General features: G+C 47.3%; 1 long non-coding RNA gene across 3 annotated transcripts; it reads right to left on the reverse strand.

Annotated features, from left to right (window-relative positions):
- Positions 1–8667: 8667 nt before the first annotated feature.
- LOC144338151 (uncharacterized) lies at positions 8668–38869 on the reverse strand. Of its 3 annotated transcripts, none has more exons than XR_013412000.1 (4): positions 38734–38869; positions 15873–15935; positions 9878–10004; positions 8668–9148 (listed from the first exon to the last, which is right to left on the reverse strand). It is a non-coding gene; the product is annotated as an uncharacterized LOC144338151 (long non-coding RNA). The 3 variants fall into 3 exon arrangements; XR_013411999.1 differs by having other exon boundaries at positions 8668–9225; XR_013411997.1 differs by lacking the exons at positions 15873–15935; positions 38734–38869 and adding an exon at positions 11121–14500 and having other exon boundaries at positions 8668–9225.
- Positions 38870–60948: the final 22079 nt, after the last annotated feature.

A 60948-nucleotide genomic window follows, 5' to 3' on the forward strand; every position in this document is an offset into this window, starting at 1 on the left:
TCACCAATTTATGGTGATGGTTTTTAAACATGAGTTCCCTCCCTCCAGGCCCTTCCAACCTACCTTCTTTCCTCTACCTCTCCCACCACTCCTCACCCCTTCATTGCCCTGCCCTAACTAAGGGCCCAATAGATGGTGACCTCTTAGCTAGGAGACCGAGGTTGTCATGGTTCAAGAATGGCCCAGGTTGGAGCTGAGCACAGTGGCTAACACCTTTAAACCCAGCACTTTGGGAGGCCAAGGCGGGGGGATCACCTAAGGTCAGGAGTTCGAGACCAGCCTGGTCAACATCGTGAAATCCTGTCTCTACTAAAAATGCAAAAATTAGCTGGGCGTGGTGGAGGGTGCCTGTTAATCCCAGCTACTCAGGTGGCTGAGGTGGGAGAATTGCTTGAACCTGGGAGGCGGAGCTTGCAGTGAGCTGAGATTGCACCACCCACTCCAGCCTGGGCGTCAGAGCGAGACTTCATCTTAAAAAAAGAAAAAAAAAAAGTCCTTAGAGGCAGGGAGTCCTGTGTTCTGTCCCCAGGCTGGCTGGGCCCCTGTACCTGGGATTTATGTACTCTACACTTATGCCTGGTGTATTAATTCATTTTCATACTGCTATAAAGAACTGCCTGAGACTGAGTAATTTATAAAGGAAAGAGGCTTAATTGACTCACAGTTCAGCATGGCTGGGGAGGCCTCAGGAAATTCACAATCATGGTGGAAGGGGAAGCAAAGCACCTTCCTCACAAGGCGGCAGTGGGGAGAGTGCTGGGTGAAGGGGTAAGAGCCCCTTATAAAACCGTCAGATCTCGTGAGAACTCACTCACTATCACAAGAACAGCATAAGGGAAACCGCCACCAGGATTCAATTACCTCCACCTGGCCTCTCCCTTGACACATGGGGATTATGAGGATTACAATTCAAGACGAGATTTGGGTGGGGACACAAAGCCTAGCCATATCACCTGGGTAATCAGGTTAAGATGCAGGATTCATTCAACACCAGGAAAGGAAGTCTTGAGCAACCTGAGTTTCTCAGCCGTGTTTACAGCTGCACTATGGCAGCCAGAGACAGAGTTCTCAGCCCTGGCTATAGAGAATCACCTGGGAGCTTTCAGTTATCCTGATTCTGTTGGTCTATGAGGACATCCAGGCATGAAGATGTTTTAAAAGCTCCCCAAATGACTCTTAGGTGCAGCCGAAGTTGAGCAGCGCTGATCCAGGTGCTGTGCTGGAGGCAGAACGAGCATCCTGGTGCCCTACTCTCCACCAGCACAACTGGACCCACTTAGCCACACAGTGAAAGCGGGCCCCGGCCACCCTGCAGCAGAGGTGAAGCCCACCCAAGGTCAGTAGCCGAGGGCACAGCCAGGGCCCTGGATGTTCTCCAGCCAGCTCCTCTGTTCTTCTCTCTGGCTCTGCTGGGATCCTGAGTCTTAACCTGCCCTGCCCTCAGCTATGGTCTCTGGATCCCCTACTCCATCCACTTCCTTCCGGAGTAGCTACAGTGAGCTGAAGGAAGCTGTTCATTATTTTGACACAAGTCAAAACAATGTAATCCCATGATTACATTATTACATGATTATCCCACGATTACATGATTTTAATCCCATGTAAAAATCAACTCAAACAGGAATGCACAAAGGCCTGATCCCACCACCCCAACCTCATCCCAACTGTTATCTCCACCTGGAAGTTAGTTCACTGGGTCTTTGAAGATTTCAGATCTCTACATAATCATGGATTGTGGATGGAAGAGCCTAGAGGGTGGAGCAGAAGCTCTGAATTCAAGTCCTGCCTCTGTCACTTCCCAGCTGGCTCTGTCAGTCACTTCCCAGCTGTGCGCGTGGACACCGATGATGGGTAAGAAGATGCTGTGAAGCAGCTGCTGCTTTTGCCTGTGTCATTCATTCCTCACCCCCTGCATGTAGCTTCGAGGGGGCTACAGGTCAAAGACTCCCCTCTCCCAGGCGGGAGGTGGACACTTGGCCCAAATGAGGCTGATCAGACTCACCATCCCAGGAATTTCTGTCTTGAACGGTGCAACCCAATAATTAAAACAAACAAACCATTTAGCCCCTTCATCTCAACAGGGGGCAGCCTGAGGTCTGCTGGCTAAGTTCCCGGAGGTGCTGTGGCTTTGCCCTTTCAGGGAAATTGCTTCACTTTTTTGTTGTTTTTGTGAGTTCTCCCACCTATCTCCTCCCAACAAATTCCTTTTTAGCTTAAGTTAACTACAGTCAGAATCTGCCGCTTACAGCTAAAGAATCCTAACTAGCATAACATGTCTTAACATCCTCACTTCACAGATGAAAGAACTGAGGCCCAGAAGAGGCCAGGCTTCATGTAAGGCTCTATATCCACTTACTGAGAGAGTCAGAGCTTTAATGTGATCGCCTAACCCACACCTGTGCATCAGACTTGTCTCAACAACAGACATTGGCAAGAAAGTGCTGGAGAAATCATTTCTCGCTGGGCGCGGTGGCTCAAGCCTGTAATCCCAGCACTTTGGGAGGCCGAGACGGGTGGATCACGAGGTCAGGAAATCGAGACCATCCTGGCTAACACGGTGAAACCCCGTCTCTACTGAAAAATACAAAAAAAAACTAGCCGGGCGAGGTGGCGGGCGCCTGTAGTCCCAGCTACTCCAGAGGCTGAGGCAGGAGAATGGCGTAAACCCGGGAGGCGGAGCTTGCAGTGAGCTGAGATCCGGCCACTGCACTCCAGCCTGGGCGACAGAGCGAGACTCCGTCTCAAAAAAAAAAAAAAAAAAAAAAAAGAAATCATTTCTCTACAAAGAAATAAACGCAAGAAGGGACCCAGACGAAAAGCACCAATACCATTTGTTTGGGTTCAACACAGAGTCCCAACCACCCCAACTGGGCAGTACAAAGACACCAACAGAACTAAAAAAAAAAAAAAAAAAACTTAAACCTCCATGCTCAGGACTGAACTTTCAGACAACCCGGCCCATGACTCATAAAAAGGGAACCCCAAAACTGGAGATGTTCCCTTTATTTTTTAAGGAATATTTGTGACAATTATATATAGTTTTCAAGGTTAATGGCATCTTGACTCACAATAATGAAAGTTTCATTTATCTACATATTAGTGTCCTGAAGCTAGCTTTAATTTACATAATCATAAATTACATTTCAACTGTCCTCAGCAGCTAGTTCCCCATTTGATGAAAACATAAAAGGTAATTTTATTTAGGCTCAGTTGCATAAATACTGCATTTATGCAGCATCAGGAAATAGCATTTTAATCCAACCATCAAGTTGGGCTCATTACAACAAAATTAGAATATTGGTTAAAACATCAAGTCGGTTCCCTGAGCGTCTTTGAAGGCCCTGGTCATTGTTGTGTTATTACCCAGTTGGTTTTAATTGTATTTGCTCAAAACTGGGAAAAGCTAAGTCCTCAGGATAAAAACATTCATTAGATTCCAGGTAGCCTAGAAGGTGCAGGTAGCCAGTGGGACCTAAGATTCCAAGATAGCACCACGGAGGGGGACCAAGAGCTGAGAAGGAAACTATTCATTATTTTGGTTTGGGTGGGTGTTTCTTTTTTTTTTTTTTGAGACAGGGTCTGGCTCTGTTGCCCAGGCTGGAGTGCAGTGGCCTGATTTCAGTTCACTGCAACCTCCACCTCCTGGGCTCAAGCCATCCTCTCACCTCAGCCTCCCCAGTAACTGGGACTACAGGTGCACACCACCACACCCGGATAATTTTTGTATTAGCATTTTTGATAGAGATGGGGTTTTGCTACGTTACCCAGACTGATCTCGAACTTCTAGGCTCGAGTGATCCTCCTACCTCGGCCTCCCAAAGTGCTGGGATTACAGGCAAGAGGACCAAACCCAGCCAATTTTGACACAAGACCGGATGGTCCAGCATAAAAGTCAGTTCAGACAGGTGTGAACATAGGCCTGACCTCACCACCCTATCCCCACCCCGACTCCTATCCCCACCTGCAAGTTAATTCCTTGGGTCTTTGTGGGTTTGAGCTCTCCTGTGGATCACTGGTTTCTTCTACAATGCCAGGACCTGAGCGAGGTGCAGTAAAGAACCCCAGATATACATAAAATCTTGCCTTGTCCTCACTGGCAGGAAATAAGATGCACAAACTGCTTTGAGACAAGGAAGAGGGAGCAGAAAGACCCTTCCTCCACAGAGGCTCTGGGAGGTGGGCCAGCCTGGCCTGGCGGAGGGGGACACTGAGGCTCGGAAGGGTGAAGCCACGTGCTCAAGTTCACTAGCTAATACGGGGGTCAAGATGCAAGTCAGGAGAGGCTAGAAGAGATTCTTAAATGTTCACTGGGAATGTTGCACTCAGGTTCCCAGGGAAGCAAAGGGGAAGGCTGGGTGCAAAGCTGCAGTGGGATTCCCTGCGGCATCACCCTTGGCCACAGCTGCTGCAGGAAGCACCAGCCCACAGGTCAGCACCTGCAGCTCCCACCACAGCTGAGGGCTTCTGTACTGCTCTCCGAAAGACAGGTGAAAGGTAAAGTGAGAAAGGCACATCTCACCGGCAATATCTTCAGAGCCAGCTTCATTCATAGCATCTCTGGGCTCCGTGGAAGCACGACACATTTCTTGCTAATCAAAGCTCTGTCTGATGCCCACGTTCTGCACAATGGAGGTCACAGCTGTCTGACCCATAGCCAGAAGCAGACAGAGGCTGCACTACATAGAAAATGGGTGGATTGGGTTGTTAGGCGCAAGGAATGAATGAATGTTCTCAGCTGCTCCTAGCATTTGTTCACAGAGTGTAGAAGCAGTGGGCAAGACAAGAGATTTGTCCCAGCGGAGAGCAGGCCAGGGTGGGAAGAGGTGATGCATTTATTTCCAGTGACTACTGGCAGGGAGTTAAGCCCTTTAGAAGAGGATTCTCAGACGCTACCATTCTCTGTGAACCAGAGAAGGGACAGAGGACCAGCGGATGCAACGCAACCAACTTACAGGATGGAGTGATCCCACAATGGCCAGCACAGCTCCCGGCTCCTCCACACACGTGTCACATGGGTGCAGTTCTTTTCCTCTTTGTGACATGCAGCACACCCAGGACAAACGTGCCTTGTGAAGACAGTGCTCTGAAGGGCAGCCTTTGTCAAACCTGGGTCTCCCAGGGAACCTGTTAAAACTGCAGAAGCCAAACCCCATCCCAGCCCCTCTGAATCTCCACTTGGTTAATAAGCATCCCAGGCAGCTCTGGGGGACCCTGAGGAGAACACAGCTCTTTATCTCTTATGGTCTTCCCAGGAGCCAGGACTCTGGACCCCAACCAAATTCCTAGTCCCGTTCATCCAGGAATGCATCTCTAATACCTCCCGAGAGCAGTTTAAACTCCCGACTTTAAGATAACAGCAAAAACGTTTGACCGAGGCCACGTTCTGTGAGAACACTTTGCTGTAATTTACTCTCGAGAACTTACAGGCAAATATTTGTTGAAGGAGTGATCCAGGGAACTCGGTGATTTCCAATCTCCGGCTTTCCCATTCTGAGGACTGGCAATGACCTTAACCAGCATAGCTGGGGAGATGCCCCCCAAGATGCTCTATCTGCCCATCCCTGCGTGCACTGCATATTTCTTGGGACAAACCCCACACTGGGATGTCTGTTTCTTGTTCCTGGACCCCTGGATCCTGAGCATTTGCACATCTATTGCTTAAGGCAGGCTTCAGGGACCTCCTAGTCACTGTCAGGTGGCTTCGGGCCAGGCCACCTTCCTCTGCATGTGAATATGTGTTCTCTCTGGTACAACCAACAGCCTCCTGGGTACCATGGCCAAGGGCTGTGCCATCTTAACTCTGGAGCTCAAACTGAAGCACATGGAGGCTTTGATACCTACTGTGTGACACCGTTTAACACGCCTCACTAGGAATAATTCAGGGCTGATGTTAAGGTAGTGAGTTTCCTGTCACTGGAGAGATCCAAGCAGAAGTTGATCTACCATATATCAGCAATGGCAGCAGTCTGTCACTAACAGCCGTTAACCAAGGCATTGGACCTCTGGACCACTGATGTCCTTCCACCTCCAGGTGTGTTTGATTCTGTGAATTTCTTCTTTTTTTTTTTTTTTTTTTCTTAGACAGAGTCTCCCTCTGTTGCCCAGGCTGGAGTGCAGTGGCGTGATCTCAGTTCACTGTAACCTCCGCCTCCCGGGTTCAAGTGATCCTCCCCCCTCAGCCTCCCGAGTAGCTGGGATTACAGGCGTTTGCCACCACACCCAGCTAATTTTTGTATTTTTTGTAGAGATGGGGTTTCATCATGTTGGCCAGGCTGGTCCTGAACTCCTGACCTCAGGTGATCCACCCACCTAAGCCTCCCAAAGTGCTAGGATTACAGGCATCGGCCACCTCGCCCAGCCCGATTCTGTGAATTTCAAATGTGACTTCCGCAACTGCATCATTAAAAACATCTAAATTCTGCCCACACAGCTCTCTAACACTCAGACTGGTTTCGCACAAAGTTGTAAAATACAATTTAAATATCTCCTAAGTGTCAGAACCATGAGAAAGAAAAACAAATTAATCAACAAAGAATCCCGTTTCAACAGTTTTCAAGCCAGCTTGTGTCTGTCACCAAACCACAGGTGAAATGCTAATAAAATCCAGCTTACATCAACAGCATAATAATTTAAAGATGGCCTATTTTTCCGAAGAAACACATATATAATATATTTCCAGAGATGGCCTTTTTAATGAATGTGAACTTTTTTAGAAGAAAATTATTAGAAGATAGCAAAAGTCTGCTGGAGAATAAAATGTGGCAGAGTCACTGTTGAATGGCAGAAAAAATGATCCGGGAGGCCCATCAGCAGGGGCAAAAGCTGTCTTTTTCGGGTAATCTAGCAAGACGAATGCAGCAGGAGGGATCCTCAGAGAAGAGGCAACCAGCAAGACAACAGTAATGAAGTCATTTCACCTTTCTAGCCTAATTTGAAGAGACAAGGCAATGGGGCCTTGCACCAGCTTTGCATGCTGAGTGTGAATTGCAGCCGGAGAACCAACATGTGGGCTGAGCCCATCGTAGTGAGAACAGAGTCCCAGCAGACTAGGAGCTGACTCCCACCAGCCCTTGAACCTCAGCATTGCCCTGTACCACGTGACTTGCCTTTCTCAAGCCCAAAGCCTCTTTCTACACTTCATGCTTTTGCACATCTTCTTCTCTCTGTTCCTTCTCTCCTTATCCACCTGAACCTTATTCCAAACCCAGATTCAAAAACTACCTCCTCCAAGCTGCCTTCCCTGATCTGCTGTATAATGTTGAATACTCCTTGCTGTGGGCCTGTGAGCCTTCAAATCCTGCACTCTGCCCACCATTACCCACTTTATTAGAACATTTCTCACTCTACAGTGTATTTCCTGCCTCCTAGACAGACTCTCCTACTAGACTGGAAGCTCTTTGAGGACAGGGGCCGTATTGCAGACATCATTGTCACCCTGGTGTAGACCACAGAATTCAGCAGCCAATAAATGCTTGTGGAAGAAAGGTAAGAGCCAAGGTGGAAGGCATCACCTTAAAAAGCCATTGACCCAAATGTTTAGGCCACAAAATCTCCTTGAAATGTCTTTACTAGGGTGGAGATGTAAAAGGATATGACCAAACCGGTGATTGTCTGAAAATTCTAGAGATTTGGATATTATGCTCATGACCTGAAAGGCATGATCCCCTCCGATGGGATCTGGGGTTAAGCTTTGAAGTCAGGCAGGATCAGATTCACAGCCCAGCTAGCCACCGTGCTGGGTGGTCTTAGGCAAGTTACACAACCTCTCTGAGCCTATTTCCTCAACCAACATGCAGAGATAACTGCCCTGTAGGGTTGTTGAAAGGTTGTAATGAAATAAAGTTAAGTGGAAATGCCAGACACCACAATTCTCAATAAATGTCATGCTCTTCCCCCACTATGGTCTGAATGTTTTTGTGCCCCCCAAAATTCATATGTTGAAAACTAGTCTTCAGTGTGATGGTAGTGGGAGGTGGGGTTGTTTGGAGTTGATCAGGTCAAAGGCCAAGTCCTCATGAATGAGATTAGTGCCCATATAAAAGAAGCCCCAGGCAAGGCACGGTCACCTGTAATCCCAACACTTTGGGAGGTCGAGGCAGGCGGATCACCTGAAGTCAGGAGTTCAAGACCAGACTGGCCAACCTGGTGAAACCCTGTCTCTACTAAAAATACAAAAATTAGCCAGGAGTGGTGGCAGGTGCCTGTAATCCCAGCTACTCAGGGGGCTGAGGCAGGAGAATCACTGGAACCTGGGAGGTGGAGCTGATATCTCGCCACTGCACTCCAGCCTGGGTGAGAGAGTGAGACTCTGTCTCATAAAAAAAGCCCCAAAGAGCTGCCTTCCCCCTTCACCATGTGAGAACACAGCAAGCAGACACCGTCTATGAACGAGGAAGGGGGCCCTCACCAGACACTAAATCCGCCCGCACCTTGATCTTAGACTTCCCAGCCTCCAGAACTGTGAGAAATAAATTTCTAGCTACCTAGTTTATGGTACGTTGTTATAACAGTCAGAACAGACTAAGACACCCTTTTTGTAGAAGTACCTGCTGGGAGATTTTAGACCACATGGCACCTCGATCTTTCCACCTGTGGAATAGGCAGGCATGCTCTCAATTTCTTACGTCACTTCTCAAGGAACAAGCTTATGTAAAAAGATGATTAATATTTATAACGAACTCCATTTATTCCAACTGTTGTATAAGTGTGACATAGTCATCCTGTTCTTCCTAAACAATGTAGGACTTACCATCTGTCATTTCTAAGAGGACTAAGAGATTGTCATCCATTAAAGACATGCTATTAGCAGAGTGAATGGTTGCCCGTGGAAGAGGTATGTCTCCCCAGCGAGGAGGGACAAGTATGTACTCTGCTGTCTGTGGATCATTGGTCCTCCTAGCTTTGTGTGTTCCTCCCGAGATGTGCTGGAAGAGGGTCTCATATAATCCCTACTGCAATGTTTTGAGGCTGGTAGTATAACCCACATTTTACTGATGAGGAAACTGAGGCTCAGAAAGGCTTTCTGAGTCCAAATCTAGTGCGCTCTGCTCATCCTTGCCCAAGATGCTGCATGAGGGATGGTTGCATTGCAGGGAAGATGGAGCCAGGTGACTGCTAAGGTGTCTTTCAGGTGTGAGTTTCTCCAGGGCTACAAAAATAGCAAAGGCTGAGAATTACCGGAGCGGGCATCCCTCTTCACTTCTCAAGAGGGAAAAGAGGAGGTACCTGAAGTGGGAAGTGTGGCTGTTAGAAATATAATAGCACTCAAGATCAAATTCATGACACACCCCCTATAGTTATCTGCAACGATGTAAAAGTGTCAATGTTTTCATCCACAAAGGGAAAAAAACTCAGCTATGATCACGTCCTTGGGAGACAATTCTCAGGGATCTCTCAGGGTTAGAGCTGGGTAGCCATGCATCCCAGGCTGCCTAGGACAGTACCAGTTATACACACTGTCCCAAAATAATGGTTAATAGTGCCCGAACACACTCTCAAAAGTATCCCGGTGTATGTGGTCATCCCATAATCAAGATATGGGTACACATTAAAATCACACAGGAGCTTTGTAAGCACCTTGATTAAATCAGAATTCATGGGGGGTGAGATCCAGGCATTGGTGACAGTGATTTTTTTTTTTTAAGTATGGTTTTAATGAGCAGCCAAGGTGGAAGGCCACTGTCCTCGGTAGAAGACATGAGCCTCCTTAGTGAGCCATCAGGTCCCTGGACAGCAGTTGCCGGGGCAGATGGGGGGACTCCAGCTAGTCCTGCAGGGGACTTGGAGCAGCAAAGGAAGAAACAGGAGGCTGGTCCAGCAGACACCATCCGTGGCCCTGCCATGCTCACTGGTTCCTCTCCTGCTTGTGTTCACTTACCTGCATGCTTCAGGAAGGGACTGGAGGCTCCTGACAGCTCATGCCGGGTGCCAGCTTGGCAGTGAGCGGGTAATTAGTGCTCATCGTGCTCCCAGAGAAAGACAGTGAAGGAAGTCGCCTGTTTCACCTTGAAGCAAAGAAGGAGAACCCAGAGAAACAGATTTTTCCACACATTTTGGAGAGGTTCTGCCAGAGAATTCCATCGAGGCACGTGGAGTCAAGCCACTGGCACATATCAGCCCCAGAGTCCAGGATGAAAACATGTCCTGTGCAGGATTTCTTGAACAGATTGTCTCCAAATGTTGCATCTCTCCTAATTAATGCTGCAAGGTAAGTTTCTGGCCTCTGGTTGCACACCAGGGAGGTTCTTGGGAAGAGAAGGGCCTGCCATCTCCTTGTCCCAGCTACAGAGAGAACAGCCTATCCCCAGGGAGTTCTCTTGGGTTTGGAATCACTTTTGCAGCCCTGGCGTTTATGCTCCTGAACAAAAAGCATTTGCAAGAGGAGAAAATGAAGGTGGAGGTTTGTGAAAGGTTTCTCTTCCTAAGAGGGGCAGCAAACATCACTGTAGCTAGACCTGAATAGTGTTGGTAGCTCCCAGATATATTCTAACTACTTCCTACATTATACCTGTCAGTATTTTTCAAACTATGCTCCTGGAAAACCTCTTCAATGATGTCTTAGGAAAACTTATTCTATAAAATACTATTTAAGAAACTTCAACATACGTGGAAAAGCATTATCATTTGTGGATTTAACAATCACAGTTTTGACTTACAAGTAAGAAAGATATTGGCAGGATATTGGTTAGATATTGCCAAATTCCCCCCAAGAGAGTTATAACAATTTACGCTACCACCAATATCACACTCATACACACCTCTCACTATCTTGGCATTTTCTAACTTTTTAATCTTTACCACCCAGAAAAAATGAAAAAGATTATGTCCATGTTTTGCAGGGGTTTTCTGGCTTTTTTTTTTTTTTTTTTTTTTTTTTTTTTTTTTTTTGAGAGGGAGTCTTGCTCTGTTGCCCAGGCTGGAGTGCAGTGGCACAATCTTGGTTCACTTCAACCTCTGCCTCCCAGAGTTAAGCAATTCTCCTGCCTCCATGTCCCTAGTAGCTGGGATTACAGGCACCCACCACCATGCCTGGTTAATTTTTGTATTTTTAGTACATGTGCATGCCCCACTTGTACTGCAGCCAAGGGACCCCAGAAAGAACCCCACCCTGGGTTTTATACCTGGGAGATCTATGAGACACTGGGCTAAAGCACCGAAGGACATCTGAGGAACAGGTACAGAGCCCAGGCTGTTCCAGCCAACTCCTCCTTATTAGAAGATACTGCATTCCCAGCACAGTCCAAAGTTATTCTTGACAACTACAACTGAGAATGGCAGAAGAGCTGTGTCAGTCCACGGCCACCCAGCAACCGTCCTGCAAGCAGGTGGTAACCTGACATCATTCCTGCTCCTGTCCACACCTCCCTGGCAGCTCTGCTTTGTCCCCTGAGGTGGTCCAGACTCTAGATCAGAGAAAAGTGATCCTGTAGATGCATTAAAAGAAAGCCATATTCAGGAACAGGTCTCAGCCCAATTGACTTGGTCTACAAGGCAGAGGATTCAGAATTTGTCGAAAGCAAATGGGTATGGATTAGGGTGAGATGAGGTTAAGTACAAGTTTACCCTTGACCAGTTGTGTGGTCTTGGGAAAGCCATTTGGCTTCTCTGGCCTCAGTTTCTGTAACTGCAAAATAGGGTTGAGAGTAGCACTGACTTCCTAGTATTGTGATAAAGATGGAAAGGCATGTAAGTGCAAGCACTGTGTACTGTGCTTGACACACAGTAAACTCCAGACTCCACATACGCAGGATCAGAGCATGGAGCTGTATGGTCTTATTGCACACCCTGTGTGGGCACATGTGCAGATGCAGAAAGAACAGGACAGGCATGAGTCTGGTGGTGACAACTGAACCCAGCACCTCCCTTGAGCATCAGACCAGAGATTCACAGGAACTGAAGACTGACTTTGCCCACATCACCAACACCTGTCTTCTCCTCTGGGTCCCCAAAGTCTTGGGATCCACCCTGGAATCCTGGCACAGTGACTGGGTATCCTGAACCTTTCGTATGTTCTACAAACAGAGCTAGTCCCATTTTTCAGTCTTCTTCACCTGGTCTCCAGGGCACTTCCTTGCTTTTCTGTCCCCACTCCTCAAAACACTCTAGCCCTTCCTAAAGTTTGCACGGAGCATAGAAACACCTCCCCAAGTCGATCTTGTGTTTAAGATCACATCATTCCTAAATCAGGGTACGTGTAGCCTGAGAGATCATTTATTTGTGGAGGAGGAAGTCAAAGCTCAGAGAGAGAATGACTTGCCCAAGGTCAACTGCTAGTTGGCTGTCAAGCCAAAACCAGAGCATCCACATGCTGACCCCTGCCCAGTACTCCCCGCCAACCTGCTGTGGCTCCCAGACACAACTGTCTCCCACTTTTCTGGGAGAGTCTCCTGGTGAGAACTCTGCTTTTTCACTCTATCTGGGACGAAAATAGAACAGACTGACTTTGTAATGTCATCAAATATTAAGCTTGATTTTCCCAGCTACTGACATCCAAATTGCCAGCAAGCTTGAAAGCCCCAGTGGAGCCCATTGGCTGTGCTAAAAGAATCAGGGACTTGCCGCTCGGGAAGGAGAACAGCCCCTCTCAATGGCAGGAGGAGACGGGCTGGGGGAAGGGGGGCCTGCAGAGCTCAGTGACCACCAGGAAGCCAGGGACAGGGCAACAGCGAATAAAGACAGATGGGGGGTAAGGGTCTTCCATTAAAATTTTAAACCACAGGCACTCCATAACCAGGCATACTTGAAATGCCATCCCTGGGAGATGGAAGCCAAGAGGCTGTTAAGGTTATTGTGTGAAGTTGCCAAAAATGGAAGACATAATGCATCACTTGTCCTTTGGAAATTTTTTGAAAGGAAAGTTCTCCATGACATGGAACCCCTTGTGCAAATGGGGGCAGGGAAATCAAGCAACATTTTCTCAGCAGTTTTCCTGAGAGTAACACCAAAGTCTCATCATATTTGAAAGGGTAGAGTTAGAACAATCTCTAGAGTTAGAGACATGGGTGCTGCAGTTAGAAAATTCTGGATTTGGTCTCTGGCTTCATAAATTTTTTCACTGGGCAGGTCCATTAACCTTTCTGAACCTTGGTTGCCCCACTTGTAAAATGAGGCTAATAACATGCCCTCAAAGGGCTGTTCTGAGGATTAAATGGAGGGCATGACTAGGACTGTTGGGTCATGCCTATAATCCCAGCACTTTGGGAGGCCAAGGCAGGAGGATCCATTGAGGCCAGAAGTTTGAGACCAGCCGGGGCAACATAAGGAGACCCCCATCTTTATAGACAAAGAAATAGCTGGGCATGTTGCATGCCCATAGTCCCAGCTATTCTGGAGGCTAAGGTGGGAGGGTCGCTTGAGCCCAGGAGTTCAAGGTTGTGGTGAGCTAAGGTGGTGCCACTACACTCCAGTTTGGGCAACAAGGGCAAGATTCTATCTCAAATAAATAAAAGGGGTACGTTATAAAGAACCTTGATGGAACCTCACCCTAAGTAAGGTCTTAGAAAAGGAGAGAGAGGGTCTTTCTATTTTGGAGTTTAAAATGGACTTTATGGTTTACTTATTTTCATGACTTAATTTTTCATATGGGGAAACTGAGTCCCAGATGATAAAGTGACTTCCCCACAGCCCCTGACAGCAGAATTGAATTCAAGTCTTCTGATTCTCTGGAAATGGGCTTTCTCATATCAAGGAACACCTCCTCCCCAACATCTCCTGGCTTCTTTTCCCCAAAGCTCAATATCTCTTAAATATTCAGTATGAGGTGTGGGAGTGTGGGAGAGAAAACAGACTGTGTGTTACTGTTTATGATGCTCAGCCTTTCAAGGCAAGGCTGATATCTAACCCTGCAAAGTAGATGATTCCTGTGCAACTTTCCCAAGAAATTTGAGTCCTGTGAGTGTTAGCACAGCAGGAAAAGAGAAAGAAGGGCAGAAAGACTCTTAGAACCAATCACAGCAATGGCCAGGCACTGTGGCTCATGCCTGTAATCCAGCACTTTGGGAGGCCAAAGTGGTCCGATCACTTGAGGTCGGGAGTTCGAGACTAGCCTGGCCAACCTGGTAAACCCTGTCTACCAAAAATTTAAAAAATGAGCCAGGCGTGGTGGTGCATGCCTGTAATCCCAGTCACTTGGGAGGCTGAGACAGAAGAATCACTTGAACCCAGGAGGCAGAGGTCGCAGTGAGCCGAGATTGTGCCACTGCACTCTAGCCTGGGCAACACAGCAAGACTCCATCAAAAAAAAAAAAAATGAACCAACACAGCAAGATAAAGGAGCCATGCTCTGACACTTTTTTCAAACAATTGCAGGAGGAGAGAAGTCACAAACAGCTATAGTTGAATGTGTGGAACCAATGAGTGAATCCAGAGATGCAAAGTTGTAGAAGACTCCATGTGAACACACACCACGCATGTGCAAAAGGGAGCAGGGACCCTAGCGGGACTACAGACCAAGGGATGATGGAGGTGTCATCTTGAGTTAAATTAAAGCAAAGTGCTCATGCTTTTTTTCTTCTTATAATCTATCTTGATGGGAGTTTTCTGATCTTTGCAGTGCCAAGTGCATGTAGAATTTAAGTAGTTGTTTTCGTGCCCTTTTGTGTACATCTGGGTTGTTCAAACCACTAAAATATTTCCTCCTCTAAGAAGCTGGAGGATGGGGTGACACCCCTCATCCCCACCCGCAGGTAATGCTAATTTTACTGCTCTGCAACCACAGGCTCTGATCCCACATGTGTGGGGCACTTACTAGCGAGCATTCAGGGAAGATGCTTGGCCTCAGGAACACGCGTTCTAGCTGGAAGGCAGAGGTGAGATTGTGTGTGAGTAAAAAATAAAGAGACGGTACTTAGAAAACCATGTAATGAGGTGAAAGGGAAAGATCCTAGAGATAGATAAATTCAATTCTCCAGTATGTCAAATGGAGACACTGAGTGGACCAAAGAAGAGAAATGACTTGCCCAAGATCATACAGCCACTTCATGGTGTGGTGAGGACTAGAAACTGTCCTTTTTGAGCAGTGCTCCGCATCCAAAGTTTCCTGTTGACTGCACTCTTGCAAATTAAAGATAATGGAGTTAACAGAGAACAATTGTAAGTCAGATACCAACAGGTGAAATGAGCCCAAGGAAACTTCATCTAAACTTATGCTACACTCTGCTTCTTCTTGTTGGTGTCAGGAAGGAACTGAAAGTTTCATCCATCTTCTTGTGCAGACCAGACCCTCCTCCTGAGCCCAGACAGACCCCTCAATCAGAAAGAACCAGATCACACCTGCAATCCCAACATGCTGGCAGGCCGAGGCAGGCGCATTGCTTGAGGCCAGGAGTTTGAGATCAGCCTGGGCAACATGGTGAAACCCCATCTCCACTAAAAATACAAAAAAATTAGCCGGGCGTGGTGGCGGGCGCCTGTAGTCCCAGCTACTCGGGAGGCTGAGGCAGGAGAGTGGCGTGAACCCAGGAGGCGGAGCTTGCAGTGAGCAGGACATGGGGCCACTGCACTCCAGTCTGGGCAAAAGAGCGAGACTCCGTCTCAAAAAAAAAAAAAAAAAAAAAAAAAAGAAAATTAGCTGGGCGTGGTGGCCCCAGCCAGTAGTCACATCTACTCAGGAGGCTGAGGTGGGAGAATCACCTGAGCCTGGGGAGGAGGTTGAGGCTGCAGTGAGCCACGATCATGCCACTCCCCTCCCAGGAATAGTGTGACCTGGTCTCACTGTGTCTAGTCAATTGCCGCATTAAGGATACTGCCCCAGGGCGTTGCCTTTCAGCCCTATAAGGCCAATGCTGCCCAAGTCACCATATATATTCATGAGCTGAGGCTCCAATGTCCCAGTAAACACAGATGTTCTTATAAGTCGGCTTCACGGCTCTTACCTTTCACCTTCAAACAACTGATCACCCCATATCTGGTCGGCTAGACATTGGCCACGATAATGTCTGTTGGTAGATAACAGAAAAAATAAACCTTGCACATTGAATCAAAATGATACAGTGAATCTAGAAGGCATCTCTGGCACACTGTGTCCAAGGACCCAGAAAGACCACCCCTCATCCACAGGGCCACGAGGGAGGGTGTTTTCAACAGCTGGCATTAACACATGGGCTGACGGGAGACTAGTGGCCACCTCCCCTGGTAGGGGATTTCAGCAGCCCCCACTGGACTCCCACAAATGGCAGAAATCATGCTGGTGTGACCACAGCAGGCTAAAATCCTCCAAAAACGGCTGTCTGCCAGGGGACTCTGATGATTTGTAATCAAATTGTGTTTCATTAAAGAGAAAGCATCCAGAGTTTCCTGTTGGCTGCATTCTTGCAAATGAAAGATAATGGAGTTAACAGAGAACAATTGTAAGTCAGATACCAACAGGTGAAGTGAACCCAAGGAAACTTCATCTCTTTGGATGCATATATGTGGCTTGTGGGTCCTGCTTGAGCTGGTGGGAGGTGAGCCGGATTCTATCTTTGCCCAGAAAGCATGGTTCACATCAAAAACAGGTCGGGGGTCCCTAACCATATAACTCTGGGCCAGATAGTCTCTGCCCTGACTCTGGTCTTTAAAACAAGAAAGATTTGTAGGGTGACCAGCAAAGTGACCACTTTGCCAAGAAATGGGAAGTTTCCCAGGCCACAGTACTTACGGTGCTATTAATTATTATTAATTATTAATATTAATACAATCAGGAAAATTCTGGACAAACTGGGATGAGTTGGTCACCTGACTGGATTTCCCAAAATCCCCTGAGTTGCAAGAACCCATGATACTGTAACGAATGTGTTGTGAGCCTAATGGGGTTTCAGGCACACAGAAGGGACTCTGCAAGAGCCTCCCATTTCCTGCGATCTTGGCCAAGCACTGTCCCCTTAGCCTGTTCTGAGATCTCAGAGTTCCATGCTGGTGAAGCCTCCAGAAAGGTAATCACCTGCCACCTTCACCACATATTTGTGCCCTTCATTATGCAGAGAATGCAGTGTCTAAAACAACAACCTGCAAAGATTGGCGAATATCTCTCCTCCAGCTGAAAATATGGAGGCCCAAAGCAGTTTTGTGATTTTTCTTGAGGCCACATGGAGCTAGGATTCCAACACAAGTCTGTGGACTCCAAGCCCAGTGACTCATTGACCATGCCAGGCTGCTGTGTCTCTCCCCACATACACCCAGGCACCCCTATGCGTTCAGACACCTGAGCACAGGGCTCTAAAGCGCTGTGTTCCCCGACCATGAAACATCTGCTCACTGCCTGCTCCTTTTGTCCAGAGCTCCTCACTTCCTGGGTACCCACTCAGAACTGGGCACCTCACTTACGGTCACACCAGCATGATTTCTGCCCTTTGTGGGAGTCTGGTGGAGGCTGCTAAAGTCCCCCACCAGCCCCTGGTCAGCCCATGTGTTAATGCCCAGTGGAGGGAGAGGTGATCAGCGTCCCAGCAACCCCTTATCCAGGGGTCAACCACACTTCACGTCATGCAACAGGGGACCTCCTGAATCATCGGGGTCTCAGTCCTTGCTCCCTTCTCACCCCCAACAACTGCCCAGGAGTAAGGGAAGGACCTGAAAGGGAAGACAGGTGGAAGACGGGCAGGCTGCCCCACCCCGCCATGGCCAGAGGTTCCCGGGAGCAGAAACCCTTGAAGCCTGGTGTCCTCTGAGGCCCAAACTGGGCCAGAGAAACCCAAAACCCTAGCCAAGAGGGACAGAAACCCAGGAGGAAACGGGGCCTGCGAGGAAGCGGCAGCGTGTGATTTTTAATTTACTTTTTCTTGCCCTGAGACAAAAATTAATTTGACTTGGGAAAAAAAAAAAGTAACTTTTTACTCGACTTTTAAAAGTAAAATTTCTGCAACTCTTTTTCCACTTAACAGAACATTTCCTCGACTTCTAAGGCATAATGTTAATATGCGCCAAAGATGGGGAATTCCCTGGGCTCAGCGCACATATCATTAAACTGATTTTTTTCCTAATTTCCTAGTAATACTGGCTGGGTTATGCTAACAGGAGAGTTAACAGCTAATTTTGCTATAGGGAAGATAATAACAGGAAATGATCTTTAATAATGAATTAAACAGACTCCTTGGATCCTGATTCTTTTTATTAGATAAGGTCAATGGCATCTTAAATGAGCAAATCTGTCCTAGGCCAGCAACAAGATACAGGGAAAATTGGCAAGCTGACTCGCAGGATAAGGCATGAGTGCTGAAGATCAGACTGCAGATGGCAAGGGGTCTGACACAGTGGAAAGTTCACGAGCGTTGGACTCACACCTGGACACCAACCCACCCTCACTGTGGGACCTTGAGCAAGACCTCACCTCTTCAAAGCTGCCTCCTGAACTGTTCACAGGATAATAATTCCTACTTCGTGGAGCTTTGGAATCCATTATATTTGCCCCCTTCAGTTTGTAGAGAATGCAGTTTATAAATCATCTTACTTCATCTATATTGTCCTTGTGGCCGGGCACAGTGGCTCACGCCTGTAATCCCAGCACTTTGGGAGGCCGAGGCAGGTGGATCACCTGAAGTCAGGAGTTCCAGACCAGCCTGATCGATATGGTGAAACCCCGTCTCTACTAAAAATAAAATATTAGCCAGGCGTGATGGTGGGTGCCTGTAATCCCAGTTACTCAGGAGTCTGAGGCAGGAGAATTGCTTGAACCTGGGAGACAGAGGTTGCAGTGAGTCGAGACTGCGCCACTGCACTCCAGCCCGGGCAAGAAGAGCGAAACTCCATCTCAAAAAATAATAATTATATATATACATATATAGCCCTTGTTCTGTAAACTACTTATCTCCTTTTTTTTTTTTTTTTAGCCACACAGATTTTTTTTTTTTTTTCTCCCTGAGACAGGGTCTTGCTCTGTCACCCAGGTTGGAGTTGGCAGTGGCGAGATCTCGGCTCACTGCCACCTCCACCTTCCAGGTTCAAGCGGTTCTGCTGCCTCAGCCTCCTGAAGAACTGGGATTACAGGTGTGTGCCACCACATTCAGCTAATTTTTGTATTTTTAGTAGACACCAGGCTGGTTTCAAACTCCTGACCTCAAATGATCTACCCACCTCTGCCTCCCAAAGTGCTGGGATTACAGGCATGAACCACCACACCTGGCCTTAATAACACAGATTTTTTTCAGGAGACATCACCAACCTATGTATTCATTAGTCATATACCTGTTCTACTCCATTCCTAGCATAGATTTATATACATCAAATATACACAAAAATAGAAGAAGTCAATATAAACTAAATATCAACTGAAGTTCTAATGTTTTCTTGCAGGAAGAGGGAGATATGGAAAAGTTGGAGGGATGGGGAGAGCCAGTTGTTGGCCATGGAAATCATGATTGCCTTGTGGCTGGGAGCAGCTAGATCTGCCTTGTTTCATCAAAGAGGAAACAGAGGCATGGAGAGGTTAGAGGCTGTGTCAAGATCATGCAGACCTCACCTCCCTGTGCCCAGTTCCCTTTGCATTGTATAAAGTGGAAGTGGTGTTGATGTCACAGCCTTAGGGAGCCACAGTGGGAGTTTGAGTGAGGGCAGGGTGAGGCACAGCCTGCGTCTGAATGCTTAGCCCAGTAACTTACACAGGCATGGAGTTTCATCCCAACCAAAGTGCTGGCTCACGTCGTTCTAGCTAAAGCCCATGTGTGGAGGTTCCGGTTCCCAGAAGTTTCCAAAGCGGGGGATGTAATTACAATGTTTTAAAGCAAACAAACACACATCCGAGTGGGAGGACTGCATATTTATTTGACTAATTAGAGGGAATTCACTGAGAGGATGTACAATAACATCAGCCTCTCTTTTTTTTTTTTTTTTTTTTTGGTAATACTAATTGACATTTTCTTTTGACATTTTATTAGTAGCTCATCTTTATTTTTATTGTGCTCTCAATAAAGTACCAAGGCAAAGCATCGTACTCTCTGGCAATAAATGAGCGTGAATCATGCATCACGTAAATAGCAGTGTCTCGGGAAGCCGGAGGGGCAGAGCGCCAGTTATCAGCCTGATGCCGGGAGAGGAGGGGAAAACCACGGGCATTTATCAGGCACAGACTAAGGCTTTGCAATTTGTTGCCTGGCTGCTGAGAGCACTGGTTGTGCTCGACCCAGTTCCCAAAGAGGCTGCTGTCAGCACTCCTGGGCCCAAGCTGATATTGCATCCTGATGACCAAGAAAGACACACAAGTCGGTAGACATCCCAGCCCCTTCTGCCGCCTCCACGTGTCTGCTGTTTATACCAAGAAAGAGGCAAGAAACTGTTGTCTCAGTCAGCACAGTTAATACATGTTTTCTGAGAACCCAAACCTGTCTGGGCTCAGCACAACGTCGCTAAAAGAGCAACTTAGAGTCCTGCAGATCTAGATTCAACTTCAGCTCTCTGAGCCTCCATTTTCCTTCTGTAAAATGAAATACCTACTCATGGAGTTATACTGATAATTTAGTTAGAAAATGATATAAAGCTGCCAGGTGTGGTGGCTAACACCTGTAATCCCAGCACTTTGGGAGGCCAAGGTGGGCAGATCACTTGAGGTCAGGTGTTCAAGACCAGCCTGACCAACATGGTGAAAACCTATCTCTGCTTAAAAAAAAAAAAAAAAAAGAGAGAGAAAAGAAAAGAAAAAAGAAAAATTTGCTCGCTATGGTGGCACACACTTATAATCCCAGCTTGAACCCAGGATTGCAGTGAGCCAAGATCATGCCACTCCACTCCAACCTGGGCAAAAAAATACAAAAACTACATAAAGCACCTAACACAATGCCTTATGCAGGCATGTGTACCAGTAAGATTTATTGTGGAAAATACAATTAATTCAGTTCAAGGAACTTAAAACTAGGACGTAGTAGTAAAGGAGTGTGAAGAATTTCACCCCAAAACATTGCTCCCTGGGATAAAGAGTGTTTTGTAGTGAAGGCCCTTAGAAGGCCTTCAGATGCTAGACGAGACTTTTGCTAGAAGAGGCAGATGCTAGAAGAGACTTTTCCTGATCTGCATAAAGACAGGACAGAACCACGAAGAACAGCAATTGTTTTTCCTCGCCAGCCTTCCTGTCTCTAAATTCTCTACCTCTCCCAAAGCACGGGCTGAAGCTCCCTTCTTTGCCCAAAGAAGAAAACAATGACCTCTGACCCCTTCGCTGAAATTTCACTAACTGAACCCATGTCGCAGGAAGGAAGACCAAAGTCTGTCAACACGCCTGGACAGACCTTGGTCACACACCCTTGTTTGCTCTGCTGACCCGACCGATTTTGCCCCAGACTATTGTATGTTCTTCAAGCCCATTGAATTCTCCTAAAAATCATTTACTATCCCCCTAAAATCACCCACACTTCCCCATCTCCCTTTCCCCTAAGAAAGCAGGGCATATAAGCATCTGTATCCCACTGAGCAATCACTGGGATTCTCGCTGTGTGCACCGTAGTCATACATTTGTATGCCTTTTCTCTTAGTAATCTGCCTTTTTGTGAGTTGATTTTTCAGCAAAACTGAGGGCAAAGCCGGGAAGCCTTCCCTTTGCACCCACAGTAGATGCACAATAAACGCCCCTAACAGACACCATAATAAAAACTCTTTATTTTTTTCTTCCTTAAAGGTACCCACCTTTCTTGGCAGTGGAGAGACAGGAAGTCAGAAACACAAATCACTGCAGTATATGACTGACTCCAACAGGTTGGGCAAGTCAGGAGCCACAGAAGGTCTTTGAGCAGCAGAGAGGGATGGCAAAGCTGCACCGCAGGCAGAGAAGCAATACCGCCTGGAGCACTGAGCACTTGAAAAGCGGCTAGTCCACACGGAAACATGCTGTAGGTATAAAATGCACACTGGATGTCCCAGACTGAGTGCCATAAAAAGAATATAAAATACTCATTAATAGCTTTACAGGTCAGGCACAGTGGTTCATGCCTGTAATCCCAGCACTTTGGAAGACCAAGGCAGGAGGATTACTTGAGGCCAGGAGTTTGAGACCAGCCTGAGTAACATAGTGAGACTCTGTCTCTACAAAAAATTTAAAAACTTAAAAAATAGAGGGTGTGGTGGCTTGAGCCTGTAGTCCCAGCTATTCAGGAGGCTGAGGTGGGAGGATCACTTGAGCCCAGGAGGTGAAGGCTGCAGTGAGCCGAGATCACGCCACTGCCCTCCAGCCTGGTGACAGAGCAAGATCCCATCTCAAAAAAAAAAAAAAAAAAAAAAGTTTTTATACTGATTAGATGTTGAAATGATAGTATTTTGAATATATCACGTGAAATGAAATATATTTTTAAATGAATTCTACCAGTTTCCTTCTCTTTTTTAAGGTGGCTGCTAAAAAATTCAGAATTACATACATGGCTCACATTATGTTTCCATTGGACAGCACTGGCCCTGGAATGTTTGCCGGACATATCAGAGCACGGCAGGGGGCGGCAACAACATCTGGGCCACTTCATTCCAGCTAAACTGCTGATGTCCCCTCAGCCCCGCCCTGCCTCTCCCACTGCCAGTTCACCGAGTAATTAACATGCCTTGAAGCAAAAAGCCCCGGCTCCTGAATGTGCTTGATGAGGATGCTCAGAGAGTTTTGCAAAGTTGTATCAACAGGAAACATCCAGACAGTGTTCTGAAACACCCCGTGTTATCCAGAGGAGGGATCCAGTGCCAAAGTGCCTGGCTCTTAGCCGCGTGATCTGGTGGCCATAGCTCGCTCCCAGCAGCAGCTATTTCACAAGGTAAATTAAAAAGCAACCAGCGTTTTCCTCTCTAGCTGGCACCAAATGGATTGTTTTTCTCTATTTCCCTAGTGGAGAGCTCTCTAAAGCCTGCAGGATCTATCCCAGTGGACCCCATGCCTGATGCTTCCAGGGATGGAGACTGCACAAAGCAGATATTGTTCCCCTGCACTTGGCTTTCGTCTGCATGCCCCAGGCTCAGACTTGAAATTCAAACCAACAATGCCACTGACCTTCTGGGTGGGAACCTTGAAATTATGCCTCTCCTTTTCTCTATCAGCAAAATGGCAACACTGGGTTGCACGATCTGGAACATTCTGGGAGAAGGCATGCTACTAGGGTGGTTAAGTGGATGTGTTCTGCAGTCAGAAGGGCCAGGGTTCAAGTCTCGGTTCTGCCACCAACAGGCCAGACAGCCTGGGGCAAATTACTTTGCCTGTGTGAGCCTGTTTTCTCATTTGTAAAATGGGAATGCAGAGAGGGATGATCTCGTGGATTGCTGGGTGGTTAGATTAGATAATGGGGGAAAGATGTATAGTGAGATATTTGGCACTTAGGAAGCACCAAATAAAGTCATCCAATAAATAAAGACTTCACAGTTTGTTTTGGAAGCATTTGTCCAAGCCTCAGAAGGCCTTGGTCCGTGCTGGGGTCTAATATCTCTTCCAGCTGCTGCTAAGCAACTCGGGATGCTCAGATTCTGATGCTGCTTCCAGATCCAGAGGATCCTCACCCAGCAAAGGCAGGGACAGGGAGGGGCGAGGGAGAGAGCTTTCTCTGGGGATGCTTTCAAACTAAAAGGAAGCACAGATGGGACTGGAGGGAATCACAAATCTAGACAGGAACAATGCTGTCATTTCATTTTAGAAATTCCTTAATCTTAACATTTTTTATTTACATTTCAGTAGTCACATTTTGAATATTCAATGTCTTCGGGCAGAAACAAAAATTTCTCAGAACTGTCAGTGGCTGGGTGGCCCCATAGCCTCTTAGCTAAATTTGTGTTTGTTTTTTGGTGGTGGTGGTTTTTTCTTTTCTTTTCTTTTCTTTTTTTTTTTGAGGTGGAGTTTCACTCTGTTGCCCAGCCTGGAGTGCAGTGGCGCAATCTTGGCTTACTGCAGTCTCCACCTCCTGGGTTCAAGTGGTTCTCCTGCCTCAGCCTCCAGAGTAGCTGGACTACTGGCACCCATCACCACATCTGGCTAATTTTTGTATTTTTAGCAGAGATAGGGTTTCACCATGCTGGCCAGGTTGGTCTCGAACTCCTGATCTCAAGTGATCCGCCCCTCTTGGCCTCCCAAAGTGCTGGGATTACAGGCTTGAGCCACTGCACCTGGCCAAATTTGTGATGTTAAATAAATGCTCTCTCTCTCTACTGAAGTCAGGAGAAAAGCAAGATATTTGAGGCTTGCTTCATCTTTCTCTAGGATTTTCTTTTTTTCCTTATACCTATATTCTTATGTTACATCTGGATCAGTTTTATCATGAACATCATATATAACTTCAGAATTTTTCCTCCTATTTTGAGGTAGCAAAGGTGACATTCCATTTCTAATTCATTCAGTATATAAAAAAATCCATAATATTTTCTTGAAATCCTCATGACCTAGATAGAATTCCTAGATAGAATTATATAACTAAAAATTAAAAGCAGTTATTAAAGTTTATTTTGTTGAATATTATGAATGCAGGTTCTACAAATATTGTAATTGTGATATAATCTAATTTCTATTATTCTGTTCTGTATTATTATTTAAATTTTATAAGCATTGCTTGGCTCAGAAAGGAAATAATATTCTTCCTAAAGCTATCTAGCTAATACTCTCAATATTTATATTAATTGTAACTCTGTCTCCCTATTTATTTGTCAATTGAAAAAATTTAAGATGATTTAGTAAATCGAATTAGCTCTCATAATCAAAATTAATTATGGCAACACTTGACTCTCACAACAATTTATACTTCCAACAATTGATAAAATTTTAAAAAAATCGGCTGGGCACGGTGGCTCACACCTGAAATCCCAGCAGTTTTGGAGGCTGAAGTGGGAATATCACTGAGGCCAGGAGTTGAGGACCAGCTTGGGCAACACGGCAAGACGCTGTTTCTACCCCATCCCCCCCAAAAAAATCACTCTACAATACTTTCAGAAAGCTTACCTACATTTGAAAGTGGATATTTAGATAGTAACAATAAATCCAAAAATATACCATCTCGTATCATTACTTATTGTTATATAAATGTTCACTCAATCATTGATGACTCACAACCTTACAAATCCCAGAAACGACACTGAACTAGGCATTTGGCTGTTCAGCCATTCAAAGCTGAATACCAAGATCAAAACCAAACCTGTTATCATCTCTGTATCAGTCAAGGCCCAACCAGGGAAACAGAAATCACTTTAATTGAATTAATGCAGAGAACTGGTTATACAAATAAAATGGCTAATTTTGTGCCAACTTGACTGAGCCACAGGGTGCCCAGATATTTGGTTACATGTTATTCTGGGTGTGTCTGTGAGGGTGTTTCTGGATGAGTTTAGCACTTGAATCCATAGGCTGGGTAAAGCAAATTGCCCTCCCCCATGTGGGTAGTTCCCATCCAATCCATTGAAGGCCTGACTAGAACAAAAAGGTGGCATGAGGGAGAATTTGCTGTCTCTGCCTAATTTTTTCTAGCTGGAACACCAGCCTCCTGCCTCCAGACTTGGACTCAGGCTGTAACTGACACCATTAGTAATCCTGGTTCTCAAGCCTTGGGACTCAACCAGGGAATATACCACAAGCTCTCTTGTTTGATAGTTTGACAACCACAGATCCTGGGTCTTCTCAGCATCCATAATTGTGTGAGCCAACTCTACGTATGCATGTGTGTACGCACATATGTGTGTGTGTATCTCCTATTGGTTCTGTTTCTTTGGAGAACCCAGACTAATTGAACAAGTAATGGATGAGTACCAGGGGACAGCAATGCCATCCAAACGTTGGAAAGAGCAGGAGACTCCCACCTCTAGGCTGGAGGCACAGGGGAAAGAAGTGGAGTTACTGGAGCCCAGAGCTGGGATCACACAATGGAGACTGGAACCTGAGGGCACTTCTATGGCAGGAGCTGAAAACACAAAACCACAGAGGAGATACAACCACTGCCTGAGAACCCACTGCAGGCAGAGAGAGGAGGAGGAGAACACTGGCTCCTCTCTTCCTCCTACCCGGCAATCTCCTAAGAGTGCTTCCCACTGGCTGAGCCCAGCTGGAAGCCAGCTGACATAGGAGCCTCTGGGAATCATCCCATCCCACTGTCCTACAGACCAGAGTCAGGGAAAGGCAAGAAATAGACCTAACCACAAACATGCTCAGGACCATCCCTGTACAGTTTCTTATCCTCACAACAATCCTAAAACCTAGGTGGTTCACAATTACCAGCTGAGTAAGTGTAGTTCAGAGAGATAAAGTAACTCTCCCAAGGTCACACAGCTAGCAGACAGTGAAGTTCAACATCTCAGCAACTCTAAGACCCCGCCTTCTCACTTTCTCTATTTGTATTATAAAGGTAAGACCCCCCCTTCTCACTTTCTCTATTTTTATTATAAAGGTAATACAGCAATTGTTGTAAAAAAAAATTTAGAAAATCCAAAAATAGAAGAGAACTACCCCTAATCCTACCACTTAGAGCTACCAACATCGTAGATGCTTTCCTCTCTAGTCTTTCTTCCAAGCATAATAAACATCTTTCCCAGCAAAACTGGGATAAGCTGGACATGCAGTTTCATGTCTTTGATTTTTCCATCTCTGTGGTCACAGTGAGAGGCAGAGTGGTGAACAGTTAGGGAACACTCACTGCCACGTGGGCCATAAGTCCTGGCTCACTGCCTTACTGGCTGCTGCTTCTCCATCTGTAATGTGGGGATTATTCTAATATTGCATCTGCACCACAAGGTTGCTAGGAGGAATAACTGAGTTATTCCTTGTGAAGTCTTAGAGCAGTGTCTGGCACATTATAAACACTATTACCATGATTATTATGTTTCCATGGCAGCAAAAATGCACACGAGCACCATTTTAAATGGCTGCATACACATTCCATTGAACGAATGGATAGACAGAAGTTATTTAAGCCCTTCCCAATGGTTGGACACTAGGAGTCTTTCCAAAGTTTTGCTACTATATCCAGTGATAAATAACCTCAACATAAATCTTTTCACATCTGTGATTTAACTGACTTTCATCCTAGAAAAGCAATTGCTGGATCTAACGATAGGAGCTTGTTTAAAGCTCAATGCATGGTGCTAAATTGCTCTTTGGAGCAATCTGCACTGTTTCTGTATCACTGTATGGGGAGAGACTCTGCAGCCCGGGCATTATCAAGTAGTTGTTTCAATGTTATTATTATTTTTGCATACATGCCAAGCAGATGGGCAATAATGATAGCCGTCATTTTAGTCAACGTGTCTTCTCTTTAGCTACTTCAGTGAAACTCTTCTACCCCGTCTCTCAGCACTCCGCACCAACAACCATGTATTTTCTGCCCACACCTCCTGACACAGACAAACCATCCATTTCCCAACCATCAGCTGAGATGCAGGGGAATAACTTCTCCCAGGGGACTGAGGTCACTGAAGACACCAAAACATGGCCATCCCAAATTGCTCTTGGGACTTGTCAACAGCAATGACAATGGCAAAAGGCAAAAAAACAAAAAAAAAAAAAAAAAAAAAAAAAAAAAAAAAAACAGAGAGAGAGAACAGCTTTGCAAAGTATTTGGAAGAAAGGCTTCTGGGACCAAACCTCAAGAGAGACCAGGACCAATGGCACATTCTAGAGGCCAGGAGGTGCATGTTTTCACCCAGCGGGAGGGTAGGCAACACTTGGGAGATCCCAGTTGCCCAAAAGCCCTGCAGAGCCAAAGGCTCCAAGGCCACAGGTGAACAGGGATCAACCTGTGCCTTCCAATCAGGAGACCAGGTTTCCAGCTGCCGCTACTTGGCTCCCTTGAGGTCACCCACAGAATACTTAGGGTATTTTATCCAATTATCAATGAAAATAATTGCTTTTCAAAACTGTAGCTATAATTCATCTACTCAGGATAGAACCAAGACACTAAGCCTGCAGCATGTTCCAGGTGCTCAGGGACTTTCCACAAATGTTTACAGAATAAATAAATCAACGTAGTATGGAAAATTGGTTTGGGATTTGTCAAAAGTTCTGATTGAACTTAACTCTCTTGTCAAGACTTAAGAGATCATTAACAGAAGAAAAAAATCAATATGTTTTAGCTGACTGTGATGTGCAAGGCATTTTGCTAGATGCATGGAGACATTAGAGGGGAAAAAAAAAAAAAAAAAAAAAGGATGGTCCCTGACCTCCAGCTTCTCCAGTTAAGAGTGTGCCCTTGGATGCAAAGAGATTTGGGTTTGAGTCTCAAAAACCCAATTCAATCGCTGAGTGTGTGTAGGCAGTTGTCATCATTTAGTCTTCAACCCTCAGTTTTCTCATCTGTGAAATGGAACACTAACAATAACCACCTGCCAGAGCTGTGTAAGAATAAATGAGACAATGCTTGCAACATGCCAGGCAATGAATGAACAAGAAAGGGCAGCTGCTCCTGTTTATTTTATTTTTTATCAACAAGGATGGGAAGAGGCTGTGCTGATCATTTGGCAACCCCAGATGAACTGTTTGCCCTACAGCAGGAAGACCAGCTCCAGGCTTTATTAATGATTGGATTTAGGCATCCTCCTATCACCTTATATCTTAATTAGAGCTGCAAAGAACTTGTCTCTTTTTTTAATTTTATTTTTCTTTAGAGTCAGAATCTGGCTGTCTCACCCAAGCTGAAGCGCAGTGGCGTGATCTCGGCTCACTGCAGCCTCAAGCTCCTGGGATCAAGTGATTTTCAAGCCTCAGCCTCCTGATTACTTGGGACTACAGGCATGAGTCACTGCACCTGGCTGAAGACCCTATTTCTAATAGATCACGTTCACAGGCCCGGGAGTTAGGACTTAAGCATATCTTTATGGGGGACACAATTCAATCCACACTGGTCACGCCCTTCCAGTTGGCTGGCTCCTTCCCTTGCTTAATACCAGGCCCTGCCCAAACATCACCTTCCCAAGAGGCTTCCAGACCCACCCTATCCCAGGCAGCCCTCACCACAGCTCTTGCCCTCCTTTTGCTTTACTTGACTTTTCTCCAAAGAACTTGTCAGCACCTGCTATATTATTTTTTTAATGTTTAGTATTTCATGTTTGTTATCTGCCTCCCTAACCAGTGCATAAACTTCCTGAGGGCAAGGGTCAGTCTGGCATACAGCTGGCACTCAATAGATGTTTGTGGAATGACTGAGACAGTGGGTGATGACTGGAGAGTTGCTCTGCTGGGACGCTGGGGACACCTTTCTCCTCCCTGCCAATTACAAAGCATCTTCTCATTTTGGAGACACTGGAGTAGTGAGGAGTAGTGGCCTCCTAAAGACATCTTCTTCCCAGGAACCTGTGGATGTGACTGATACAGTTTGCATATTTGTCTCTTCCCAAATCTCATGTTAACTGTAATCCCCAATGTTGGAGGTGGGACGTGGTGGGAGGTGACTGGATCATGGGAGTGGACCCCTCATGGCTTGACGCTGTCCTTGCTATAGTGAGTGAGCTCTCATCAGATCTGGTCATTTAAAAGTATGTGGCACCAGCTGGACCCAGTGTCTCACGCCTGTAATCCCAGCACTTTGGGAAGTCGAGATGGGTAGATCACCTGAGGTCAGGAGTTCCAGACCAGCCTGGCCAAGATGGCAAAACCCCATCTCTACCAAAAGTACAAAAATTAGCCAGGCATGGTGGCACATGCCTGTAGTCCCAGCTACTCGGGAGGTTGAGGCAGGAGAATTGCTTGAACCTGGAAGATGGAGGTTGCAGTGAGCCGAGATTGCACTACTGCACTCCAACCTCGGTGACAGAGTGAGACTCCATCTCGAAGTAAAAAAAAAAAGTATGTGGCACCTCCCTGCCACCACCACCACCCCCAACTTGCTCCTGCCCCCGCCCCTTCACCTTTTCCATGATTGTAAGCTTTCCGAGGCCTCCCCCGAAGCAGAGGTCAGCACCATGCTTCCTGTACAGTCTGTAGAACAATGAGCCAATTAAACTTCTTTTCTTATACATTACCCAGTCTCAGGTATTTCTTTATAGCAATACAAGAACAGCTGAACATGGTGACCTTACATGGTAAAAAGGAGCTCTGCAATGTGATTAAGTTAAGGATCTCAGCCTAGCGCAGTGACTCACACCTGTAATCCCAGCACTTTCGGAGGCTGAGGTGGGTGGATCACCTTAGGTCAGGAGTTCAAGACCACCCTGGTCAATATGACAAACCCCCGTCTCTGCTAAAAATACAAAAATTAGCTGGGCATGGTGGCGGGCACCTGTAATCCCAGCTACACGGGAGGCTGAGGGAGGAGAATTGCTTTAACTCAGGAGGCGGAGGTTGCAGTGAGCCGAGATCACGCCACTGCACTTCAGCCTGGTAGACAGAGTGAGATTCAATCTCAAAAAAAAAAAAAAAAGTTAAGGATCTCCAGATGACAGATTATCTGAGATTGTCCATGTGGGTCCCATGTGATCACAAGCATCCTTAAAAGAAGGAGGCAGGAAGGCCAGCATCAGAAAAGGCCATGTGATGGAAGAACCGGAGGTAGTGCTGATACACTTTGAAAAGAGAAGGGATCCGAAGTCAAGGAGAATGGACGGCCTACAGCAGCTGGGAAAACTAGGAAACCACTGTTCCCCCAGAACTTCCAGAAAAGAGTGCAGCCGACTAATGCAATTTTAGGACGGGGAGGCCCATGTCAGACTTCTGACCTCCAGATCTGTAAGATAAGAAGTCCGTGCTGTTTTAAGCCACAGCAGCCATAGGAAATGAATACAGAGTCCTTAAGGCTCTCTCTGAAGCAGCTTCCCCTGAGCCAGGCAGGTTAGCAAGGCAGTGAGCATTTGCAGGTGAGGAACCAGGGCCCAGAAAGGTCAAGCAGCTTGCCCCAGGCCACACAGCTGGGAAGTGGCCAAGCCAAGAGTTGAACCTGGTTTCTCTGGCTCCAGAGTCCTGGCTTTGGCCCCAGCACCAGAATAGAGGGTCACTAAGCAGCTTTGCATGGCCTGTGAGACAGTCTCAGCCCTGCCAGACCTCTCAACAGCCACCCGTCCCCGGGACCCACATCAAGATGGCTGTTTGAGGAAGGTTCTGTTTCTAATGGCTCATCCTAGTAGAAGTGCACTTTCAGTGATATTCATGGACACATCTGGGCCCTGTGGGGTCCAGGCCATAGCCTGACTGTTTGGGTAGAAGAGCTGATGTGCCCCCCAGTTGTCTTCACACTGACACTCTACAGGGCCCAACCTCCATGGGCAGCCCCAGCAGCCACCCCACCCCAGCTAGAGCAGGGAAGGAGGGATGGAAGCCCCCAGTGCTCAAGTGCCAGAGCATTCTCCTACCCAGGTCTCCTCTGGGTCTCCCAACAACCTATGCGGGTTTCTCATTACGTCATTTCACGGGGCAGGAAACAGAAGCTTGGGGAGGATGCTAATTTACCACAAGACCCCACAGAGAGAAGGAAGAGCTAGAATTTGCATCCAGGCCCTGAGGAACTCGAAGGCTGTCCATCCACACTGGCCCCAAGAGCCCCACACCATGACTGTGCCAGCAGAGGCGAGAGGGTGGAGTGTTCACGAGATGAGCTACCCAGTCACCCACTCATGGTCAGGGCCATGGGCCTGGGGATTCCTTAACACCATTCTATGGCTATTCTGGAGACCCGTGTATCTCTAACGGCTATAGCATGTTTTCTAGCAGTCTTTTTTTTTTTTTTTTTTTTTTTTTTTTGAGATGAAGTCTTGCTCTGTCACCCAGACTGGAGTGCAGTGACATCATTTCAGCTCACTGCAACCTCCGCCTCCCAGGTTCAAGTGATTCTCCTGCTCAGTCTCCCAAGTAGCTGGGATTACAGGCGTGCACCACCATGCCTGGCTAATTTTTGTATTTTTAGTAGAGATGGGGTTTCACCATCACCATGTTGGCTAGGCTGGTCTCAAATTCCTGACCTCAAGCAATCCGCCTACCTCAGCCTCCCAAGGTGCTGTTTAGGATTACAGGCATGAGCTGCCATGCCCAGCCTCTAACAGCCTCTTTGTTATTTTTTTTAATTCCTGTGGGTACATAGTAGGTGTATATATTTATAAGTTACATGAGATATTTTGATACAGGCATCCAATGCATAATAATCACATCAGGGTAAATGGGGTATCCATCACCTCAAGCATTTATTCTAAGAGTCTTGAAAATAACCTGGATTCTAGCTTCATTCTCTGTCTTTTCTGCACACACACACTTATATATGCACATATACACCCTTTCCCATGCATATTTACACCCGCACACACAGAAACACACCCACTTACACAGGTATATGCATACACACACTCACTTAGATACACATGTGCACACACACGTACATGTACACCTGTAAACACACACATGTTGATGCACACACCCAAAACCACTCACAAGCACACATATACACATGCCTGGGCACACACATGCACACAACACACACATAAGTGTTCACACATTTGCACACACCTTTACACAGACTTACACACAGACATACATACATGCACATCCACCTACATGTGCACATACACCTTCCCCAACACAAGCACACATACACACACTCACAGTTGGGCCGTGGCTGCTGTTCCTGTAACCCACCTGCTTGTTTATTCAGGAAGATGAAACAACCCTGACCTATTGTTGACTCTCGTAGAAGAAAAACAGACTATAAAATCCTCAGCTTAACATGATCTAATCCCAGCTCCCTGCACATCGATTCCCTTCTGATGCCCCGTCGAGCACATCTATTTCCACAGAATGTGCATTTGATATTGGAGAAATCGCAGGATTAGTCACTTGACCTTACACATCTCCTGCTCACCCCAAATGGGTCTCCAGGCTCCCCAGCCCCAGCCTGATGCCATCTCTCTGAGCATTTCTCTAGCATGGCAGAGTCTCACCTCCTGCAGGAGGAGGAAGGTATGCATGAGCCATGTGCACGGAGACCAGGAAGAGCTGCACCACCCTCAGCTGCCACCACAGACAAGGATACCCCTACGGTCCTTGGTTTCCTTCTGTAGTATGCAGATAAAAGTCCTTGCCCTGCCCTCTGCACAGAGCAGAGGGATGACGTGGAGATGTACTTGAGTCCAGAGAGCAGGACAGGGGATGGAAAAAAGCAGTATAGAAGATTCTAGAAAAGGTGTGGACGCAGGGGAAGAGTGAAAGCAGTCCACATGGGGACTAGATTGAATGCTGTATCTGGCCAGCTTTTAAAGGGCTGAGCATTTGCCACCCAGTTCGGAGACTGGCTTATGAAAGACCCCACTCAGTGTCCGGGTTTCAGCAACCCTGGGGTTAACTGTCAGTCTCTTTGAGACACCTGCTCTCAGGACTCACCCATGGGAATTCTGCATGTGCACAGGGGTTAAGATTTCAAGTCAAACCATGCAAGACCTTTCTATCAACTAGGCAGAACTCTGTGGCTCTGTGTTCTCATGAGATGCAGTCGCCTGATTGAGCTTAAAATAAATGTTCAATGACCAGTCCCTGAGCTTGAAGAAGATAGCCTTGACTTCTGAAAGGGGCCAGCAGGTAGAAGCAGAAGGATCTGAGCCCAGATCCCAGCTCTGGCATCTACGTACTAGTTGGGTGGCCAGGAACAAGTTTCTTAAGCTCTAGAAGTGTCTGTTTTCTCATCTTTTGAATAGGAACAATGCCAGTTCCACCTCAGAGCGTTTTGAGAGGATTTAGTGACTTGCTATTCACAAAGTACCTAGCACAGCACTCACGCACCATAAATGCTCATAAATGGGAGACCCACTCCTCCCCTCTGAACACTTACCAGCCTGTCCTGGGACAAGGTCATAGTGAAAGCCAGCTCTGAAATCAGACTCCATCTGGGTTGGGACCCTGGTTTGTGACTTTGGGCAAGTCACTTGGTCTTGGAGTGTCTGGGTACCCCCCTCTGCAAAATGGCAATCATAGAAGTACTAACCCCATGGGCTGTTAAAGAAAGTGGCACACGATTGCATGGAAGGGGATACCTTGTGAATGCACGGGAAGGGGGTGCCTTGTAAATGCATGAGAAGGGGATACCTTGTGAATGCATGGGAAGGGGGTGCCTTGTAAATGCACGGGAAGGGGGTGCTTTGTGAATGCATGGGCATTGCAAGCTCTTGATTTAGTTTCAGTTTCATCAAAAGCAGCCCCTGAGACAAAGATTTGGTGCAAGTAGTTAACTGAGAGGCGATGCCAGAATATGGTGAGGGAGCGAGGAGGTGATCAAGGAAGTGAAGAAAGCTAATGGGGTGGGGGGTGTTCCTGATACAAGCCATAACAGTGAGCGACTGGGCTCACTCCTGCTAGGATGTTCAAGACACAGTGTCACACAAACCTCAGAACTGCCCCATGGAGGGACACTCCCAACTGCGAAGGATTGCCGGCTCCTGGGACAGTGACCCCCAGTACCCTCAGCCTTCCCCACTGCATGGGCAGAGCTGCTCTAACAGGTAGAGGACACCCTACCTGAGAGAGTGGGTGCCCTGGGTGGGAAGTCATCAGTGTTCTGGAACTTTCCACAGCAGCTGCAGGTAGCATCAGGTGAGCCTAGGGGATGAGGACAGAACCTGCCAGCACCTGCCTCAGCTGTTATGGTTGCTGTTTTCACCACAAAATCCCTGGGTCTGTTCTCAGGGCCCTCCCCTGGGGACTTGGATGCATGGTGCTGGGCACTCCCCAGCCCTCAAATGTCCTCTGGATGGTGCCCTTCCCCATCAGCCTGGCTCCTGGCACACCTGGACAGGGTGACTGGGGAGAGTTCAATGGAAGGACCTGTCTGTATCTGTTTCTGGAGATGTCACAACAAATCACCACACGCTTGGTGGCTTAAAACAAGGGAAACGTATGATCTCACAGTTCTAGAGGCCGGATTCCGAAATCCACGTGTGGGGCAGGACCCTGATCACCTGGAAGCCTCCAGGGGGGAGTCCCTCCTCGCCTTTTCCAGTTTCAGGCGGCTCCAGGCGTTCTGTGGCCTCTGGCTCCCTCCCTCCGGTCTCTCCTCTGTCTTCACATGGTGGCCTCCCCTGTGTCTCTGTGTCTTCTCATCTGTCTCTTACACGGACATTTGTCTTACAACTTAGGGCCCACTTAGATAATCCAGGATGATCTCATCTTCAGATCTCTAAACTTAATTACTAATGCAAAGATTCTTTGGCCAAATAAGGTCACATTCACAGGTTCTGGGGCTTAGAATGTAGGCATACCTTCTGGAGGCCACTATTCATCCCACTGAAGAGTGTTTACAGAAGGCTTAAGGCAAACCCGCAAGGGAGGTGGAGCTCCAACAGCCAAACGTAGTTTCCACCCGTCAGCCGCCAGAGTTGGGGGGGGAATAGGGACCTTGGAGGGAGCTGGAGCTGTCTCAGGAGCCACTGTTAACCCACAGTTCAGCAGGAAGGGGCAGGGAAGAAACCTCCTGCTGCCGCCTCCCACCCATGAAACTGACCCAGAGGCCAGAGGATGAGAGCCCTCGTGTTGCAGACAATGCCCTGCAGCTCCCGGCACACAGTGGCACGGAGAATGATCCGGAAGGGCAAACCGGAATATCCTCCACACCCCTCGTTTCTTGCTTCAATGCCTTTGGTGCAAACATTTGCCTGGTGAACAAGCATCTCATTAAAGGAGAAACAGATAAAAACTTGGTGTCTATTGAGCTGGGATATCCTTCAAGGGGCTCCAGACTTCTTTAGCCTCTGGTACTAAACTCTTAAGCCCCAGGCCCCTTTCTCATGCCTGTCCTAAGTCCATGATGTCCCCAGATTCCTGACACGACACCTTGTGGAACCAGGCTAGACTGCCCTGCTTCCCTGCCACACCAGAGAGGAAGAGACCAGGGGCAGTAGTATGAGGGAGTGATTCGGGAGAGTCTGTGGTCCTAGAACAGAGGTGGGATGGCCCCACCTCTATGCTTCCCATTATAAAAAGAGTAAGGAACCTGGAGCCAAAATGCAGCCCAGCCCAAGTTCACTGCCAATGCTACATGCCCAGCCCTGCCCAGCACTCTGGAGCTGGGCATCAAGGGGTGCTAGGGGAGAAACCAGTGGCCTGGGATTCACTGGGCAGAAGGGTTCCACCCTCACCAGCCCCAGCATTCCACCCACAAGTGTCACCTCCTCACCACAACCAAAGCCCAGAATCCCACCCCATGGGCCACTCTACCCTGCCACACAGAAAGCAAACCTGCAAATGACTCCAATTGCTGTTTATCAAGTGCCATGGAACAAAACATACTGCAGAAATCACCCGGCTGCTCCATAGAGGGGCTGAGCGTCCTCCAATTACTGTCACATAACCTTCTCCAACTTGATTCCCCTTATCTTATCTATAATAGAGAAATGTCCAGCCCAGGGAAGGGAACATTTCCCAAAAACCTAGTATAATAAACCAGAAAAATGCCAGCTGTCACCAGCAGGAAGCAGTCCCAATTAGTGGGCACAGGGCAATCCTCACAGCTCCCACAAAGCTGCCCATCCGGGGAAGACTGTTCCTGAAGTCCCCCCACCTTCCCCACTCACTCAGTCAATGACATTTATGAAGCGCTCACTCTGAGCCAGCCTGGAGGACAGCATGGTGCCTGCCGGCCTCCAGCTCCTCCCAGTATGGGGGAGCAAGCAGCCAGCCCAGAGACGATGTCCTTGTCGTCCAGAATGTCGTGGACACTGAACATGGGTTCTCTCTCCTCGACCTCCTGTCAGCCACTTGGAAGAGCCCGGGCAGGACAGCCAGCGGGAGCTTTGGTTAAATCCGCCCTCTCTGCAGGAGCTACGCATCCTAATTTTGCCTTGGCAGAGACATGAGCGGCTGACGGTCCAGGCCACGGTAGGGGATGGCAGAACACGGGATAAGGTTGCCCGTGGGCCTCACTGCTTCCTGACTGGGCACTAAAGTACCCACACTGCAAGGCTCCAGAACTCTGATGGGCTCCGGAAAGCATGAGGGGCCAGGCCAGCTGCAGAGGCCACGGGACTCCAGGGGAGAAGGGAAGATTTCTGGAGGAAGCACAAAGAGAGGGGATTTCTACCCAGGGCCATCTGTGCCCCTGTCACTACCAGGCCCCACTGGTTGTTGGAACAGGGAGCACAGCCCTTTTCATCTCGTCCATCCAAGGTCTCCATGAGCCTTCCCCTCAAGCCTGTGGGGTCTACCCAGGGTCATCTGCACTCCAGTCACTACCAGGCCTCACTGTTCGAACCGGGAGCACAGCCCTTTTCATCTCGTCCATCCAAGGTCTCCACGAGCCTTCCCCTCAAGCCTGTGGGGCAGGGGGCACAGCAATCAGTGAGAAGGGTAGAAGCCTGGGTTCAACCACAGCCTCCCTGTCTTAGACAAGCCACTTAACCTGCCTGAGCCTCAGATGCTTTGTCTGCAGAGTCAAGCTAATATAGCTGTACCCACCTGAAAGGGTTGTGAGGTCAGCTGGGATGAAATGAGAGAAGCACAGATAGTAAGTGCTCATTCAAGGACAAATATTAATATCGTTACTACTATTATTTCCAAATGGGGAGCTAAGGGGCCAGGTGAGTTATCCCCAACAACACATAGCAGGAAAGGACGTTGGAAGGCCCTGTCCTGGAGTGCTGAGCCAGTCTGCTCTCTGCCAGCCCCCCAGGGTACCTCCCACTCTAACGCCTCCAAGTTCCTCAAGGATGTGGCTCCATCTCAAATCAGACATGCTCCTGACGTGGAAGTAAGTTGTGGAGGTTGTAACACAACCTACTGGACACAGCTAAGCCCGGAGCCCTCTGCACTGGATCACTTCGGGGTGAATCTTGGCTGAGTATCTTGAGGCAGGTCACCAGTCCTATCTGGGCTCATTTTCTCCAGCTATAAGATGACGTGGGGCTGGGCACAGTGTCTCACACCTGTAATCCCAGCACTTAGGGAGGCCGAGGCCAGTGGATCACTTGAGGTCAGAATTTGAGACTAGCCTGGCCAACATGGTCAAACCCCGTCTCTACTAAAAATACAAAAATTAGCCAGGTGTGGTTGCAGGTGTCTGTAATCCCAGTTACTCCGGAAGCTAGACAGGAAAATCATTTGAACCCAGGAGGCGGAGGTTGCAGTGAGCCAAGATCCCACCACTGCCCTCCAGCCTGAATGACAGAGAGAGACACCGTCTCAAAGAAAAAAACAAAAGAGGCGGTGGAATTGGATGGTTCTGCCATCCTCTGTAACCAGAGAACGATCCATTTCACCCCACAGACTCCCTGCCCTCTCCCCTGCAGGACCCCCCAGCCCTCAGTGAATTTGAATACTCTGACACTATCAGATAAAGCCTCTTGCTGCTTGAGGTCAGAGCAAAGGATGTCAAAAATTGCCGGAAATTTTTCAGTCACGAAAACAAAACAAAACAAAAAAGCAGAAGAGAGGCTGGAACACGAGCAGTTTTCAGTATGTATTTTTAGGACCCTGTACAGGCCCGAAGTTCCTTTGATGAGTTTAGAAACAAAAACATGTGTGTGTGGTATGTTCGCTTGATTTAGACATGGGTGTGACTAGAGTTAAAACAGCTTCCCCGTTTGAATTTTGTGATTTGTTGGGAAAAGCCAGAATGTTCTTCAGAACAAAAAGATATTCCTGGCCCCCATCACCACTGCCCCATCTATCTTCCTTTCTTTTCTTTCTCCTTGGTCTTCCTTCCCTGCTCTGAGTAGGTGGCTCAGTCTCTGAGCAATCAGACCCCACCCCCACCCCGTGAGGTCTCCCCAAGTGTAGCATCCATCCCTGACCGCAGCCTACGCCTCACCCCGGCAGCTGCAGACAATTGCATCCAGATGTGCATGCAGTGGGCCGGCCAGGAACTGCCCTGGCGGCCACCACTGGAGAGCCCAGCAGTGACAGCTCAGCCTCGGGGCCAGCAGGCTCCCAGGACCCCCACTCACCTCCCAGCAGACATTCCTCACAAACCCCATCAGGAAACACTCCAGAAAGATCGGGGCATTTGTTCCAGGCTCTGTGGGGCTGACCCTGAGCACTCACACCCCATCCCACATGCTGTCCAGGCATGCTCACTGGCTCTGATCCCCACAGGAAGAATTCACCCAGCTTAGGGACCGGTTTTCCTGGACTGTGGGGGAGCAGATGTGTCCACGTCACAGCCGGGCGGGGACCGTGGGTCTGAGCAGGCAGAGACCTCTGAGACCACAGTGCTGTGGTTTGTTCCCTGCATCTGGATCCTTGCAAGGTGGGGCCAGGCAGAAGCCACAAGCCACATACCCTCCTACACACCTTCTCTCCTAGGACCCCTGCAAGGGTCCTGTTGAGTAGATGTTACCAGCCCATTTCTGGATAAGCCCAACAAGCTCAGAAATCTTCAAGAAGCAACTGAACCAGTGGGAAATGCAGGTCTGCGTGATTCTAGCCTGAGGCCTGAGACTGAGCCCAGTTTCCTCAGACTCCAGACAACTGGGTGGCCAGGACCTGGCTGGTCAGCCCCATCGGGGGTGGTCAGGGTGGGGCACAGATACTGAAAGTCGCTCCCACAGTGCACAGGCAGGGCCTTGGCTGAGGCAGGTCAGGACTTTGGCACCTGTTACCCACATACACACAAAACTGCACACACAACCACGCACACCCATGGAGGAACTGGGCACAATTGCAGACACACAGGTCTCACATACGCTGACATATATGCAGGTTGATCTGCACACACACACCCCCTCACTGCCCTGCTGGGCTGGGCTGGCAGGGCCTGGGTAGTTCAGCCCTTTGAGGGGAAGGGCAGCTGCTATTGTACTTCTGTTTGTGACCCCCAGAAGGCAACCAGATATGAGCCCTTGAGTCTGGACTCTGGCCAAGGGGAGGGGGACAGAAGGAATGAGAGTTAGCAGGGAGCAACGCAGCGGAAGAGGAGAGGGAGAAGAGAAGAAAAGGAAAAAGAGGGAAGGAGGAGGGGGAAGAGATGAGGAAGAGGAGAGAAAGAAGGGTGCAGGGGGAAGAGGGAAGCAGGGAAAGGAGGACAGGGAACAGCACAGGGGAAGGACAGAGTGCAGAGCAGGCCGTCTCGTAAGCCACAGCGCGTGCACAAGACATAATCTCCAGGTCTGGAATGAGACACACAATACATTGGACTTCTATGAGCATAGGTGACCTTATGCAAGTTACTTAACCTCTCTGAGGCTCAGTTTCTTTTTCTCTAAAATGGAGATAATATAGTAGCCCCTTTCATAGAGAGGCATAGAACATATTGAACAGTCCCAGGTACATGGGAGAGCTTGATTAAAGTTGGAAGAAAGATGGAACAGGTTACTGGAGGCCCGAGTGAAGCCATATGCTTCCCGTGTCTGGCCCGTGGTGAGTACTTGGAGGATTTAACTGCTGTTATTTCTAATACTGCCATCATCTTCCTCACATGCCAGGCACTGCTCCAAGTGTCTTTGTATCTATTACCTCATCTGACCCGCTAACAACCTTACAAGTGATTAGACACATGATCCCTATTTTACAGATGGGTTAGGCAGAGGCCCAGAGAGGTTGAAAACCAGCTTGTTCAAAGACACACAGCTGGCAAGTGGGGAAGCCAGCATACAGGATGGTCTCCAAAGCTTACATTTGCAACTAGCACTACAGGGCACATATTTCCTGTTTAAATCATGATTTTTAAAAATTAAAGTAAACTGCCGGGCGCGGTGGCTCGCGCCTGTAATCCCAGCACTCTGGGAGGCTGAGGCAGGCAGATCACCTGAGGTCAGGAGTTCAAGGCCAGCCTGGACAATATGGTGAAACCCCATCTCTACTAAAAATACAGAGATATCCTCTTCACCACTCAGCTGGAGATAGATCAACCTCATATTGTGATATTGAACAGTCTCTAAGATATATTTTTAAAATATATTTTAAGTCAAAAGCAAGGTATAGAGCAGCCCGTCTACGGTGCTATATTTTCTAAAAGAGGCATGTGGACCGACACGTTTTTCTCTGCACAGAGTATGTGGAAAGCTATGTAGGAAGCTCGCACCAACTGCTGCCTGCAGGAAGAGGAACTGGGAGGCTGGGGTCGAGGATGAGGAGAGATGCAACACTTTTAGACCCTTTCCATGTTTTATTACTGCGTTTAAAAGGATGAATGTGTAGCGTGCCTTTCAGAAAGAAATGATTTTCACTCCTTGGTCAGTTTCATGGAGACATGGTGTTAGCTGGTATTTCCAGAGGGTATTCCCTGCTCAGGACTCAGGTTACGGAGAGGCCCAAATTTCTGTGTGATCTGTCACCCTCCAGCTGGAAATGACCCTCTCATTCTTGACAGCACACTAGAACAAGCTTGTCCAACTTGTGACTGTGGCCCAAGATGAGTTCAAGGTTCCAACAATCAAGTCTAAGGTGCCTGGAGGGAGGGAGGGGCTGGGGGCAGCAGGATGGACGCTGCAGCGCACAGGAAAGCAGATCCCCTCTGCGGAGGAGAGACCCGGAATCAAACCTGGAGTCCTCTGCTGAACCAGCAGCTAGAGAGAGGGAGGGAGGGGAGACAGGGAGGGAGGGAGGGGAGACAGGGAGGGAGGGAGGGGAGACAGGGAGGAAAGAGAAGAGACAGGGAGGGAGGGGAGACAGGGAGGGAGGGGAGACAGGGAGGGAGGGGAGACAGGGAGGAAAGGGAAGAGAGAGGGAGGGAGGGGAGACAGGGAGGGAGGGAGGGGAGACAGGGAGGGAGGGAGGGGAGACAGGGAGGAAAGAGAAGAGACAGGGAGGGAGGGGAGACAGGGAGGAAAGAGAAGAGACAGGGAGGGAGGGGAGACAGGGAGGGAGGGGAGACAGGGAGGGAGGGAGGGGAGACAGGGAGGGAGGGAGGGGAGACAGGGAGGGAAGGGAGACAGGGAGGAAAGAGAAGAGACAGGGAGGGAGGGGAGACAGGGAGGAAAGAGAAGAGACAGGGAGGGAGGGGAGACAGGGAGGGAGGGGAGACAGGGAGGGAGGGAGGGGAGACAGGGAGGGAGGGAGGGGAGACAGGGAGGGAAGGGAGACAGGGAGGAAAGAGAAGAGACAGGGAGGGAGGGGAGACAGGGAGGGAGGGGAGACAGGGAGGGAGGGAGGGGAGACAGGGAGGGAAGGGAGACAGGGAGGAAAGAGAAGAGACAGGGAGGGAGGGGAGACAGGGAGGGAGGGGAGACAGGGAGGGAGGGAGGGGAGACAGGGAGGGAGGGAGGGGAGACAGGGAGGAAAGAGAAGAGACAGGGAGGGAGGGGAGACAGGGAGGGAGGGGAGACAGGGAGGGAGGGGAGACAGGGAAGAAAGGGAAGAGAGAGGGAGGGAGGGGAGATAGGGAGGGAGGGAGGGGAGACAGGGAGGGAGGGAAGGGAGACAGGGAGGGAGGGAAGGGAGACAGGGAGGGGAGGGAGGGGAGACAGGAAGGGAGGGGAGACAGGAAGGGAGGGGAGACAGGAAGGGAGGGGAGACAGGGAGGGAGGGAGGGGAGACAGGGAGGGAGGGAGGGGAGACAGGGAGGGAGGGAGGGGAGACAGGGAGGGAGGGAGGGGAGACAGGGAGGGAGGGGAGACAGGGAGGGAGGGAGGGGAGACAGGGAGGGAGGGAGGGGAGACAGGGAGGGAGGGGAGACAGGGAGGGGAGATAGGGAGGAAAGGGAAGAGAGAGGGAAGGAGAGAAGAGGGAAGGAGGGAGACAGGGAAGGAGGGGAGGGGGGAGGGAGGGGGGAAGGAGAGCCCCAGGAAAAACGGAAGGAAGGAAAGAAGGAGGGAGGGAGGGAGGGAAGAAGAGAGGGAGGGAGGGAGACGAGGAGGGAGGGGAAGGAGAGAGAGAGGGAAGGGGGAGGTAGGGCCCCAAGAAGGAAGGAAGGAGGGAGGGAGGGAGGGAAGAAGGAAGGAAGGAGGGAGGGAGGGAGGGAAGAAGAAAGGAAGGGAGGAAGAAAGGAAGATAAGAAGGAAGGGAGGATGGGAGGGAGGGAGGAGAAGTAGAGGAGAGGACAGGGAAAGGAAGAGAGAAAGAGTGTGGAAGGAAGGAAAAACGGAGGGAGGGAAAGGGGAGAAAATGAAGCAGGGATGGGGGGAAGCAGCCTCCTCCGAGGCTGAGATCAGAGGGATCTCCGCTGGGATCTGGCTGAGTCGGGCACCGAGTGCAGGGCCCCATGACTGAGAAGAGAAACCTGAAGGCCTGGGGCTGAGGAGCGGCCACGCGGGCGGCAGGCGGTGCCACTTTGCAGAAGCACAAACTGAGGCCAGAGGGGCGGCGGATCTCAGCCGGGTCCCCACGCTCTGCAGGAGACGGGGTGCTCCCCGCGGGGCCTGCGAGTCGGCCGCCCTGGCTGGGCTAGGGGTGGCCTCGCTGAACCACCAGCGCCGCGCCGGTACGGGTTCGCGGGGAGGCCGGCGGCTGCCGCGTGGCCACAGCGCCCCCTGGCGGCTACGGGAGTCCCGTGCGCAGCGGCCGCGTTCCCGCGCCCTCCTGGAGCAGAAGGGTGCCTGCCCCCTACGCGGCCCCGGGGTTCAGGCCTGGGCAAACGAGGTACCCCGTCTGTATGTGTTTAAAAGGGGACAGCAGGATTCCCGCTGCTGTCACCCCACCACCTAAAGAGGACAGACACTTATCTTCCCCTAAAGATGTAATTCTGAATTCCACTGTGACCCCTCTCCTCATCGGACTTTAGTTCTAATTCAGGCAGCTGAGGGCATGTCCTTTTTCGGTGTGAAATTTAGGATTCCAAAAGGACAGCCCCCGCCGCCTGCACTGCCCACCCTCATAACAGCTTACACCTCCCCATCCTGGCTGCCCCGGATCTAAGCACTTCCCAGGCCTTAGTCCTCACATCAGACCTATTACTATCCCCTCCTGGGCGAGGTAACTGAGACACAGAGAGATTAAGGAACTTGCCCAAAACCACACAGGTACAGGGGAAGCTCGGATTTTAACCCAGGCAGCCTTGATTGCAAAGGAGAAAAGGGGAGAAAAGGAATGAGAGGGGACATAAAGAGAAAATTTTCTTCTAAGACAAGGCAGTGCTGGAGTGCGTCTGCCTCCATTTTGTGTGAAGGGTCTAGGAAGCCTTATTAGAAGTCCCCCAGCTCCTTTCCAGAGCCTGGCATCAGGATGAGGCAGTGAGGCGGGGAGCCCCAGACTGGGCTCACACACAGGGAGCTGCCCAGGCCAAGGTTTGGGCAGCTGAATGGAAGGAGAGTTCTGCCCGCTCCACCCCATCCCATGCACCCAGGCCTCTCTATCTCTGCTGGCCTGGGGATGAGTCCACCAGGGTAGAGGTAAGCAGGTTCTGGAGAAGAATGCGGCATGGAGCCTATGCCTTTCTAGGTGACTTCTCCAAGCCTCGGAAGATGCCCGTGGCACAGTGACTCACTGTGGCTTCAGATTCAGCTCTGGCCCTCCCTTCTCTCACGCCCCACCCTTGGAAGAGATGCAAGGACAGAAACTTCACTGAACTCCTGATTTTTGTGCCTGGCCCCAAACACAAGAGGGCTAGGGTCTGCATTCCAGAGCCTTCCTCTTAACTGAGATCTGAAATCCCCAAGTTTTCCAGTCAAGCTGTTGTAAACCCATCCAGATCTCTACCCAACTCTTCCTGGTGGCCTGCAGGCTGCCAAGTTGAGCCCAGAGGCCCAGTTCAGTGGGCAGCCCACAGGGGAGGGAGGGGAACCAGAGCCAGGAGAGGGGCCTCTCTGAGGCTGAGCTCCCACACTCACCTGGAATCATCTTTGAGGTGGAAAGATTAACACAGGATTCAGTTTCCCCTTTGTGAATGAGTGGTGTGGAAACCAGACAGAGATTCCTGTGTGCCGGTCAGGCCCCACAACCCCAGGACCAAGAGAGGGATGGATCTTGATAAAACCTTGGGATGGAGAAAGGCAGGAAGGGTGCCATTCACACACACCCCATCAGTCTGATTGTTCCCTGCCATTACCACTACCCTGGAGAAGGACGCCAAACAGCTGCTTATTAAAACACATTACCTGAGGCCGGGCTTGGTGGCTCACACGTCCAATCCATGACAGGCAGATTGCTTGAGGCCAGGAGTTCGAGACCAGCCTGGCCAACATGGCGAAACCTCATCTCTACTAAAAATACAAAAATTAGCCAGACGTGGTGGTACATGCCTGTAGTCCCAGCTTTCTTGGAGGCTTAGGCATGAGAATTGCTTCAATCCAGGAGGCGGAGGTTGCAGTGAGCCAACATGGTGCTACTGCGTTCCAGCCTGGGTGATAAAGCAAGACTCTGTCTCAAAAATAAAAATAAACACATTGCCTGAGCCGCCTAATGTGTCAACATTCAGATGGACTCCCTCTTTCTTTGTAAATGGCTGGACCTGGTGCAAGGCATGCTGGGAACTTGGATCTGTGGGGACGGGGGCCAGGGGAGCCCCTGATGCCTTCCTAGAACAGGCCATGCTCCTCCCGCCAGCCTCAGGCCTTTTGCATGTGTGGCTCGCTCTGCCTCGACTGCTCTCCCCCCACCCCTTTCACCCATGACACAATGAGTCTTTCTTCAGCGGCGAGAAACATGGCTTCTTCTCCAGGAAGCTTTCCCAAGCCTAGTGTAAAGCTCTAAGGCAGCAGGGGTCAGGTGGCTTATGTGGGGTTCCCAGAAGGCACAGCCTGTGATAAGACTGGGGTGCAGGTAGTTTATTTGGGAGAGATTCCCAGGCAGCAGGAGTGAAGGATTGAGGGAGAATGGCATAGGGAGGAACAAGATCATAAAAAGTTGTGTTGCATCATCAGTGCTGTGGGCAACAGAGGCTCAGTGCAGCTGGGACCTCCTGACAAGCAGCTTGAAGGCCCCAGAATCAGTCCCCTAAAGACAAAGAGCCTGGAGCATTCATCTACCGGCTCCTCATTGGCTGAGAGCTGCCCCGGGCAAGATTCATGCCCTGTAGTGACTGTATTTTCTTATTCTCTGTATTCCTGATGCTCTGGCATCTGGGGCCTTGATCCTGGAGAGACTGCCCCTCCCAGAGCTAGCTAATTCCTAGAGACAGCAAAGGACTCCCCTGTGACTGCACCTTTGATGTACAAAGCAATCGTTCCAGAGCTCACACCCCCAAACGTCCAACTGCCAAGTCAATATTCCCCCTGCCCTAAATCACCACACGGCCAGGAACCAGACAACTAGGAACGATCTTGAAAGCCCAGAGCCCTCCACAATTATTCACACTACCCATCCTAAGCTAACTCAGTCTACCTACCCTGCCTTGCCCACACCTTCCCAAGAAATCCTCAACAAAGGCTCTGAGCCTTGCTCTCCCCTCTCCCTCTTCTGCCTCCTGACCAACCCTGGTGCTTCCCACGTGTTCCAGGCAGCAGTGTGCAGTACTCTAAGTGTCCAGAGTACTTAGTATAAACTTCTTCCTTTATGACAATCATTTCCCTGCCTGCGTGTCTGACCATACTGATTAAAACAAATCCTGGGTACATTTTAACTCGTGCCTTCACACTACCAGGCTTGCATGGGCTAAGAGGGTTCCCACAACGCTGAAGAAGACCCTGAGGCAGAAAACCAACAGGCGTCTGGCCCATACATGAAGTGGATGCTGTAAGAGCAAGGCAAGCTTTCTGAGCTGTCAGGGAATCGGCCACCAGCCACTGTCGCTGGCACTGAAATCAGAGCCAGCCAAGGAATATGATGAGCAGGATGCCAGAGGTGTCTGCTGCATCCCATGTGCTTGTTTGCTTGTTTTTCTCACCATTGATGCCCCAGTGCCTAGCACAGTACTGGCATGATGTGGAGACTTAGTCATTACCTGCTGAACTCATGAATTGAATTAGTGAGTGACTGAGTGAGTAAACCTTGTAAGCCCCAAAGGAGAATGACTAACAGTCCAATAGAAGACATCCAAAGGTTCCCAGCCAGTGAGGTCCAGTGGTCAAGTTTATCCCAGCAATAACCCAGCTAATAGCACCCTCCAATCGTCAAGGTCCCAGGGCTGGTCAAAGCTAGGTCAGGTGGCAGAGCTGTCAGCCCAGCAAGGAAACTGAGGTGGCAAACTAAAGGAGTTCATGGGATGTTAAGCCTTCACTCCTGCAATGCCTTCATTTAAACAAGACTCCTTCCAGGCCCCGGGGCAAGATCAGGTATGGGCTGGCGTAGTGAACACAAAGAAGCCCAGAGATTTACAATGGGCAGGACCAGGGTAACAAATCCAAACAGAAAAAAAGAGTCCCTAAACCTCTTCTCCTAGGCTTCAGAAGGTTCCAGATTCATCTCCCTGAATGGCCACCACAGAGAAGTGGCACAAGAGTGCCACACCTAGGGTGCAAAGCACTGCCTGTTATCCATCATAATCATCAATGTGTATATTGTCATAAACTTCCAGAAGATGGCAGTAAAGAGCCTCATGCTAAGAAAATCAGTACATTACAATAACTTTCCATATATGGAAGTGTCTTGAGAAAGGGAGAGGTTTTGCCTAATGCATTTAAATGTGCTGTGTGACCTAGTGAGCAGATTTATTTCCCCTTCCTCAGTGAGTTTTGCCCAGGCTCAGAAACCCCCCAGGCCCCTAGAGCATAAACCAAGGGAAAGCAAAAGTCAACAGACATACAGGCAAGGAAGCGGGGCAGGGGGTAGGGCAAAGCCGGTTTCCTCTATGTCTCCTTAGTTGCATCTCCAGCCTCATTTATGCAATAAACGCTTGCTGAACTCTGCTGAGCACATTGGGGGTGGGTGAGGGACACATAGGACCAAGATGGAGTCCTTTTGCTCAGTGTCGTGGAAAAAAGACTGATATGGTTTGGATCCGTGTCCTTGCCCAAAGCTCACATCAAATTGTAATCCCCTGTGCTGGAGGCGGGCTCTGGTGGGAGGTGACCACATCATGGTGGTAGGTTTCTCATGAATGGGGTAGCACCACCCTCTTGGCGCAGTTCTCATGATAATGAGTTCTCATGAGATCTGGTTGTTTAAGTGTGTGGCACCTCCCCCTTCACTGTCTCTCTCTCTTGCTCCTGCCTCTGCTATGTAGGACGCGTGCTCCCCCTTTGCCTTCTGCCATGATTAGAAGCTTCCGGAGGCCTCCCCAAAAGCAGAAGCCACTATGCTTCCTGTAGAGTCTGCAGAACCATAAGCCAATTAAATGTCTTTTCTTTGTAAATTACCCAGTTTCAGGTATTTTACCAACTTTGCTGTTAGGTAGACCTGGGTTCAAATCCAGCTTCTACTGCTCAGAACATAGAAAGTCACATACCCTCCCCAGCCCTCAGGTTCCTCATCTGCATGATGGGGATAACACCACCTGCTTTACAAGATGTAAAAAAGACCACGTGAGTAAAGTGCCTTGTGCAGAGACTGAAACAAAGACGGAGCTGGAGTTGGAAAAGAATTGCTATTTCCTTCTTCCTCCCTTGATATCATTGGAAACTCCTTCTTTAGAGGTTACAATCCAGCTGCTGAAGCAGCACATATTTGGTTGACTTTTGACTTAAGAAAAATATTGCCATTATTTTATGATGTCACAAAGTGGTAAAGGATTTGGTAAGAGATTCCTGGGCCCAGTGTAATGTGGCACAACCATGAGAAAACCTCCCATACCAGAACTACTCCCTCGGGTTGAAAACCAAACACTGACTTGTGCATCCAATGTTCTGGCTTGTCTGGGGGCTGCCTGAGAGACTGATTTCTGTCTTGCCTGACTCAGAGCACAGACAGGAATGGCAGCACAGAAGCCACTGAAAACAGGCAAGTTCTTGCAGCTGTGGAGATTATGCAGTTCCACAGGAAGACAGCAGGAGGAGCAAGAGATTGTGTCTCTTGAGAAGAAACAGACTAGGGAATTTGAGACAGTTAAGAAGGCACATCCCCAGAAAAGATTTGAGACGTCCCGGAACCTTTTGCCAGGCTGACTGGTAAAAGTCTCCCCCTGCACGAGGCCAATCCATAAAGACTGGGAGAGGTGGTTGTTTTTTCAAATGCCAAAATCTCAACAAAAAATCACGAGGCATACAAATAAACGGGTAAGCATGGCCCCATCAAATGAACAAAATAAAACTCCAGTAACCAACCCTAAAGAAATGCAAATTGCTGAACTTTCTGACAAATAATTCAAAACAACTGTGTTAAAGATGCTTAATGAGCTAAAAGAGAACACAGATAGACAACTAAGTGAAATCAGGAAAATGGTGGATGAGTCAAATGAGAATGTCAACAGAAAGAAACTAAAGGAAAGAAACAGAAATTCTAGAGCTAAAAAATACAATAACTAAGTTGAAAAATTCACTACAGTTTTCAAAGCAGACTTAGGCAGAAGAAAGAACTAGCAAATTTGAAGATAGTTCATTTGAATCAAGTCAGAGGAGCGCAAAGAAAAAAAATTAAGAAAACTGAAAAGGCCCTAAGGGACTTTTGGGACATCATCAAGCAGACCCATTTATACACTATGGAAATCCTAGAAGTAGGAGAGAAAGGGGCAGAGATTGTATTTGAGGAAATGGCCAAAAACTTCCCAAATGAGAGGAAAGAAATGAAAATACAAGTCCAAGTTCAATGAATTCTAACTGGTATAAAATCAAAGAGGCCCAAACTGTGACACATTATAATCAAACTGTCAAAAGACAAAGAGAAAGCCTTGAAAACAGTAAAAGTGCTTCATCACAGACAAAGGGCCTTCTATAAGATTATCAGCAGGTTTCTCAGCAAAAACCTTTTAGCCATAAGGCAGTGGAATGATGTACTCAGAGTACTGAAAGAAAAAAGCTATCAATCAAGAATACTAAAACTGGAAAAACTATCCTTCGAAAATGAAAGACAGTTTTGTTTTGTTTTGCCTTTTCAAGATGGTAGATTAGAGGCTTTCAATGTGCTTCAAAAACTTGGAAATAGCAAAATACTACATAAAGATCAACTCGGTGAGCTTTAATTCAAGAAAAAAACTGAGAATCCACTGGAATCATGAAGGACACTCTAGATCCTGGGGACGAGAATGTGGGCAAACAGCCCCTGTGATGGTGTCTCAATGATAAAAGTGAGTAAAGCCCCAGTGCATGGGTAGGGCAGAGAGCCTCCTTTTGAGATTTGCTTTTCCTCAGGGGAACACAGCAGTCCAAGCCAAGGGAAAGCACTTTGTTTCTCCCAAGCCCTAGAGCCAACTCAGGGAGAGGCTTGGAGATGCTGAGAGCGAAAGGCACCAGGAAAAGCTGCAGGTATTGTCCCAGACCTGGAACTGAGAGCAGGGTGCCATTTTTAATATGAGTGTATACAAAGTCAGTTACTCTTTGGCAGCCTGGCAGTGTGGCTGCGCAGGCATTTTAGTCTCAGGCCAGAGACTGGAGCACTTGCTCTGGACCAGGGTACAGGCCTCCATGGCCAGAACTGTGGAAACACCTCAACAGTAAGCGTTGGAATTGTACTTTTCCCCATTGCAGACCTGGGGAAGGAGGAGGGCTGCTACAGCATGATTTCTTCTGGGTGATGAGGATTGCAGCCAGGGCCAGCTTGGCAACGTGGAACCAGTCTGCATGTGTCACTTCTGGGTGCCCCAGCCTGCTCCCTGGGATCATGGTGCAGCGGGGCCCTCTCTGCTCTACCTCCAGGCATTAAGAGCACCCACTTGCCTGGACTAGCAGCCTAAGCTGTCCCACCCTTCTTGGGAATGGACTGTGGTGCACTGGGACCCTCTCTTCTCCACACCCAGGCAGGTCTCCAGGCGTTCAGAGCATCTGCTCCCACAGACTAGCAGCCTGAGTTACCCCATCCTTCCTGTGCAAAGATCCTGGTACAGGAGGCCCTCTCTGCTTCACGACCAGGCAGATCTCCAGGCAGTCAGAGCACTCGTTCACCTGGCTCAGTAGCCCAAGTTGCCCCACCCTTCCTATGCAGAGATTGTGGTACAGCTTGACCCTCTATGCTCCAAACCCAGTCAGATCTGCAAGCATTCAGAGCACTCAGTCACATGGACCAACAGCCTGAACTGCCCCACCCTTCCTGTGCAGAGACTGTGGTAGAGCAGGGCCTTCTCCCCTCCATGCCAAGGCAGATTTCCAGGCATCTGGGCACCCACTCTCCTGGATTAGAAGTGTAGGCTGTTCCCCTTCCCATACAGAGAATAGGGGCTGAGGAAGTTTCCCAGATGCATGTCTAGTCATACCTCAGGGTGCTTGGTGGGCACTCACTGGATTTTCCCTCAGCACTTGTGCTTATGCTTGCTACTTGGAGACCTGTAGATGGACCTGCCTGGTCTGGCACTCGTCATCTTGGCCCCAACCTCCAGGCCTGAGCAGGGAGCTCAGGCCATTGAGCACTCCATAAATCAGCCCATTACCTAAGGCAACAGAGAGCTTCTGTTGTAAACAAGGATCAGGTATATACCTAGCTGCAATGGCCACAGCTAGCTCTTACCCACAAGCTCCATCTACTGACTTCTAAGTCAAACCACACAGCCCAATACAAAACCTGCTAACAGAAGTGCTTAAGGTTATAGAAGCAAAGCCAAAAGACCCTACTCAACATTCTCTACAGTCACACCCCCTAGGGAGGTGGAAAAGGGAAAAGAAAAAATAAATTGTAAGGAAAGAAAGAAAAAAATTCTATCCACATGAAAATAATTACAAAAATTTGAAATGCCGATGCCTTCAGATGAGAAGGAACCAGTACTAGAATTCTGGCACTATAAAAAATCTGAATGTAGTGACGCCACCATCACACTAGCTCTCCAGCAATGGTTCCTAACCAAAATGGAAACTCAGAAATGACAGATAAAGAATTTAAAGCATGGATTGCAAGGAAGCTCGATGAGATCCAAGACAGGGTTGAAAATCAACACAAATAACTTCTAAAACAATCTAGGAAATGAAGGAAGATTTAAACGGTTTAAAAAGAAATCAGAGGTTCTAGAATTGAAAAACTCATGTAAAGAATTTGAAAATACAATTGAAAACTTTATCAATAGAATAGACCAAGCAGAAGAAAGAATTTCAGAGCTTGAAGACCAGTCTTTTGAACTAACCCAGCCAGACAAAAATAAGGAAAACAGAATGTCAAAAGTCGTTAAGAACTATAAGATTATGTAAAGCCATCAAATCTATAAATTACTGGCATTCCTGAGAGAGGAGAAAAAGTAAACAATCTGGAAAAATCATTTCAGGGAATAACTAAAGAAAATTTCCCTAGTCTTGCTAGAGAGGTGGATATCCAGATATCCAGATACAAGAAATCCAAAGAACACATGTGAGATATTATACAAAGCAAACATCACCAAGGCATATATCACTAGGCTGTCCAAGGTGAAGCTTAAAGGCAACTAAGGAAAAAGATCAGATCACATAAAGGGAACCCCATCAGGCTAACAGCAGACTTTTCAGCAGAAACCTTACAAGCCAGGAGAGATTGGGGGCCTGTTTTAAGTATTCTTAAACAAAAGAAATTTCAACCAAGAATTTCATATCCTGCCAAACTTAGCCTCACAAGTGAAGGAGAAATAAAATCCTATGCAGACAAGAAAGTGCTAAGGTAATTCATTACCATTAGACCAGCCTTACAAGAAATCCTTAAGGGAGTTCTAAACATGGAAATGAAATGTTTTTGTGCTACCACAAAAACACACTTAAGTATACCCCCCCGCCCAGACCCTACAAAGCAACCACACAATAGAAACTACAAAGCAACCAAGTAACAACTCACAATAGGATCAAAACTTCACATATCAATATTAACCTTGAATGTAAATGGTTTAAATGCCTCCACTTAAAAGGCACAGAGTGGAAAGTTGGATAAAAAAAAAAAAAGACCCATCTGTCTACTGTCTTCAAGAGACCCACCTCACATGTAATGACACCTATAGGTTCAAAGTAAAGGATCAGAGAAAGATCTATCATACAAATGGAAAATTTTTAAAAAGCAGGGGTTGCTATTTTTATATAAGATAGACTTTAAGCCAATAATAGTTAAAAAAAAAAAAAAAAAAAAAAAAAAAAAAGAACCAAGAAGGGGCATTGCATGTTGATAAAGGGCTCAGTTCAACCAGAAGACTTAACTATCCTAAATATACACACACCCAACACTGCAGCACTCAGATTCATAAAAAAAAATTACTGCTAGACCTACAAAAAGACTTAAATGGCCACACAATAATAGTGAGAAATTTCAACAGCCTATTGACCATGTTAGACAGACCACTGAGGCAGAAAACTAACAAAGAGATTCAGGACTTAAATTTGACACTTGACCAATTGTACTTAATAGACATCTAAAGAATACTCCGCCCATCAACCACATAATGGACATTCTTCTCTTCTGCACATGGAAAATACTGTAAAGTCAACCACTGTAAGACTGTACGATCTCCCAAGATTGAATCAGGAAGAAATTGAAACCCTGAACAGACCAATATCAAGGTCCAAAGTTTAACCCGTTTTATAATAATTTTTTAAACTTACCAACTGAAATAAGTCCCGAACCAGACATATTCACAGCCAAATTCTGCCAGACATAAAAAGAAGACTTGATATTAATGTTACTGAAACTATTCCAAAAAATCAAGGAGGAGGGACACCTCCCTAACTCATTCTCCAAAGCCAGCATCACCCTGATATCAAAACCTGGCAAAGACACAATGAACAAAGAAAACTATAGGCGAATATCCCTGATGAAGATAGATGCAAAAATCCCCAACAAAATACTAACAAATCAAATCCAGCAGCACATCAAAAAGTTTACTCACCACAATCAACTAGGCTTTATTCTTGGGATTCATATAGTACATATATATATTGCATATATTGCATCCAAGGAATAAAGCCTTTGAATCAGCCTTTGAACCAACCTTTGAACCAACAGTTGGTTCAACATATTCAAATCAATAAATGTGATTCACGACATAAACAAAATTTAAAATGAAAACCATATGATCATCTCAATAGATGTGGAAAAAAGCTTTCAATAAAATCCCTAGTTTGCTGCCTAGTTTGTTGATAAAAACCTTCAACAAACTAGGTATCAAAGGAACATACCTCAAAATAGTAAGAGCCATCTACGACCAACAAACATCATACTGAACAGGCAAAAGCTGGAAACATTTCCCTTGAGAACAGGAACAAGATAAGGATGCCCACTCTCACTATTCCTTTCAACATAGTACTGGAAAGCCTAGCTAGAGCAGTCAGGCAGGAGAAAAAAAATAAAAGGCATCCAAATAGGAAAAGAAGAAGTTAAATTATTTATCCTTGCTGATGATATGATTCTGTATATAGAAAACTCTAAAGACTCTGCTGACAGTCTCCTAGAACTGACCAACAACTTCAGTAAAATTTCAGAATGGGAAATCAATACATAAAAATAAGTAGCATTTCTATACACTAATAACATTCAAACTGAGAGTGAAATCAAGAATGCAGTTCCATTTACAATAGCCATACAAAAAAATACCTAGAAATACATCGAACCAAGGAGGTGAAAGATCCCTACAAGGAGAACTATCAAACACTGCTGAAAGAAATCACAGATGACACAAACAAATGGGAAAACATTCCAGGCTCATGGAGTGGAAGAAATAATATTATTAAAATGGCCATACTGCCCAAAGCAATCTACAGATTCAATGCTATTCCTATCAAATTACTAATGCCATTTTTCACAGAATTAGAAAAACTATTGTAAAATTCATATGGAACCAAAAAGGAGCCCAAGTAGCCAAAGCAATCCTAAGCAGAAAGAACAAAGCCAGAGGCATCAGATTACCTGACTTCAAACTATACTATAAGGCTACAGTAACCAAAACCACATGGTACTGGTATAAAAACAGACACATAGACCAATGGACCAGAATAAAGAACCCAGAAATAAAGCCACACACGTACAGCCATCTGATCTTTGACAAAAGTGATAAAAAATAAGCAATGGAGAAAGGACTCCCTATTCAATAAATAGTGCTAGGATAGCTGACTAGCCACATGCAGAAAAATGAAACTGTATCCCTGCCTTTCACCATATACAAAAATTAGTTCAAAATGGATTAAAGATTTGAATGTAAGACCTCAAACTATAAGACTCCTAGAAGAAAATCTAGGAAATGCCATTCTGGACATCAGCCTTGGGAAAGAATTTATGAGTAAGCCTTCAAAAGCAATTGCAACAAAAACAAAAATTGACAAGTGAGACCTAATCAAACTAAAGAGCTTCTGCACAGCAAAAGAAACTATTTACAGAGGAAATAGACAACCTACAGAATGGTAGACAATATTCATAAGCTATGCATCTGACAAAGGTCTAATTTGCAGAATCTATAAGGAACTTAAAAAATTCAATAAGCAAAAAACTAATAATCCCATTAAAAAGTAGGCAAAGGACATTAACAGACACTTCTCAAAAGAAAACATACAAGCAGCAAACAAACATAAGAAAAATTGCTCAACGTCACTGACAAATGCTCATCATCTCTTATGATTATCAGAGAAATGCAAATCAAAACCATAATAAGATACTATCTCACACCCATCAGAATGGCTATTATTAAAGATATGATCATGTCAAGGCTGCAGATAAAAGGGGACACTTTATACAATGTTAGTGGGAATATAAATTAGTTCAGCCACTGTGGAAAGCAGTTTGGAGATTTCTGAAAGAATTTAAAACAGATCTACCATTTGATCCAGCAACCCCATTACTAAATGTACATCCAAAGGAAAACAAATAGTTCTACCGAAAGACACATGCACTTAAATGCTTATTGCAGCACTATTCACAATAGAAACAACATGGAATCAACCTAGGTGCCCACCTTTCACCATATACAAAAATTAACTCAAAATGGATTAAAGATTTGAATGTAAGACCTCAAACTATAATGGTGGATTAGATAATCCTCTAGATATCTAATGGTGGATTAAAGAAAATGGGGTACACACTAAAGAACTTACTTATGTAACCAAATGCCACCTGCTCCTCAAAAACCTATTGAAATAAATTTACAAATTTTTTAAAAAGAAAATACGATACATATATACCATAGAATACCACATAGCCATTAAAAGGAACAAAATCATGTCCTTTCCAGAAATACAGATGCAGCTGGAGGATCTTATTCGAAGTGAATTAACACAGGAACAGAAAACCAAATACTGCGTGTTCTCACTTACAAGTTGGAGCTAAGCACTAGGTACACATGGCCATAAAGATGAGAAGAGTAGATACTGGGGGCTACTAGAGCAGGGAGGGAGGGTGCGGGGCAAGGGCTGAAAAACTACCTGTTGGGTACTATGCTCACCACCCGGGTGACAGAATCAGTCATACCCCAAACCTCAGCATCATGAAATATACCCATGTCACAAACCTGCACATGTACCCCCTGAATCTAAAATAAAAATTGAAATTATAAAAAAAGAGAAATTAAGACTGTCCCAGATAAACAAAAACTGGGGACATTCATTACCATTAGACCTGTCCTGGAAAAAATGCTAAAGGGAGTTCCTCAACTTGAAAGAAAGGACACCAGACAGCAGCATGAAGCCATATGAAATATAAAGACATCTCATGTTAGTGGATTGAAAGACTCAGTATTATGATGATGTCAAAACTACCCAAAGTGATTTGAAGACTCAACCCCATCCTTATCAAAATCTCAATGGCATTTTAAAGAATATAAAATTCATGTGGACTCTCAAGAACCCTGGATAGCCAAAATAATCTTGGGGGAAAAAAAAAAAGAGTAAAGTTGGAGATCTCACACTTCCTAACTTCAAAGCTTATTAGAGAGCTAATAAGTAATCAAAACAGCGTGGTACTGGCATAAAGACAGATATATAGACTAATGGAACAGAATAAAGAGATAAGAAATAACCCCTCACATATATGGTTAAATAATCTTTGTTAAGGGTACCAAGACCACTCAAAGGGGCAGTCTCTTCAACAAATGGTGTTGGGTAAACTGGATATCCACATGCAAAAGAATAAAATTGGAGTTTTAATATTATGGACTGAATTGTGCCCACCCCCCCAAATTCATATGTAAAGGCCCTAATTCCAAATATGATTATGTCTGGAGATAGGGCCTTGTATTAGTCTGTTTTCACCCTGCTGATAAAGACATACCCAAGACTGGGCAGTTTATAAAGAAAAAGAGGTTTAATGGACTCACAGTTCCACTTGGCTGGGGAGACCTCACAATCATGGAGGAAGGCGAAAGGTGAAAGACACATCTTACATGGCAGCAAACTACAGAGAATGAGAGCCAGATGAAAAGGGAAACTCCTTGTAAGCCATCAGATCTCATGAGATTTATTCACTACCATGAGAAGAATATGGGGGGAACCACCCCCATGATTCAATTATCACCCACCGGGTCCCTCCCACAACATGTTGGGATTATGGGAGCTACAGTTCAAGATCAGATTTGGGTGGGGACACAGCCAAACCATATCAGGCCTCTAAAGAAGTAAATAAGGTTAAATTAGGGCCTTAGTCTAATAGGACTGGTGTCCTTATAAGAAGAGGAAAAGACAACAGGATATCCCCCCACCTCAATCTCTCTCTGCCTCTCTCTCTCTCTCTCTCCCCCCACCCCATGCAGACAGAGAAAATGCCATGTAAGGGCATAGCAAAAGGGAGGCTATCTGCAAGTCAGGAAGAGAAGACTCAACAGAAACCAACCCTACTGGCATCTTATGTGAAAAAATTATATGACTCAGCAACAAAAAATAAAATAACTTCATTTTAAAATGAACAAGGGACTTCAGTTAACATTTCTCCAAAGATGATATAGAAATGATGAATAAGCATATAAAATGCTCAAAATCACAGTAATTATTACAGAAATGCATATCAAAACCACAATGAAATATCACTTCATACCCCTTAGGATGGCTACAAAAGAAAAACAAACAGCAAATAAGTAGTGCTGACAAGGACATAGATCAATTGGAACCCCTGTGCATTGTTGGTAGGATTGTAAAATGGTGCAACCACTATGGAAAACAGTATGTTGGTTTGTCAAAAAATTAAAATAAAACTACCATATGTCCCAGCAGTTCCATTTCTGGATATATGTCCAAAAGAATTGAAAGCAGACTCTCAAAGAGATATTTGCACACCCACGTTCATAGTAGCACTATTCACAATAGCCAAAAGGTAGAAGCAATTCAAATGTCCATTAACAGAAGAATGGGTAAACAAAATGTGGTATATACACATACAACGGAATAGTATTCATTCTTAAAAAGGAAGGAAATCCTATCACATGCTACACCATGGGTGAACCTTGAGGGTATTATGTTAAGTGAAATAAGCCAGACGCACAACAAATATTACCTGATACCATTTATATGATGAATCTAAGATAGTCAAACTCATAGAAACAGAGAGTGGAATGGTGGATGCCAGGGACTGAGTAGAAGGAGGAAGTGGGGAATTCTTGTTTAATGAGTATAGCGTTTCAGTTTTCCAAGACTGAAAAGTTCTGGAGATTTCCTGTATAACAATGTGAATATACTTAACCCTACTGAACCATACACTTAACAGTGATTAAAAGAGTAAATTTTCTGTTACGTGTTTTGGATTTTTTCTTACTACAATTTTAAAGAGAAAGAGAGAAATCCCTGAACTATCCTTAGACCCAGGTGAGAGTCTCCTGCCTGGGAGTGCACTTGAGAAAGCCCCCCATAAGGCAAATAGTAAAACATTTTCAATTACTTCTTGGTCTCTTAAGGAAATTTTTTGAAAATTCAGTAACCAATTGAGCAAATGGGAATTAGAGAGGGGCACAGAGCCAAAGGGCCAAAGGCCAGAGGGTGAAGGGCTGAGGGTGTGGGTGGGTGTGGGCCTTATGGGGGGTATGGGGAGGGTGGCATGGGGACAGCAGCAGGTGGCTGTGGAGAGGGTGTGGGGGGCGTGCGGGATGTCTCAGGGTAAGGACCGAGCAGATGCTGAGCAAAGGTGCTGCGATGGGTAAGCACGGTATATGCTCAGGCAACACGTAGTCTGTCTGTACCGCAGAACCTCAGGGCCATGAGGGGAGATGCCGCTGGGAAGGAGAGCTAGGGTCAGGTGGAGAAAGATGTGAATGTTGGCTGGCTAAGGAGTGGCCAAGGGCAGCCACGGAAGGTTTCTAAACTAGCAGGTGAAACAAAGAAATGTGTGCTCCCGGGAGCATCACCCCTGGCAGGCAATGGGAAGTAGAGGAAGGCACAGAAGCTCAACTTTGGCTTCCTTGCATCGTTAGCAAGACCATTCACTCTAGACCTGCCCACAACATGGTGAGTGGAGAGTGGAAGACCCAATCAAATCCTGACTTCCTATCTGTGCCTCTCCTTCTAACCCTGCTGTTCCCAACATCCCAGCATCACTCACTTCACTGTGTGTAATGAGCATGAAAAGTTATACTGTCAACCCGCAGATGCCGAGGGATGGGGGATATTTAATGGTGTTACCCGGGAACCATCAGGGAATCAAGGACTTCTGCGTAGCAGGGAGCTCTTTTCCAGGTAGCAAGCAACTCTGAAGTTATTTTTCCCTGTCAAAGAGAAAGAGAAGAGGGAGCTATGAAAACGCCTCTCGTTATTAGAACACAGAACAATGATCATGCGGATGGAACAGAAAGAAACAGCACAGAGATGCAGAGGAGTGAAGCCATCCCCCTGACAAAACAGCCAGTAGGCAATTTCCAAAGTGTGCACTGACAATTGCAGTAACCAATTAGGAACAGCAGTAGCCAAATCTATAAGAATGCTGTTGCCAGAGGTTCTGTACTTGAGGGATTTTCCATCAACAAATTGCAGATGAAGAGACTGAGAATGCCCTGCCTGTACTTGGCCTAAAAGGGCCAGATTCAGGGAAGTTAGCCTTGCAATACACCCATGTGTGGGAAATGGAGGGCACCCAACAGCTTGACTCCATCCAAGGCTCCACCCACCAACACTCAGCACAGCACCCCTCCCTCCATGCATCCACTGTGCTCCCAGGACCTGCCCCTCCATCCCCCTCATCCCCATGACTGACCCTTCACTCTGAGACATTTCCTGTCTCCACTGACCCCAAGTAATTCAAAATAGTCACCAGAGCTTTTCTTCTATGACTCAACAACAAAAATTAAAATAACTTGATTTTAAAATGAACAAGGGATTTCAGTTAACATTTCTCCAAAGATGATATGCAAGTGATCAATAAGCATATAAAAATGCTCAAAATCACACTAATTACATGCCCTCAGTATGAAATCACTGATCACACTAATTTCATGCCCTCAGGATGAAATCTGGACCTGCAGTCATCTGAAGGTTCCAATGGGGCTCGAGGGTCCACTTCCAGGTGCCTCATTCTCACACTTGTCAGGTCAGTGCTGGCCATTGGTGCGAGGCCTCAGTTCCCTGCCATGTGGGCCTCTCCACTGGGCTACCTGGGTATCCCTACCATGTGGCTTCCCCCTAAGGGAGTCTGGCATGCCCCCACCCCCAAGCAAGCGATCTAAGAGGAGGAAGTAAATGCTGCAACGCCCTTTCTGGCTGAGTGTCAGATTTCTCTGTGAGCCCACAAGTGGCCCCAGCCTGACTCCTAAGACAGCAGTGCAGGTTACATTTCCAGGCTCTCCGCACATCTAGGAGGTAAGGGCAGGAAAGTGGTATGAGAAAGCAAAAGAAATCTCTCCCTCAGCCTCAGCACCAGGTCCTTCACAGGGGTGACAATATCTAGGCGCGGTGGCTCATGCCTATAATCCCAGCACTTTGGGAGGCCAAGGCAAGCGGATCACCTGAGGTCAGGAGTTCGAGACCAGCCTGACTAATACGGTGAAACCCCGTCTCTACTAAAAATACAAAAATTAGCCAGGCGTGGTGGCGGGCACCTGTAGTCCCAGCTACTCTGGAAGCTAAGACATGAGAATTGCTTGAACCCGGGAGGCAGAGGTTGCAGCGTGCCGAGATTGTGCCACTGCACTCCAGCCTGGGCGACACAGCAAGACTCCATTTCAAAAAAAAAAAAAAGAGGGGTGACAAGGGGCAAACCTCAGAACCAAAGGATATATTCAATGTACTCAGTCCCCAGGTGCTCATGTGGGTTCAGTTACTACTAATTAATCTTTCCATTGTCTTCATCAGAACCTGAGTTCCAAGGGTCCTTTGGACATTGCGATGATGGTGTGGGATGGGGGATATTTGATGGTGTTACACAGGAACCATCAGGGAGTTGAGGACTTCCGCATAGCAGGGAAGTCTTTCCCAGGTAGCAAGCAGTTC

The sequence above is a fragment of the Macaca mulatta genome, chromosome 20, assembly GCF_049350105.2.
Source record: "Macaca mulatta isolate MMU2019108-1 chromosome 20, T2T-MMU8v2.0, whole genome shotgun sequence".
In the NCBI taxonomy this organism is placed as follows: Eukaryota; Metazoa; Chordata; class Mammalia; order Primates; family Cercopithecidae; genus Macaca; species Macaca mulatta.